This window comes from Procambarus clarkii, chromosome 50, assembly GCF_040958095.1.
Source record: "Procambarus clarkii isolate CNS0578487 chromosome 50, FALCON_Pclarkii_2.0, whole genome shotgun sequence".
Taxonomy (NCBI): Eukaryota; Metazoa; Arthropoda; class Malacostraca; order Decapoda; family Cambaridae; genus Procambarus; species Procambarus clarkii.
Genome location: NC_091199.1, coordinates 3,126,491 through 3,195,588, shown reverse-complemented (window position 1 = coordinate 3,195,588; position 69,098 = coordinate 3,126,491). Strand labels below are relative to the sequence as shown.

The following is a 69,098-nucleotide window of genomic DNA, read 5'->3' as shown; positions in this document are numbered from 1 at the left end:
TTCATTACATCTCTAACCATATAAAATATTGGCGTCTACCCCTTTTAACCCTCTGTAACACAATGTAACGCAACGTAGCATAACGCAAATCAACTTTTTGCAGTCCAAATGTCATTTTGAAACGGAAAGTGAGGGTTAGCCCTCCATTACATCTCTACCATATAATTAATTGGTGACTACCCCTTTTAGCCCTCTGTAACACAATGTAACTCACCGTAACGTATCGCAAATCAACTTTTTGCAGTCCAAAATGTCATTTTTAAATGAAAGTATGACTTAGCACATCTCTTACCATATAATATTGTCCTCTACCAGTTTTAGCCCTCTAACACAATGTAACGTAACGCAAATCAACTTTTACAGCCCAAAATGACATTTTTAAATAAAGTAGGACTTACTCCATCTCCATTACATCTCCTTCCATAAGAATATTACAGTCTACAAGTTTTAGCCCTCTGTAACACAATGTAACGTAACGGGGAAAATCATCTTTGTCGGATGAGCAAATAACATTATTGAAAATGACATCCGTGTTTAGCCATTACATCCAAACACAAGAAAAATATTACCGTTTTTCTTGAGAAACTTATATGTGGAGATCATATCTCCAGAGTCCACACAATAAGCCACACATCACACATCTTCTGTTTTCAAATCGCAGCTCGCATCTAATTTAATGCTATTTTTTTTTTGCAGAAACTATGTTTTTGAGATTATGCTCAATGTCGGCAATTACTATTCGTATCATCAAACTCCTTTCAGTCAACAAAATTCACATTTCATATCGCGTGTGTAGATTAGAGAGAGAAGGCAAACATAGCGTGCAGCTAGTCAAAACTTATCATAACAGATATGATTTCACAGAGTTTTTCAACCTTTGCCAGTTTTTTTTTCATTGTTATCTCTTCACTCGTGCTAAGTGAGTCAGACAAAAATGTGACATTTCATTTCATTAACCATGCAATATGCTATTAGCTAGGTAGTCAAAACATATAACAAGCGTTATTTCACAGGAATTTTTTCTAGCAAATATGCTTCCTTTAAGCAGTTCAACACATCAAACACCAGCAGTCTGCGAAATTCCCTTTAGTCAATAATCATCCTTTACAGTATTTCTTGACTAGAATAGCACTCCAAAACATAAGTGGTCATTTTTATTCTCACTGTCGCACTATAGTCAATAATTTGTTTCGCAGAGTGACAAGTTATGCATAGTGACGAGATTTCATGGTGTGCATAGTTTAAGAGAGTTCACACTGTATTAATTACGGTCATGGATATCTTATGTTATGTTTATGAAGACCATCTCTTCATATTTTTTATCATTTTCACGCCCACAGCTTTACAGTCTTCTCATATTCTTTTTCAAATAAAGTTTGTTTACTGTTTTCCAGTAGATCGGCCTCACATTACATATATTAATCAATTTTCAAATTCAGTTCAGTTTCTTTTCAATATCGCAGCTTTGTTGCCCCCACAGCCCGTATCTAGTTCAAGACCTCTTATTATCAATGTCATTAATACGGTTATCATCAACCACGTATTGGATGTCTCTGTCATTCAGTCATCAACGTAGTATGTGTTTAATGAACGTGAGAATCACTTCATGTGCACTCATTTTAGTTTAGTTTAAAGTTTTACATCTTGAATTAATACCGCTATTGGATAGCTCAGACATTCAGTTAACATCTCAGTAAGTGAAAATCTTTTCATGTGAGCTCATTTTTAGTTTAGGATAAGGTTTTTCCATCGTGAAATGCTATTATCAGTAACCAGGTATTGGATGACACTACCATTCAGTTTACATCTCAGTAACTGTTTACTGAACATTGTTATCCATCCATGCAACCTCATTTTTAGTTTTAAGTTTCTACATCGTAAAAATAAAATATTACTATCACCAGCCGTGTATCGGATAGCTCAACCATTCAGTTAACATCTCAGTAAGTGAAAATCTTTTCATGTGAGCTCATTTTTAGTTTAGGATAAGGTTTTCCATCGTGAAATGCTATTATCACTAGCCAGGTATTGGGTGGGTGGACCATCCAGTTTACATCTCAGTAACAGTTTACTGAACATAGATATCCCTCCATGGGACCTCATTTTTAGTTTAAGTTTCTCCATCGTAAATAAAAATAAAATATTACTATCACAATCCTTGTATTGGCCTGCTCCGGCATTCAGTTTACATCTCAGTAAGTGTTTACTGAATGCAAAATCGCTACATGTGTGGTCATAAGGTTTTCTCATCGTGAAATGCTATTATCAGTAACCAGGTATTGGATGACACTACCATTCAGTTTACATCTCAGTAACTGTTTACTGATCATTGTTATCCATCCATGCAACCTTATTTTTTTAGTTTTAAGCTTCTACATCGTAAAAAATAAAATATTACTATCACCAGCCATGTATCGGTAGCTCAACCATTCAGTTTACAGCTCAGTAACTGTTTACTGAACATAGACATCCCTCCTTGCGAGCTCATTTTTTAGTTTAAAGTTTCTCCATCGTAAAAAATAAAATATTACTATCACAAACCATGTATTGGGTGGCTCAACCATCCAGTTTACATCTCAGTAATAGTTTACTGAACATAGATATCCCTCCATGTGACCTCATTTTTAGTTTAAAGTTTCTCCATCCTAAATAAAAAATAAAATATTACTATCACAAACTTTGTATTGACCAGCTCCGGCATTCAGTTTACAACTCAGTAAGTGTTTACTGAATGCAAAAAGTTGATCTTTACGTTACTTAATGATGATATAATGCGATGCAATCGTGTGCTAATATTTTATTTGTGTTAGAATGTAAGGGCTATAGGAGTTTGTCTAGACTTGCATACATTTTCACACGCTATTTATGTAGGCAGTAGAAAGACTGGTTTCCCATTACGCTACATTGACTGTGATACAAGAACTGAAAAACAGACTTAACCCAGACCTATTTCACTATCGACTCACCGGTCTTATTCTCATCGATTGGTGTTTACATTGGATGACGTAGGTCTTAAGAGAGACAGCCTTGATGGAGAAAGATACGTGAACAGCGGCAGCAGGAGAAAGGAAATGATGTTACTTTCCCAACTACTAAATGATCTGGAGAGAGAGAGAGAGAGAGAGAGAGAGAGAGAGAGAGAGAGAGAGAGAGAGAGAGAGAGAGAGAGAGAGAGAGAGAGAGAGAGAGAGAGAGAGAGAGACAGAGAGAGAGACAGAGAGACAGAGAGAGAGACAGAGAGGCAGAGCGAGAGAGAGACAGAGAGAGACAGAGAGATAGAGAGAGAGCGAGAGAGACTGAGAGACAGAGAGATAGAGAGGAGAGAGAGAGAGAGAGAGAAGAGAGAGAGAGAGAGAGAGAGAGAGAGAGAGAGACAGAGAGACAGAGAGACAGAGAGACAGAGAGACAGAGAGAGAGAGAGAGACAGAGAGACAGAGAGAGAGACAGAGAGACAGAGAGAGAGACAGAGAGGCAGAGCGAGAGAGAGAGAGAGAGAGACAGAGAGATAGAGAGAGAGCGAGAGAGACTGAGAGACAGAGAGATAGAGAGAGAGAGAGAGAGAGAGAGAGACAGAGAGACAGAGAGAGAGAGACAGAGAGGCAGAGCGAGAGAGAGAGAGAGAGAGAACAGCAAATTATGATTTGTTATAATAATAAGATTGAAGACCAGCTTATGACTTGATAAACATGCATACATTTCAATGGTATTTATTTGGGCCGGCCGATGTTGTGATCACAGTTAACAAGAACAATTTGTAGGTATAGACCGCGTCTCCGTGACGATGTGAAATGTTTCTCTCTTTTAGTAAACGCCAACCTACTGACTTTGACTGAATTTACTAAGTGAAGTGCTGTGTGGTGGACTTTAGAGAGGGTGAGAGAGAGAGAGAGAGAGAGAGAGAGAGAGAGAGAGAGAGAGAGAGAGAGAGAGAGAGAGAGAGAGAGAGAGAGAGAGAGAGAGAGAGAGAGAGAGAGAGAGAGAGAGAGAGAGAGAGCGAGAGACAGACAGACAGAGAGAGACAGAGGAGAGAGAGAGAGAGAGAGAGCGAGAGACAGACAGACAGAGAGAGACAGAGAGAGAGAGAGAGAGAGAGAGATAGAGACAGAGCCAGAGACAGACCGACAGAGAGACAGAGATGGACAGAGAGAGAGAGAGAGAGACAGAGACAGAGACAGAGCGACGCGTGGCACCCGCCATCGCGGACCCTGGCGAAACGCAATGGTAATGGGCGCCCCACCACTTCCGGTGTCGGGGGAGAAATACCCGGACTAGTTGGAAAGTTGATCAGTCGGGCTCCAACCTGCGACCAGTACGCTTACCCCGTCGCGGAATAAATTTATATAATGTGTTTACTTTTCCCTCGTTATTGCTCTCACCATGTTGATCACGTTGCGATATAGCTTACACATACTAAAAGAGAATGCACGGAACAATGGTTGATGGTATGGGGGGGCGGGTGGGGATGAGGGGTGGGGAGTGATTGATTGATGGCTGACAGGTGTAGGTCTGTCGTAAGTATCTCGCGCCTCCTTACCGGAAATCCGCAGTGTATGGGAGTCGCCGTGGGACGAACATCAACACTCTGAAGACAAATGACCCAAGGGAATGGCCAACTTCTGCAGGAGAGTGCTCTCTCACCCCTCAACACTTGCGACTTCCTGTAGGGGGGGCTAATGGTTTGTCTAACCACGTAATGGCTCAGAGCACTCTCTCCAGACGAAGGGGAAGCTCCATCCAACCCACACCCAAAACAACATAACAGACTGTGTTGCCTTCTCCTCTCATCTACACACTAACTCACGATCAACTCTTTTACTCCTTCCTCCATCTTCCTTCTATTTTCTTACTCTATCACTTGCTAAACACACACATATTCATTTCACTCCTTCCTCTTACTCCACCACTTACTCTCACACAACAAGATCTCCAATCGTTCCTGACCACTTACCTTAACCCCCGAGGACTAGACCCGCGCGCGGGGTGGGGGGCCGCACCTGCTCACCCGCCACTCAAGTCCGCCACGCGCCAAACTTCCGGGAAATTCCCTTACACCCTGTGACTAGACACCCGCGCACGACCTGGCACTCATCAACATGACCTCCCCTCTTTCATGACCACATACCCAAACACAACACGCTCACACGCGTCCGAAACACGCCAAAACTTCCGGGAAATTCCCCCAAAAACCTGTGCGACTAGACACCTGCGCTCCACCTGTCGGCTGGCACTCCATGGAGTGCCAGCTGGCAGCTGGTGCGCGCGGTTCTAGTCGTACTTTACACTACTCATTTTAAGTTATAATATTGCACAAAAGTTGAAGAAAAACTGATAGGGAGGGTTACAAAGTCTCATTACAATAATATATTCATATATTGTGTGTTCATGAGGTTTTTTTTAATCTTTCATCCTTATTCTCTGACCGCTTAATCTTTTATGACTATTCTAAGCTAAGCTATGCCTGTTTCTGGTTAATTCTTTCCCTAGAGATGGGTTGGTTAGGTTCCAGGTGTTGGCCAGTACCTTCCCTCTCTTTCCTCTAGTCAGTCTGGTGTTGACAACGGCTTTAATCAGGCCGAAACGTCCATCTTCCTTTCACGTTTCTCTGTGGATTTTCCGCATAAAAATGATCAGTGATTTTTGATTGTCAATATAATATATATATATATATATATATATATATATATATATATAATCTTTGGACAACACCCACCAGTGGGACTCGAACCCAGAAAGCACATCTACCTTCCAGTAGCTGCCATAACTAGTATGTTTTAACCCACTACACCATCAGACCCTACAAAAGAAGTAGAGACTTCGAGATATATATACATCTCAAATATCTCCACTTCCCGAGGGCACCAGATGAGTGTGAGGTTAGTCTGCATTTTCGTCAAGCCACTGTCAATGTGAGAGAACTCGTGTCCAGCTTACAAGCCTATACTTGCATAAACCACAAGTGAAGATTAATAATCTTTGGACAACACCCACCAGTGGGACTCGAACCCAGAAAGCACAACTACCTTCCAGTAGCTGCCATAACTAGTATGCTTTAACCCACTACACCATCAGACCCTACAAAAGAAGTAGAGACTTCGAGATATATATACATCTCAAATATCTCCACTTCCCGAGGGCACCAGATGAGTGTGAGGTTAGTCTGCATTTTTCGTCAAGCCACTGTCAATGTGAGAGAACTCGTGTCCAGCTTATAAGCCTATACTTGCATAAACCACAAGTGAAGATTAATAATCTTTGGACAACACCCACCAGTGGGACTCGAACCCAGAAAGCACAACTACCTTCCAGTAGCTGCCATAACTAGTATGCTTTAACCCACTACACCATCAGACCCTACTAAAGAAGTAGAGACTTCGAGATATATATACATCTCAAATATCTCCACTTCCCGAGGGCACCAGATGAGTGTGAGGTTAGTCTGCATTTTTCGTCAAGCCACTGTCAATGTGAGAGAACTCGTGTCCAGCTTATAAGCCTATACTTGCATAAACCACAAGTGAAGATTAATAACTTCTAATCTTTCACACAATCATGTCTCAGCTAACTAAACTCATGTGCTGGGAACACAGTAGCTCTCAAACATACCAACACTTCTGCACTCAGAGGTCTAGGAATCAAACAGATTACCAATACTTCTTTAACACACTCCAAATGAGAAGAAACTGACAAGTATAGTAATTCTGAGAATTAACTCGCTCATATAAACAGATAATTAATTATGTCCGTATGACAGGTGAATACTTAAAAACATGTATATATTTTGTAACAGGTGGTAGCACTGCCCAGTCAAACTAATTATTTCAGTTAATTTCAAACTCTGTTTAAAATACTTTTCAGTAAAACTAAGGGATGAATATACAATTACAAGTGATGGGTACATGAATTAGCGATTACACAAAGTAAGCTCATGACGGAATTCTCACATTACACATGATATTTTTGTAAGTGACACATAAGGTAACTGGCAACTGCAAAACATGTGGTGGCCATGAGATCTGAGTACCCCACGTTTACAACCCAACACTGGCCAGCACGGAGTGAGGACGTGTCGCTTGTCCGCTCTGGCAGTTTGTGGTCGTTGCCGTTTTCGCCGGCAGGGGTGTGGGGGTGTTTACCCTCCCTGGTGTTCCTGGTGGTGGAGACGTGGCGTGTTTTGCGATGGGCAGCCCTATTCCCGCTGTCGTGCGGTTAAACTCCATCGGATTGGAGTTTACTGGCCGTGCTAGTTACCCGCTGGTGGACGTGGTGTTGAGTGACATGCTTCATGTCCCGGTTGGGGACGTATATGGCATTAAGCTGGTAACTGCTCACCGTGTTGTTATCAAGTTTGTGGGTGAGGCGGTGTACCGTGCTTTCTTACGGAGGTACGAGGGACGTACTTTGCAGTTACAGGACGGCACCGGGTCTGTGACCATTTCAGACCGTAGTGGTGCTGTGACGTATGTCAGTGTTCATGGCGCCCCCATGGAGTTTCCTGAGATTCTCCTCCGGCGATTCTTCCAGAGGTACGGCTCCGTCGTCAATGTACGGATGAATTCCCTGTCGTCTGGCACGTATTCGGGTGTGAAGACCAACATGCGGACCCTCGTTATGCGCCTGAGGTCGGACATACCGTGCTCTGTCCGGCTGTTGGGGTACTACGTGCGTGTGTTTTATGCCCGGCAACCCCGTACTTGCTTCAGGTGTGGCTTGTTGAGGCATCAGGCTGCCGGGTGTACTGCTGATCCGGTCGCTCCTGTGAACTTGTTCCGTGAGGAGGATTTCCCGCCGCTCCCTCTGGAGGAGGACTCCGGGGGTGAGGAGGTGAGCGTCCCGTTCGCTGCTCCAGCTTCCCGGCGGCGCCTGCCGTTCCTCCGGTTGTTGCCGTCCATCCTCCGGTTCTTGAGGTACCGTCGGTTGGTCTGCTGATCCTGTCGCTGTCCAGCTGCTCCCGTGGGCCTTCCTGGAGCTCCCTGTGTAACGTCGCTGTCTTCTCCCTAGTCTTCTGATGCTGCGCCTGGCCCTGTGTCCGTGACTCGGGTCCCGGATGTGCTTGGTGCTGGGGTGGCTGCGGAGCCTCCTGCTGTGTGTGGTCCGGTTCCCCTGTGGTTGAGGCTGCTGCCGTCCTGGCGTCGGTTCCTTCGGCTCGTGGTACCCGTGTTTCTGGGTCTCTTACCGGCTCTGACGATATCCGGCCGGTGCCCAAACGTTCCCGGCGTTCGTCTTTTCCTGGGCCGACGCTGGTGACTTCAGTGACTGTGGGGCTTCGGATGTTGACAGTGTGAATACGGATGCGTCGATGTCTCCGCGGTTCGTGGTGGCGGAGGTCCATGTGCCTGCCGGTGCTGGTGCCTGTGTCTCGGACGTGCCTACGGTTCTTTCTCCGCCGGGGGACTCTCCACAGTGGGGGGTGGTGGCTTCCGCTGCCAGGGATGGTGTGGACTCTGGTGCTGGGCGTGGCCTGGTGGTGACGTTACGGAAGGATGCGCGCCGTCCCGGGTTCCCTGCTGTCCGTCTGGTGGTGTGCCCGGGGCCGCGAGTACCCCTGTGGTGCGGGTGCGCCGTTGGGGCCCTGGGGGACGTGTTTGCCGGTGTCTGTGATGCCACCTGGGTCACTGGTCGAAGATTGCCGAGTTACTGCTGTCTGACGGACCGGAGTGCTTTCGTGGGGGGCAAGTTCCCTTCCTGTGGGGGCGAGTGGCGACTTCTCTGCCTCATGAGTTCTACATCTGGGTCCCCAGTTTGCGGGCGTTTGTTGCCCCGGTTTCCGGATGTTATGGCGTCCCCGGTGGGATGGACGAGACCCTTGGCAATGGGTGCTCTGGGAGGTGTTCAATGTAAGATTCCCACGGGCCAAGTTCCCGGGCAAGTGTGTGCTCTGATTCTTGTGTATTTGCTCTGACATGCTGTGTGCCCTTCTGGCTGTTTGTTTGCCCTGTTCTATTATGTGCTTCTGCCTTTCCCTTGTGCGTAGCTTTTGCCGTGTGGTATATTAGTTTCTAGTGATTGGCGTCACTCGTTTCGCGTTTTGGCTTAGCATTTCGCCTTTCCTGGCTTTGCGATTCACCCTTCACGGGTACGCCGGGCGCATCCGATCCCACGATCGTCGTCGCCCTAACTCTACAACAACAACAACCAACACTGTAAACACATATATGCCTAATCAGTTTACATGGTCGTAAACTACATACAATAATAATACACATTTGACCCACTTGATATATGATATTCCAAGGTCTCAAAACTCCTCTAGGATAATGAACAATAAGACAGATCTCTGATGGACCCATACATACACGCTTGGGTTGGCACTACCGACAACCACATCCACTCACTGCCTCCCAGACGATAGGCTCATTACCACAACAACGTACTTGACACCCATGTACACATGCACTCACCCTCACTCATATATTCATGCTATATAAGAATATATTGCAATTACATACTACTTTTTGGTATTAATTCATCACACTTACTATGATCCATTAAAACAAATCAAGACATAATCAAATGGATGACCTTAACTATCTTCATTATATTTCATTCTTGTAATTAGAGTGATAACTCAGATCTTATTATTCTCTACTCTTAAATTAAATTATAATGCAGTTATTTATTCATTTAATATAACTGTCATATCAAGTAAATATACAGAAAAAGTACTTAGAATGCAACCCATTTTGTTGCCATTGTCAGTTACCTGACCCGTCTCAATTTAATGTACAAGTCTTCTCGAATCTGTGTGTCACATCTATGAAAAAAATCGATTTTTTCTTTTGCCTGTCCTGCACGTAATATCTTTTTTCGTAAATATCTTTATAAATTCCCCAACTAAAGTGACAAAATGTTGTTTTGATTGATTCCTGAGATAAACAAATGCATTGACAGATTTGTGACTATATTAATCAAATAATTACAGTACAGTTACATCCTGCAATAATACCAAGCTATATAATAAACAATACATATTAACAATTTAAGCACTTTCTATGCACTATAACAATAAGCAAACGGCATATGAACTAAAGCTAGAGCAAACAGAAAATAAACGAGCACATTACACCGACCTGTATACATGTGCGTCACAGCTTATCTGCCGGTCATCAAACCATAACAGTCAAGCGAGCATCCATCCAGTACAACAATAAATATATCCAGGTACGATAGATACAACACTTTTACTACATTCGTCCTGTTTAGCATTTAAGTAATATAGTCCCGACGGTACGTTGAGTATTGCGTGTCTCAAGATCGTCGAAGGGGCTTCTGCAATGTTGAAGATCTAGTATTCCAGTTAATTCCGTCCTACCACTTTCTTGAGGAAGTGTTACTTCAGAGATAGGTTCCCAATTAGTGTTTCTAGGTCAGTGGATCGAGACGAAGTTGTTCAGGATGAGGTGGCTCAGGACCAGGCAGGTTGGGGTTTACCCCAACTTTTGCAGTCGCTGAATGTTGCTGTTGAATGGCGAGATTGGTGTCCAAACTCTCGCAGCCCTCTGTGGCCATGAGTGCGAGGTTGTCTTAAGGATACAGTGGTAATGTTACCATCTGGGAACTTGACCTGGGCATATTCCGGACTCACGTCTACGATTTCAAACTCATTAACTAGGGGTTCATTTTTTATTTTCCGCACCTGACGTTTTAGGAGAACAGGGCCTTTGCAAGCAAGCCACATAGGTATTGTTCGCCTTGAAGTAGACCTTCTTGAATGCTGTAAGAATCGTTCAAGTGGTGTACAATTTGTACAGGTGCACACCAATGATCGAAAAGTTTGGAGAGCATCAGGAAGAACAACTTCTCATTGGGATACATCTAAGCTTCTCATCCTACGAGCTTGCAGCACTGTCTTCCAAATAATCCCATTGTACTTCTTAGCCTGGCCAGTTCCTGTAGGGTTGTAAAGAGTCGTACAGCCAGTACGACTTTCTTTTAGTAGAAAACCCTTCAACTCCTCAGACATAAAGGAGGTTCCCCTATCAGAGTGTATATTCGCAGGCATACCAAAGATTGTGAACAACTGCACCATGCACTGAATTACTGTACCAATAGTCATATCCGAGCAAGGGAACCTAGAAAAATTATCTATAACAGTAGATATATATTTGTCATAACTGTGATGGATGTAGTCTTTTAAAATCTATGTTGAGTCTTTCAAAGGGCTGAATAGCTTTAATGAAAATGCCCAGAGTCAACATGAAATACTGAGGTTTAAGTTCATAGCATGCAGAGCTAGAATAGTTATCCTCTTCACTTCTTCCACTGAATAAGACAGATTTCGACATCGGACAAAATGAGCCATACGAGACACTCCAGGCTGACACAGATTTCATGCAATTCCTTAAGTTCATTCACACTGGTGGCACCACATACGTGTGAGAATGCATCAGCGGGTAGGTTCTTTTTATTTTACCTGGGCAATATACAATGTCATAGTGGTAACAGGAGAGTTCGACTCGCCATCTAGCTATTTTATCATTTTTAATCATACCAGATGATTTAGAGTTAAATATAAAAGCAACACTATGCTTGTCAGTCACAAGCCGAAAATGGCGTCCAATGAGAGTGTCGCCACTTCCTTTGAGTTTCAACAATGGTATAATCTTTCTGCTCCACTGACGAGTGCCTCTGTTCACTATTTGAAAGTGTTTGGGAGAAGAAAGCTACCGGTTGTTCATTCTGGGTTAGGGTAGCGACAATGGCATGATGTGATTCATCAGTTTCAACAGAGAAACGAGCTGTAGGGTCGATTGATCGAACAACAGCCTCAGCAATGTCTCGTTTCAATCCTTCAAATGCTTTTTGCAAGGGTAACAGATAAGGGAAATAATTGGCATGAATGAGAGACGTATCTTCTCAGAGAACCCCCAGCACCCAACGGAAGTAATGTGCAAGCATTCCCAATCGTTCTGCGTATAGAACCTGTGTCGCTTGGTAGTGGAAGTTTCAACAGTGGCTCGAGGCTTTCCGGGTCAGGTTTAAATTCTTCTTCTTGTATAAAGTACCACAATAGCTTTATAAACCGGAGTCGAAAATTACCCTTTTTAAGATTCAGGGATCCTGACCAGGTTCGCCAGTTTTGTTACGAGGGTGGGCTGGGATATACTAGCAAGGAGGCTGCTAGGGGTTCGGGAGAAAGAATAGTCAGTCTCATCTGACTCTCGTAACTCACCAGAGTCCTTTTGGTCCCAAGGATGCGGACCACGTAATACCCACCACCTGGGTGCCACTGATCCACCCTGGGAGCCCTTCAGTCAACCACGGGGAAACTGCTACCAGCAATTCTGGCCTTGTCCCACGGAGGAGTGAAGGAAGTCTCCAGGCTTATGTTCAACAGCACTTTCTCTGAGTCTTGCCGGCCATAACAAAAGGGTCACAGGGTGTCTCTTCCACACCACACCTGCGTTTTCTCTATTATCTAACAAGGTCGTCATCTCTGCACCCCGGCAAATGCAGTTCAGTGAGTATGCACTATTGTGGCTGATTGTAAAGTGTTTGCTGCACTTACAGCATTGAAACAGGACTACCAGCCTAGGGTATGCTTCTATAAATGTCCGTGTTGCTCTAGCACCACCAGCCACTAGGAAATGTCCATATAAACTCTTACTGTTTTACTAGGTGCAGTTATAATATCACTCGTGTATGCTTCGTAGAGATAATATGGAGGCACACTTAAACACGTCAGTAAAAATGAATGACATTTACTAACGAAAAGCTACATGAACACACACACACACACACACACACACACACACACACACACACACACACACACACACACACACACACACACACACACACACACACATATATATATATATATATATATATATATATATATATATATATATATATATATTATATATGTCGTACCTAGTAGCCAGAACTCACTTCTCAGCCTACTATGCGAGGCCCGATTTGCCTAATAAGCCAAGTTTTACTGAATTAATATATTTTCTCTAATTTTTTTCTTATGAAATGATAAAGCTACCCATTTCATTATGTATGAGGTCAATTTTTTTTTATTGGAGTTAAAATTAACGTAGATATATGACCGAACCTAACCAACCCTACCTAACCTAACCTAACCTATCTTTATAGGTTAGGTTAGGTTAGGTAGCCGAAAACGTTAGGTTAGGTTAGGTTAGGTAGGTTAGGTTGTCGAAAAAACATTAATTCATGAAAACTAGGCTTATTAGGCAAATCGGGCCTTGCATAGTAGGCTGAAAAGTGAGTTCTGGCTACTAGGTACGACATATATATATATATATATATATATATGTCGTACCTAGTAGCCAGAACGCACTTCTCAGCCTACTATGCAAGGCCCGATTTGCCTAATAAGCCAAGTTTTCCTGAATTAATATATCTTCTCTAATTTTTTTCTTATGAAATGATAAAGCTACCCATTTCATTATGTATGAGGTCAAATTTTTTTTATTGGAGTTAAAATTAACGTAGATATATGACCGAACCTATCCAACCCTACCTAACCTAACCTAACCTATCTTTATAGGTTAGGTTAGGTTAGGTAGCAGAAAAAGTTAGGTTAGGTTAGGTTAGGTAGGTTAGGTAGTCGAAAAACAATTAATTCATAAAAACTTGGCTTATTAGGCAAATCGGGCCTTGCATAGTAGGCCGAGAAGTGAGTTCTGGCTACTAGGTACGACATATATATATATATATATATATATATATATATATATATATATATATATATGTCTTACCTAGTAGCCAGAACGCACTTCTCAGCCTACTATGCAAGGCCCCGATTTGCCTAATAAGCCAAGTTTTCATGAATTAATTGTTTTTCGACTACCTAACCTACCTAACCTAACCTAACCAAACTTTTTCGACTACCTAACCAAACCTAACCTATAAAGATAGGTTAGGTTAGGTTAGGTAGGGTTGGTTAGGTTCGGTCATATATCTACCTTAATTTTAACTCCAATAAAAAAAAATTGACCTCATACATAATGAAATAGGTAGCTTTATCATTTCATAAGAAAAAAATTAGAGAAAATATATTAATTCAGGAAAACTTGGCTTATTAGGCAAATCGGGCCTTGCATAGTAGGCCAAAAAGTGCGTTCTGGCTACTAGGTACGACATATATATATATATATATATATATATATATATATATATATATATATATATATATATATATATATATATATATATATATATATATATAGTAATGGTACATGAATGGATACATATAGAATAAATAGTCTGGAGATCATCGGCAACTCTCCTCTCAGGACCTCCGGCAACTCAGTCAGCTGGGCAGATTTTAAATGGGGTCTCACACCCTCTCAAGTGGGGGGGGGCCACTTCTTCAACGTCGACCTCCTCCTAACCACTTGCCACGTTGTCCATACACTGTCTTCCTTAACAGGCGTAAATACTAGCTGCCCTGCAGCCTTTCCTAATACTAATGTACTAATAAATATACTGATATCATATATATATATTTGATGGCCTAACTAGCCTAATCAACAAGAGGTAATGGGAGGGAAAAATTATCTACCTTCAACATTCCTGCTCACGACGCCTGTCCCTCAATGATGTGAGGTTCCCACGGTTCCTGGGCCGCTCCTTGATGATCCAGTAGCGTTTTGTAGGGCCTCATTTATCATGGAGCCATCGCATCCTCTCCGAGCCACTCCCTAAGGTCAGGTATTCCAATCCTGGTCCAACAGGGGTCACTGAGCCAGTCACTGTATATACATGTTCCTTCCATGAGGCATTTCCTTCTTGACCTAGAAATGGTGTCTTCCCTCCAGCGCCCCCTCCCCGCTCAGCTCGTTGTCGCCGTCTGGGGGCTTAGTGGACGGCTGCCGGAGTGTGATGCTCCTTGGGACAGTCCTCTGTCCTTTTCTAGCCTTGTGCTCCTGCTGCCGTCCTCTCCAATTCTGCATGGGCATCTTTTCCTTTTCCTTCTGTTTCGTTTTTCTCCCCCTCTTCTCCTATCTGCTTGCCGTTTCCTGCCGACCTTTTGCTCGTTCTGGTTCTTCCCTTGGACTTCTTCTATTCTGACGCCCGGGTGCTTGAGGAGGCATACTCAAGCACCCGTAGAACTGTAGTACCCGACGTCGAGAGCGAGGGGAACCTTTTATTGTCAATCCCCCTTTCGTCGCTGAACCCGATCTCGACGGACTGTCGGTTTCTTAAGGTGGCGTTTGTGGGGCGTATACTCACGACGAACCCCTAGGAGGCCCCGACAAGATCGGCGATAGCTTCTTGTTGGGTGTCCTGCCTCTAATTGTGGCTCCATGGTGGGTGTGGGGGCACATTCGTGAATGAATTCTTCTTTTCGTCAAGATGATAACCCCTGTTTCGACTTCTTCTGGTTTACCTTCTCAGGCTCGTGGGGTGGGCGACCAAGCCCCCGAGTCGGTCCGTATTGGAAGACCGGGCTCTGTAGCCCCCGCTGCATTGGGCCCCGACCTTGCTCCTCCTTTGGCCTCTCTGACTCCTTCCCCTGGCTCCCCTCCCTCCTCTGTGGTTGGGTCGAGCCCCAAGCCCCCCAGTGGTGACTACCTCGTCCCCTGGCGCGGCTCCTTCTCTAGTTGTAACTACTGCGCCTTTTAACCCCTCCCTCTCTCTGGGGGTTCTCACCGCCGTCCTCGTCTCGGCCGCCCTCGCTCGATTCCTTCCAGTTCTGCTACCTATCAAGCCTTGTTTGGTCCCGCTTCGTGGGCCAAATATTTTGATCTCCTCCCTCTTGATTCTGCGCCTCCTGACGATTTCTCCCTCCATCGACATCTCGTTGATTCCGTGGATGCCTCCATTACTTTTAACCCCACTCGTCTCGGTACACGTGTCGTTGCTGCTCCTTCTCAGGATGCTGCTTCCCGCTTGGCTGCCTTATCCTGCCTTGGCGAGACCCCTGTTCGGGTCTCGAAGAACGCTCAGTTGAATGCCAGTGTTGGCACTATTCTGCTCCCGCCCCATGTTGCGACCGGTGTTCGGGACCTGCGCGACTGCCACGACGATATTCGACATATCCTTGCTGCCCAGGGCCATTCTATTCTCCAGGTGGACACGTTTACTCGTCCCCCTCGTGGTAGTCGCCGTCAACCCCTCCGGGTTGTGAAGATTACCTTTGATGGTAGGACCCTTCCACCCTCTGTCATTCTTGCTGGTGCCAGGTGCTCTGTCCAGGAGTACATTCCTTCTCCTCGGCTCTGCAACAATTGCTGGAGGTTTGGGCATGGTGCCCTCCGCTGCTCCGGGACTGTCTCTCTCTGTCCTTTGTGTGGTGGCGAAGGTCACTCTAAGTCGGAGTGCACTTCTCCCCAGGCTCGTTGCCTCAACTGCGGTGAGGCCCATCCTACCTTCTCCCGTGCGTGTGTCCATTACAAGCTTGAGGCAGCCGTCCTCAACTTGAAGCACCGGGAGCGTTTATCTTTTCCTGAGGCGAGGCGCCAGGTTCGCCGGCTCCCGCCTTATGCTAATATCTCTTATGCTCGCGTGTTGCGCTCTTCCTCTCCTCGTCCTTCCCGCCTTCCTCAGACTCACAACCGTTTCCGGGCCTTGGACCCTGATGCGCCCACTGCCCCCTCCTCTGTTCCTTTGGGTTCTCTTCCGAAGGATCCTCCTCCTGGTCCTCTGTCTGGGGTTCCCCTTCCTTCTACCCGGTCTGTCGTGTCTTCTGTGTCTTCTTCCTCGTCTCCCTCCGATCCTCCTTCCCATCCTCTTCCTCCATCTATCGGCTCTCCCCACCGCCTGTCGGTGCGGGCGGATGTCCATCGCTCTCCTAACGGCCGTCGTGAGTGCTCTCGTTCGGCTTCTCCTGTTGAGACGCTGGAATCCGTTGCCCAGTATGTAGTTGCTGGGACACCGGTCTCTTTAAGTCAGAAGCGTAAGCCTGGCTCCTCTCCTTCCTCTTCCCCGGCGGGTAAGAAGGCTTCGCTTTCTTCCTCCGCTCCTCCTTCTGGCTCTGTTGCTCCTTCCCCTCCCGTTTCAGTGCTTGCGCCCCCTGTTCCTGCTATGGAGGTTTCTTTGGCCCCTGCTTCCCTTTCGGTTGCTGCTCTTGCTGGGGTGCGCTCCCCTCTTTGTACTCCCCCTCTTCCTGCTGCTGTCCTTGACTGCTCCTCTCCGTTGTCTCCTCCTCTTCCTCCTCCTCCGGACCCTGCCCGCCCACCTCTGATCTGTTCTCCCGTTTCCTTCCCTCCGTCTTTGCTCAGTTTACCCATGCCCTCTAACCCTGACTTTGCTGACCCTGAGCCCGACCCTGATATTCTTTAACGTGCTCTGTTGCTCTTTCACCTTTGTTTCTTCCTTGTTCTCTGTTTTTGTCCTTTCTCTTCTCGTCGTTGTCCATTCTTCAATGGAACGTTCGAGGTTATTACGCCAATTTCCTCGAACTCCAACTTCTGATTTCGCGGTTTTCGCCCCTTTGTGTCTGTCTCCAGGAGCCGATGCTTGGTGCTCGTCCTGGTCGTTTTCGTGGCTATTCCTTTCTCTCCCCCCCCCCCAGCCATTGCTGGGGCTTCTAATTCTTCTGCTCTCTTGATTCGGGCTGATGTTCCCTTTGTTCCTTTACTTTTTCCTTCGCCTCTCCATTGTTCTGCTGCTCGTATCTTTGTGGGGAAATGGTACACAGTTTGTTCCATTTATCTCCCCCCGAGTGTTCCGCTCTCTCTTCCTGATTTGAAACACCTCCTAGACTCCTTGCCGGAGCCTGTGCTCCTGCTGGGTGACTTCAATTGTCGTCATTCTCTTTGGGGTGACGTTCTGACGAATACCCGGGGTCGCCTCCTTGAGCCGTTTCTCCTCTCTTCTTCCCTGTCTCTTCTGAATTCTGGTGAGCCCACTCATTTGGACTCTCGGACTCGCACCCTTTCTTGTCTTGATCTTTCTCTCTGCTCTTCTTCTCTTTACTTAGATTTCACGTGGCAGGTTCTTGATGACCTCCATGGAAGTGATCATTTCCCCATCCTTGTTTCCTTTTTCTCTTTTCGCCCTTCCCTCTCTTTCCCTAGGTGGCAGTTTGCTAAGGCAGACTGGACCCTATTTACCCTCAGTGCTGCTCTCTCTGACCTCTCCCTTCTGCCTCTCTCTCGCGCTCTCCTCCTTTTTCATGACACTGTCTTCAACGCTGCCCTCCGCTCTATTCCTCGCTCTTCCTCTCGGGGTCCACGGAAGTGCGTTTCCTGGTGGAATGCGGACTGTGCTCGGGCTGTCCGCTGTAAGCGTGCAGCCTGGAAGAGGCACCGCCGTAGGCAGACGACCGATTCTTTTCTTTTCTTTCGGAAAGCGAGTGCGGTGGCCCGTAGGGCCATCCGTACGGCTAAACGTGAATGTTGGGCATCTTATGTCTCAACAATTACGTCCGAAACCCCTCTGGCCCAGATCTGGAAGCGTATCCGCAAGATAGCGGGTAAGTTCGTTCCCGATGTTTCACCGGTCCTTCACCTCCATGATACTCTTGTGGCGGACCCGTTGCAGATCGCTTCCGAACTGGGTTCCCACTTTTCTTCTGTTAGCTCTGGTCTTCATCTTCCCCAATCTTTCCTTCTTCGTAAACCTGTCCTTGAGTCTCGTCCTTTAGATTTCTGCACTCATCTTCAGCTTCCCTATAATGATCCCTTCTCTCTCTCTGAACTTCGTTCTGCTCTGGCCCTCTGCGGTTCTACGGCGGCGGTCTCCGATGGTATTCATTATGAGATGCTTCGCCATCTCCCTCCGAGCACGTCTCAGTATTTACTGAGTCTGTATAATCGGATCTGGGAGTCGTCGTCAGTCCCTGAGGACTGGCTCGATGCCGTTGTCCTCCCTGTTCGCAAACCGGGGTCTCTGAGTACTTCCCCTAAGGACTTTCGCCCTAATGCTCTCACAAGTTGTGTCTGCAAACTGTTTGAACGTATGGTTAACGTTCGTCTGATGTGGTTCCTGGAACACCATCACCTCCTCTCCCCTTCTCAATTTGGTTTCCGCAAGTGCCGCAGCACGACAGATGTCCTGGTGAACTTGGAGGTCTATATTCGTACTGCTTTTGCTGCGAAGACCTCCGTTGTTGCCGTCCTTTTTGACCTAGAAAAGGCTTACGACACCACTTGGCGTTATCATATCCTGTCTCAACTTCATTCTTTTGGCCTTCGTGGTCATCTCCCTCTCTTTCTCCGCAGTTTCCTCTCTCGTCGTTCCTTTCGGGTGCGCCTTGGTACTGCTCTCTCTCCCTCTTTTCAGCAATACGAAGGTGTGCCCCAGGGTAGTGTTCTGAGCACTACTCTTTTTCTGGTTGCCCTCAATGGTCTTCTTTCCTCTCTTCCTTCTGGTGTCTTCTCCGCTCTCTATGTCGATGATCTTACCCTTTGTTGTCAGGGTGATGATTCGCCTCTCCTTCAACGCCGGCTTCAACTTGCAATTGATGCCGTGTCGTCTTGGGCCACAGGTCATGGCTTCAAGTTCTCTACTTCTAAGACTTGTGCCATGACTTTTACGCGGAAACGGGTTGTTCTTCGTCCCTCTTTGTCACTTTATGGTCATCCCCTTGAATACAAAGATTCCGCGAAGCTTTTGGGGTTATTCCTTGACACTCGTTTGTCTTGGTCTCCCCATATCTCTTACCTCCGTGTTGAGTGCTCTAAGGCCCTTACCCTCCTTCGGGTCTTGTCCCATACTTCTTGGGGGGCAGATAGGCGCACTCTCCTTGCTTTACATTCCTCTCTCGTCCTGTCCAAGCTCGATTATGGTTGCCCTGCTTACTCGTCTGCTTCTCCTTCTACTCTTCGCCGTCTTGATGCTTTGCACCATACTGGGTTGCGCCTCAGTTCTGGTGCCTTTCGTTCGACTCCCGTCCTTAGCTTATATGTTGACACTGGCTTCCTGTCTCTCCAGCACCGCCGTGATCGCTACTGTCTTCGCTATCTTGTGCGGTCCTTGCAACATCCTTCCTCTCGCCTCTGTCGTGCTTTAACTTTTACCCCTCCTGCGGTTCCTGTTCCTCTTCACCACCTCCCTCTTTCTGTCCGGTTATCTCGCCTGCAGGATTCTCTTTCCGTTCGTATTTCTGATGTTTCTCCTCGTGTTGTTCCTTCTTTGCCCCCGTGGAGGGTCCCTCTTCCGCGGTTTTGTACTTCCTTGACCCGTATCACTAAAGCTTTTACCCCTCCTACGGTTCTAAAACGCCTTTTCCTCGAGCACTTTTCTTCTCACTCCCGCTCCGTTTCTGTCTTCACCGATGGGTCTAAGTCAGCGGACGGTGTTGGCTACTCTGTTGTTTTTCCTGATCGCACTTATATGTGTCGCTTGCCTCCGGAGACTAGCATCTTTACAGCGGAACTTTATGCTATTCTCTATGCTCTTCGTCTCCTACTTTCTCGTTGTCAGTCTTCCTTTGTAGTTGTTGTTGACTCTCGTAGTGCCCTCATGGCTCTCGGGTCCTTTAATCCAGTTCATCCAGTGGTTGTCGAGATCCAGCATTGGCTGTTTCTCGTTCATAGTAAATTTAAGTCGGTTGAGTTTTGTTGGGTTCCCAGCCATATTGGTGTGTCTTTAAATGAGCGTGCGGATGCTGCCGCCAAGGAAGCTGTCCGCTCTTGTCCCATCTCTCGTAAGGGCATTCCGTATTCCGACTTTTACCCGGTTATCCATTCCTCAGTCCTTACCCGTTGGCAGGCTTCTTGGTTGTCTGTTACTGGTAACAAGCTACGTACTCTTAAATGTTGTGTTTCCTCGTGGCAGTCCTCCTTCCACCGTAACCGGCGGTGGGAAACAGCTCTGGCGAGGTTGCGTATTGGCCATACTCGCTTAACCCATGGTCACTTGATGGAGCGCCGCCCTGCTCCTTATTGTCCTAGTTGCATTGTCCCTCTTACGGTCGTGCATGTCCTTCTTGAATGTCCTGACTTCCAGGACGAGCGTATGTCTTGCTTTCCGACCGCCCCTCGCGGTCACCTGTCCCTCGATAGAATTCTTGGTGACTCGGATACTTTTGATATCGTTCGCCTTATGCGTTTTTGTTCTAGTATTGGCATCCTTGGTGATATTTAGCGCCCTCTGATTATTTTGCGTCTTTGATGGTGCTACATAGCCTTCCCGGTTTGGTGCCTTCTTTTGATAATTACTTACTTACTTACTTCCCTCCAGCGCCTCAGTAGATGTGACCCGGTCACTGCAGACCAGCTTGTCTACCAACTAGACTCTCGGGCATCAGGCTATGCCCTCCCAAGTAGTCGCCGACCGATACTTCAAGTTTTGGCACCTCTTTGCTCACTAAACTTGGCTTCTTCTTCTTGATTCCCAAGAGAACACGGTCTTCCGCATTGATGGTAGACTGCGATGGCCGCCTATAATTCACTGAGCGAGGCTCCTAGAGCCTCTAACCTCGAGGGCTATTTGACGCATGTCCGCTCGCGTCCACAGTCAGTTCAAGCTCTAAGCGACGCCTCCGCCGAGCCAGGGGCTCTCGGTGACGTCACGGTGAACCCTGAAAAGTCGGCCGGTCAACGTGACCCCGGCCAGCTAATCGCCAGCCGGCTGGCATCGCCCACAAAATGGCGGATTTGCAGACATGGGACGCCATTTTGTTTGTACCAGGGGTGCGACTTCTCCCCTTACTTACAAACTTATAAACACAAATTTCTCCCTAATTAGGTGACCAATCTTGTTGCCTTGTATCCCAAAAGACTCCCAGCATCTCAGGGAATCTGCAGGGTCAGCGGATATGAATTTTAATACCGGATTTGGGGAGAAATAGGAGGGGGAGGGGGGGGGCTCCGTAACAGGTTATACCTTTTTGCAACGTCCATAAAATGTTTCAGATTTTTATCATGGTCTGCTTTAGAATCTCCACACACACAGACATCATCTACATAAGCAAAGGTACTCTCCACACTTTCTTTCTCGAGGATGCCATCAATAACTCTTTGAAAACTGGCCACTCCATTAGTGACCCCAAAAGGGTTAAATTCCAAAGGCTTTCCACAAACTTGGAAGGCTATATAGGGTTTTTCTTCCCCTTTTAGACGTACTTGATGGTAAGCACTTCTAAAGTCTAGTATGCTGTATATTTTAAATCTAGCAACATTATTCACAATCTCATCTATATGTGGTAAGGGGATCATCAAACCCACTTTGAGATTCACATGATGGTAAGTTTATCTTTGCAGTTCTAGGTCTACAGAACACTGACCCAGGAATTTTGTAGTAAACGATATAGTAGCCATAGAAAATTCCCCATTGTTAGGATAGACGAGTAACCCGCTCTGCTCGACAATATTCTTATGAATAAAGTTCTCAGAGCTACCAGTTTCAAACAGTGTACTGATTGGAATCCCATTGATATTAGAGCTAAGCTCAGATTTATCAAGGCATGAGGGTGAAATCCCAGCTAAAGTAGCAAGACTAACAGCTGAATGTTGAGTGTTTGAAGCTCTGTTTCAGAGATCGACAGAACTTAGCATAATGACCCTTTTTCTTGCAATTCATACACAGAGCCTCCTTAGCTAAACATCGACTGCGAGAATGCCGAGTGTAACCATAAAAGAAGCACCTTAAACAACTAGTTGTAGTGGTTTATTCTAGCAGAAAATGTTTCGGTTTTCTCTTCTACATTTTTTCGTTCCCCTGAGCCCTCCAGGTCTAATGAGTGTGTCACACAAGCGTTTATAGCCCCTGGCTGATCATAAGAGGCAGAAAGTTTCTGTGCCGTTTCCAGAGTGTGAACCTGTTCATATGCTGACTGTAAGTCTAAAGTTTTATTTTCAAGTAAGGGCTGCCTTATTGTGGCAGAACCTAGCCCATTAATGAAAGCATCTCTCACAAAGTTATCACAAGCTTCTGCAGCAATCACGGCTTTGAACTGACAATCTTTAGATAATAATTTCAATATCTGAAGAAACTGGTCAATCAATCCATCAGGTTCTTGGCGTCGTGTTGCAAGCACATATCTTGTGAATACTTCATTCTTAGGCTTCACATAAAGTATATTACACCGACCAGTATACATGTGAGTCACAGCTGATCTGCTGGTCACCAAACCACAACAGTCAAGCGAGCATCCATCCGGTACAACAATACCTCCACCCAGGTACAATAGATACAACACTTTCACTGCAATTCCCCATTCTTATTCCTTTTGTACATAGCTTCTATTTTACCTATTACATCCCATAGTCCTTTGTTTATCCATTTTGGTTCATTGTTGCTTGACCTAATAAATTTGTAAGGTATACTACGTTATTTGGTTCTAAGAAAAAATTTAAAGAATTAAATCTACATCGGACAAGTTTGTCACGTCTCCCGCCGCCAGGCTCACATCAGGTCAATAAACAGCCCACCTTCCATGTTTAGGCTACCAATCGCAAGGCTCAAGTTAAGCCTGCCTACTCTCATGTTCACGGTTCTTCAGTCTCTTCTACCTCAAACAAATAAAATCTTTTATCCCTCAGATTAGCTCTCCAATAATATGGCACCTTAAGTGACTTTTCTCCTACACATCTATTCCTTGCTGCGATAGATTTGTCATCCTTGTGATCACTGTTCTCCAGCTCACTCCCTATTTCGATGTTATTATTCCGGTTTTCCTATAAGATAACACTAGGTCTGATATATTGAGTTCGTTTTTGTCTTGTTAATATGTTGTTTGACAAAGCAATCAACAAATTTTACAGTATATTCATACTCCGGAACTCCCATTGGGGAAAATCTACCAGTGATTAATTTATGATTATTTAATTTAAAATAAACAGTATTTAATTGTATTTATTACTTACGAGTGGACTGTATTTTTATCATATACTATCACAAATAAACTTCCTTTCACACAATTGCAGGATTTATAAATTCAGTTTATCACACCGTAATGAATCGGATGATACAATTTAATCTACTAAACTGTAACTAAACAGTAGTAATTGTACAAATGGGTTAGTGATGATTATATACAGACTCAGCTTTTTCTGTAGTGTTGGCTGGTCATCCAACATCAGAGACCCTCGGACACGTGTACTTCAGACTGGACAAGTATCAGTGGCATGCGAGTGGTCCTGGGAAGTATCAGCTCAATTGTTGTTTCTTGTGGTCACAATTTACCTGCCGAAATGCTATATCGTAAAACCTGACGACTACATTTAGAGTACAGGTGTTACACATGAAACCTAGATTATTATAGTAAATAATCCTTGCCTTTTGGGGTGGTATTGTCCTGCAGCTCAACCATCTAACCTATTTGTAAGTCATATGGCCATAATAACTAACAAATAAATGGGGTTAGTCGTAAATTTAGCATTTGCCTATATTTCGTGAAGTCTTAGCAGCAAATGTCAACTATTTTGAGTCACACTGCATTCCTGGCCCTGCTGGGAGTAGTTTTCTGCGTTGTGGGAGGCACACTCTGTTGCAGCTCAATTTCATCAAACAATAATAATAACTACTACGACTTCTTCCTTGAGATGGGTCCCAAAAAATAGTTCCCTTTAATTAAGTTTTATTAATAATTGGAAAGAGGAGTTTATTCTAACTCATTTGATAACTAATAATTTAGTAAAGTGTAATTTGTTAATTTCAGTCCTAAGACTGTTGAATTAAGTATTTATTGATTAATTATATGGCTGTTAAATTAATTCCTGCGATGTGGCAAATAATCTTTTTTCTGGAGTGAATTGCCATGTATACAGTTTCCTTGAATGTATGACTAAAATATTTTAATTGATGTTTGTATTGAAAGTTAATAAATGTTGTCGGAAATTTCCGACATTCCCTGTTTAGTTAGTCCGGTTTATTTGACTAAAATTAAGTCACTCATAACACGAACATTGTCTGACCTGAATACTGTAGATATTTCATCCTATAATGCTTTGCTTTCATTCTGTTGATGATTGCTAGTGTGTATTTATATAAGTCCTAATAACCTATTTTTTTTATATTTTCCATTTAATTCTAAACAGAGATTTGTTGTGTGTGGCTCAATTTTGATCACCTTTTTGACGCTATATTTTAAATTTTCTCTGAAACATATTGCTATGCCCCTCCTCATCTGATCTGTCTGTGTGCGATAATTTGAGTCCCATTATTTGATATTCAGTAATAGTTCTCCGTTTTCTACATTCATTCATGTTATGGTTAGTGCAATAACACATAGTGTTTCAGCACACTAAAGAACATCTAAAATGGCCATTTTGTTTCTATTACTCATACTGTTTGTGTAGTACACATTGAGTGCCTTTGTCCACCTGGGATATTTTGAATCAAACTTTCTACATTCTTCTCACTGCTTTTCTTTCCATAATGTTCTAAGTGTCCTTCTTATCGTCCAAACCAGAACCTCAAGAATTTACTAGTTTGACGTCCTAAAGTCTGCTAAGGACGCCGCCCTATCCCTAAGAGAGGTGAACTCGACCCTCATGTACATAGAGTTCTGGCCAATGAACGAGTCCCAGTTGTTGATGATTAGCATTTTACAAATAAAAATGCCTTTAAATTCAGTAGTTTATCCTAACTTCCCTTTACAACCACTCACCACCAACACCGCTTCTCGTCAGAACTTTACAAATGAGATGAACCCGTAACTATTTCCCCCAATCATATTATTTATAATTTTTTAATTTCTACTCATGCTAATATCCTTCAACAATGCAAATTCACCTCCAACAGAGGCAGACAATAAGCTTGTTCCCATGGCGGTCAAAATATTGTCCGTCCTGTCTGCTGTCACATTCCCCGCCCTATGGAAACACACCTTCATCCTGTCACAAACATCACTTGAAATATAAACCCTATTTTACCTGAGAATCTCTATGAAGCAAGATTTTCTTACCTATCCTGCTGAGTCGCATCAATACCGTACCTCCTGTACTCATGCCTGAAATCTTCTCTGTCTCCACTATCGGGGGAGCAGCTACTTTCTCTGAACACTCGTCCAGCAGTGCAGAGAATGTGTTTGGAGGATATTACATGTATCAATGACCACGTCATTGTCTTCCTTAGACACTTATTCCTGGAGACAGCCAATATTATTGTTTTCATATGAACTTCATCCACTATAACTTAGGTCTTTGTGTCGCGACAAACAATTGCGCATATTCTTCATTTCTTTGTTAATGGGTCTAAATCTTTCCTCATGTCCGCGCACGTGTCCAATTCCCGCACTAAGCTCGGCTCCAACTCCAATCAGTAACAATCCAGAAACTAACCATCTTCTTGAGGTTATCTTAAGATAATTTCGAGACTTAGCATCCCCGCGGCCCGGTCCTCGACCAGGTCTCCTTTTTGTTACACACCCCCAGGAAGCAGTCCGTAGCAGCTATCTAACTCTCAGGCACCTATTTACTGCTAGATGAACAGATGCATCAGGGTGAAAGAAACTCTGCCCACTTGTTTCCGCCTCCACCGGGGATTAAACTCGGAACCTCAGGATAACGAATCCCGAGCGCAGTCAACTCAACTGTCAGGCCCTCTACGCAACTAGGGTCAACTAGGGTCTGAACGCAACGCAATGCAACTAGGTAAGTACAATTACTATACACAACACTCTGGGGTCTTCAACAGTTTTCCAACATATCAAGAGCCCATCTAGAGGTGAGCTTCAACTTGTGATCCGTTATGATCCTATCATCTCTATTCCTAACAGGTTGTTAAGCTGCAGGTATGGGAACTTTGGCAAGATGGGTGATGTTGTGTGCGTTGATGTGGGTGTGGGCGGCCTCGGAGACGCTCTACAGGTTAGACAGCTACCCCGGCAATGGCTACCTCAACACACAGAACTTTTCGGTTAACTCCATCATAACCTGTGCCATCTACTGCAGGATCCAACAATGTGTATTCTTCTCTTTCAAGGGTATGTTCTCGCCTTAGTTTGCTTACTTGATAATATTTACCCATGTTAACTGTTTAAGAGAAGCATGGCATAACGCCCTGCAAAATTGTCCAAGGGAAGCTCCAGTCTTGATAAGTTATCAATGTTTGTTTCATTGTCCCGAGTGCCTTTGTCCCAATTCACGCGGGTCGCCCCGGATGAGGACGTCACCATGATAGTCAATATTTGTGGTGAGTGATCTCCTGGTCCCTGGTCCCTTACACCTCCTGGACCTGGTCCCTTACACCTCCTGGACCTGGTCCCAGGTCCCTCAGACCTCCTGGACCTGGTCCCTCAGACCTCCTGGACTTGGTCCCTCAGACCTCCTGGACCTGGTCCCTCAGACCTCCTGGACCTGGTCCCTCAGACCTCCTGGACCTGGTCCCAGGTCCCTCAGACCTCCTGGACCTGGTCCCTCAGACCTCCTGGACCTGGTCCCTCAGACCTCCTGGACCTGGTCCCTCAGACCTCCTGGACCTGGTCCCTCAGACCTCCTGGACCTGGTCCCTCAGACCTCCTGGACCTGGTCCCTCAGACCTCCTGGACCTGGTCCCTCAGACCTCCTGGACCTGGTCCCTCAGACCTCCTGGACCTGGCCCCTGGTCCCTCAGACCTCCTGGACCTGGTCCCTCAGACCTCCTGGACCTGGTCCCTCAGACCTCCTGGACCTGGTCCCTCAGACCTCCTGGACCTGGTCCCTTACACCTCCTGGACCTGGTCCCTCAGACCTCCTGGACTTGGTCCCTCAGACCTCCTGGACCTGGTCCCTCAGACCTCCTGGACCTGGTCCCTCAGACCTCCTGGACCTGGTCTCTCAGATCTCCCCCAGAGAACCCCTCCTCATAGTGACCAGTTGTTAAATAAGAGGGAGTGTCTGTACTATGGGGCCTAGTATTATCTGGATGTAGGGGCAATTGTAAGAATTAAGAGTTATCAAAGTGGGAGATCTCAAAGGCCCGGCCCCCAAATCCAACTATAAGCAGTGTTGAATACCTGGCTACACACAAGGTCAGTCTAGAGGTTGATTTAAGATCTCCTACACAGGTAGAACTGATACTCCCTTACTTCACTTACTTATTTATTAACCCCTTAACAACCCCCCCCCCCTCCCATATACATTCACACCAATAACAAAAATGATAATTACTTTACCACACTACCTTACGTTAAAAACCTTGGTCCACATAAGCAGGATACAAAGTTTTACACTGAACACAAGCTAGGGTAAAGCTCTACTATGGAATTACTTGAAGTTAGAGTCAGCTTAGGGTAGGGTGGCCACGTGGTTCCACTGAGACCCCCTCTTAGAATAACTAGTAATACAAACAATGGGAACACCTAACTCCTACAAAATATAATACTCTACACATAGAACACGAGTATGCCAGTAAATTAATAATGTACACAGTATATACTTAGCTCGAACAAGACACAGAAATAAGGAAGCGAAGAGGAAGGGTAGGAGGATCCTATCCACCCAACGCCAGCTCAGAAAAAGAAAGACTCTCAGTCTCGTTTCCCCCAGCTGGCTCGCTGCCGGCAGACTGCTCAACTAATCGTACCGCAGCCCTATACCAAGTTTACTCAGGTTTACTTTACGAATGATTAGAAAGTATTAGTAAACATAGTTGGTGCCTAATGTTATTATTTAATAATCAACCCCAAGCTCAGTCTTTAAATGCTCTTTGAGAAACAAGAATAGTCTTATGTCTGGCAGGGAAGATACAAACAATTTCAGCTCGTGATGCGTCCAACAATACTATTAGAAAGTTTAATAGCTCAATTTTGACCTCTGGTTTCCACTGAGGAACCCAGGGTCGTAACACCAGTGTTGATCAAGAGCTGGCTCCTAGGCCCAACGGATCTCATTATGTCTCCCTGGAAAAAACTTTGCCAAGTTAATCAGTGGAGTATGTATCCCTGGGACCCACCTCTCCCGGGTCATCCCCACAATGATAATCAATACGAGAACTTAGTTCTTGGACGCCACACACCCGAGGCTGCCCGAATGACTCCTGTCATGATAGCCTTGGTTTGTGAAGAGCAAGATCTGGGGCCATAACTACTTCAGGTCATTTCCGCCACGATAATGAGAGTCTGGTGTGTTTGTTGCGTCAGATGGCGTGTGTGAGGTACACGACCCAGGGCTGGATCAGCAGGTGGGCGAGGAACAGGCTCGGGTCTTCACTCCCTACCAACCAACCGCTCCCGTAGACGTTGCTCGCAGCAAGCCCACACTTCCAAACTTTCAGTGGACCGAGTAAGTATTAGTATGGGGTCTGACTTCCCTAAGTGTCTCATTTTTATTTTACTCGTCTCAAATTATTTTTTTCCCCTCTTTATTACCCATTCTCTTTCTATCTCTCTCTGATAAGAGGCATAGACGAATCAGCATCTTCTGTGTAAAATTATGATTTCCAGGCATTGTAACACTTCTTTTGTCTGATAACAGAATCTGTGTGGAATTAGTGCGTGTACTAGAGAGTACTCCTTTGGCATAAGGTAGGGGGAAAAAGGAGAAGGTACTGAGCCAGAATGCAAATATTTTATTTCGTGTTGTGATCTCTGTGCATGAATCAAAATTCTCACCTGCATTCATTAGTAAGAGCAGAACTAGTGGAAGGGATGCGAGGGATGACCTATTATAGACATCCTGGCCTGGACACTTCAACTTTCTATCATTTCATTCATTATGAGCACTCTCTCAGTGGTGTGCGATTGGAGGAGAATTAAAGAAGCAGAGATTATTTGGACGCTCTGTTCCAGAATTTTGCTGTGAACAGGCAATCTGATGTTGGCTTTTGGAGAGGGAAGAAGTGAACTGGTTAGGAATACCTGAGCTCCTATAGCATTGCAGCAAGTGCCTTTGTCTCATTGATATGTTCATCATTGTTATTTGATCAAGAAAGAAATTCGTTGTAGAATCTATTCCAGATAAAATATTTACGTTAAATAAATTTCACACAGTTGGATTCATTCTCGACACACAATCGGTATTCCCAGATTCGAGTCCAAGAAATGGAAGAATTGGTTGGGCACGTTTCCTATCGCCTAATGCCTGTTCACCTGGCAGTAAATAGGTTCCTGGGTGTAATTCAGCATGTTGTGGGTTTGCATCTTGGGGAAGGTCACTGTTCTTGGGGAGGGTCACTGTTCTTGGGGAGGGTCACTGTTCTTGGGGAGGGTCACTGTTCTTGGGGAGGGTCACTGTTCTTGGGGAGAGTCACTGTTCTTGGGGAGGGTCACTGTTCTTGGGGAGAGTCACTGTTCTTGGGGAGGGTCACTGTTCTTGGGGAGGGTCACTGTTCTTGGGGAGGGTCACTGTTCTTGGGGAGGGTCACTGTTCTTGGGGAGGGTCACTGTTCTTGGGGAGAGTCACTGTTCTTGGGGAGGGTCACTGTTCTTGGGGAGGGTAGTAGTAGTGTAAAGTGCGATGTAGACCATCCCAAACTCGAGAAGAATCTCGGGTATCGAACTCGGTCATAGTCAAAAAGTGTGTGTGGGGTCTGTAGATTGGGACGAGTCCTGTTGTGGGGACGTTGTGGGTCTCAGGGTGTAAAAGGAGGGTGTATGGGTAAGAAGGGGAGCAGGGATAAGTATGTGTCAGGTGTATATCAACAAAGGTGTAGAGAGGGGGAGAGAGGGAGAGGGGGTAAGAGGGTGACACATGGTGTGGGGCAAGCAGCGGTATGTAGGACATTGTAGGTAATGTAGGGTAAAGAGGGGTAACAGATAGAAGGACTAAGTAAGTGTAAGTATAGGAACAGGTGAGGTGAAGAGGTGAGCTATAGTAGTAGTAGTAGTAGTTGAATAAGTATGAATATGTGCCGTAGAGTTAATCGTGTCTAGATACATAGTTAAATAAGAGTATGTAGGAAGGATATGTTGAGGGCATAGAGGGAGACCACCCACCCTCCCATGGATGGCCCAGCCTGGGAAACCGAGCTTTAAAGATGGGTGGTTAGGGAAGAGCATGTGAAGGAGGTTAAGTGAGAGGGGAGTATTGAAGGGAGATAGTTGGTAAGTTTGACTGATAGCGAGGGGTGTTATTTTTTTTAACAAAATGTCTGTTTTATGTAGTGAAGTGTATATATATTTTACCAATTCTCTGCCTGTGGTGTGGGTCTCCGCAGGTGATTAGTTTTCAATGACAGACTTGAGGGGTGTTCGCGGTGGGAGGTCTCAGCAGCAAATGAAGGGTGAGAATGTCCAGTAATAGTTTTTGTAAACAGCGGGAGTGGGGCACCCCCCCCCCTACCTTGCTTCCAGAGTGGCAAGGAGCGGCGCCACATAGACCTGAGGAGTGTCACCACATGCCACATGGCTGTGTGCAAGAGCGAGCGTTTTGAACCGCTCTCCTCTTTGAAGGGCGAGGCATAACTGGTGAGAATGACAGCGATGCGCTGTATCATAGTCACTCCTGACATAGCTCACACCGCCACATAGCAGCAGCAGCAGCACATAGTCATGAGGCTTTTCACCACATGGTAGCGGAGCGCTTAGAACCGGTGTGTGGTCTTTAACGGCTAACTACTGTGTTTAATAAGGAATAAAAAAAAATATATAAAGGGTGCCGCTGAGAGAGAGGGAGACAACTCCTGTTACGAGCTATGTGGGTGGTCCCACTTTCATACCTGCTCGCATCTTGTAAAAACAGACAACGAAATGGTAGCATCATATCTTTTTGTCTACTCCAGCTAATAGATAATGCTACATTAGTCTTATATGTTATGTTTACTTTTAATAACAGCGCAATGCCTGGAATTTGTATGTGGGGAACATGGCTCACCTATGGGAGGGAGAGAGAGAGAACGGGGAGCTTTAAACCAGGCTAAAAAAAAACTTTTAAAGAATGAATGGCGCGTTTGAGGTCTGACCGTGGGTGTTTGGTGACGTGGTCTGCCGTCTCACCAATTTGCTGAGACTTGTTGTTGTTAACCTAGTGGTGTGTTTGTGAGTTGGTTCACTAATCAACATATCATCAGAAATAATACTAAAGGCTTCTGCATAGAACAACCGGTCTGGAAAGGGTGGAGTGATGGTTCATAGTAAGGCCTGGGGCGGGGGGGGGGGGGTGGGAGGGGGTTGGGGTGGTGGTGGATGGGGGTTAGGGTATGGTCATAACCAATACCTCGCCCATCTCAGTATACCTCAAACCACCACCCCAGATGAGTGTAATAGCGAAGCTCCAGGGTTTGATCTAAAATTACATATATTCATTCAGTAGCGGAAAACCCTTACCTGCAAGTCTCCTAGCGCTGCTGCCTCCAGAAGCTGTGTTTCCCACATTCAGTAAAAGATGCCTACAAATAACTCACCTCTTTACCTCACCTGTTCCTATACTTACACTTACTTAGTCCTTCTACCTGTTATCCTTCTTTACCCTACATTACCCACAACGTCCCACATACCGCTGCCTGCCCCACACCATGTATCACCCTCTTCCCCCCTCTCCCTCTCTTCCCCTCTCTTAACCTTTGTTGATATACACCTGACACATACTTATCCCCGCTCCCCCTCTTACCCATACACCCTCCTTTTACCCCCAGAGACCCACAACGTCCCCGCAACAGGACCCGTCCCAATCAATGGACCCACACACACTTTTTGACTATGCCCGAGTTCGATCCCCGAGATTCTCCTCGAGTTTTTAGGACGGTCTACGTCTCACTTTACACTACTGAGGCTCACTGATCTTGGGGAGGGTCACTAGTTCTTGGGGAAGGTCACTATAGTTCTTGGGGAGGGTCACTGTTCTTGGGGAAGGTCACTGTTCTTGGAGAGAGTCACTAGTTCTTGGAGAGAGTCACTAGTTCTTGGAGAGAGTCACTAGTTCTTGGGGAGGGTCACTGTTCTTGGGGAGGGTCACTGTTCTTGGGGAGGGTCACTGTTCTTGGGGAGGGTCACTGTTCTTGGAGAGAGTCACTAGTTCTTGGGGAGGGTCACTGTTCTTGGGGAGGGTCACTGTTCTTAGGGAGGGTCACTGTTCTTGGGGAGGGTCACTGTTCTTGGAGAGAGTCACTAGTTCTTGGGGAGGGTCACTGTTCTTGGGGAGGGTCACTGTTCTTGGGGAGGGTCACTGTTCTTGGGGAGGGTCACTGTTCTTGGGGAGGGTCACTCTTCTTGGGGAGGGTCACTGTTCTTGGGGAGGGTCACTGTTCTTAACATGGGGTCAACATGGGGTCAGTGACCCCATGTTCTTAAACAGGTGGTAAAGCTCAAACCAAACAGATCCCCGGGGCCGGATGAAGTGTTTGCCAGGGTGCTTAAAGAGTGCAAGGAGGAGCTTTGTGACCCACTGTCAACCATATTTAATAAATCAATAGAGTCAGGCAGAGTGCCAGAGTTTTGGAAGGTTGCTGGTGTGATACCAGTTTTTGAGAAAGGAGATAGATCACTTGCGTCTAACTATCGACCAATTGGCCTAGCGTCTATTGTGGGAAAGTTGCTCGAATCTATAATAGCAAATAAAATTCGTCTTCATCTTGAAAAACATAAATTGATGATTGAGTCGCAACATGGTTTTATAAATGGCCGTTCATGTTTAACAAATTTGTTATCTTTTTATTCTAGCATTGTTGAGGCAGTTGATAGTGGTAAGGATTGCGATGTTGTATACCTTGACTTTAGCAAGGCTTTTGATGCAGTGCCACATGAGGGACTGATTAAAAAGATAGAGTCTCATGGTATTGGGGGTGCTATATTGGGCTGGATTAGGGCATGGCTATGCCAAAGGAAGCAGAGAGTTAGTATAAATGGAATCGAGTCAGAGTGGGAAAATGTTGTGGGTGGAGTGCCTCAGGGCTCTGTCCTGGGACCTCTGTTGTTTATAATATATATAAATGATTTAGATTCAGGTTTGAGTAGCAACATTTGCAAATTTGCCGATGATACGAGGATCGGTGGGGAAATTGGTTCGGAGGAGGACTCACTATCACTTCAAGTTGATCTAGATAGGGTTTTGAAATGGTCAAAGGATTGGCAGATGCAGTTTGGTGCTGATAAATGTAAAGTTCTGAGGTTAGGTAATGATGATAGAGTTGCAAGATACGAGCTGGATGGTGTTGTGATTGCGAAGTCGGATTGCGAAAGGGATCTGGGAGTTATGATTAGTAAGAATTTAAAACAAAAGGATCAATGCATAAATGTTCGTGATAAGGCAAATCGGACACTTGGATTTATTAATCGCAGCGTTGGTAACAGGACGCCTGGTGTGGTTCTCAAGCTATATCTTGCTCTAGTTAGGCCCCATTTAGATTATGCAGTTCAGTTTTGGTCGCCATATTATAGAATGGATATAAATTCACTTGAACGTGTCCAGCGTAGGATGACTAAGTTAATTCCCCAAATTAGAAATCTTTCATATGAAGTAAGATTAACAAAGCTTAAGTTGCATTCACTGGAAAGGCGAAGAGTTGGGGGTGACATGATAGAGGTTTGCAGGTGGGTGAATGGACATAACCGGGGGGATGTTAATAGGGTGTTGGAAGTATCAACACGGGACGGAGCACGAAACAGTGGGTATAAATTGGATAAGTTTGGATTTGGGAAAGACTTGGGTGGGTGCTGGTTCAGTAACGGGGTTGTTGATTTGTGGAACCAATTGCCGCGTAACATTGTGGAGGTGGGTCCCTCGATTGTTTCAAGCGCGGGTTGGACAGGTATATGAGTGGGATTGGGTGGTTATAGAATAGGAGCTGCCTCGTATGGGCCAATAGGCCTTCTGCAGTTACCTTTGTTCTTATGTTCTTATGTTCTTGGAGAGAGTCACTAGTTCTTGGGGAGGGTCACTGTTCTTGGGGAGGGTCACTGTTCTTGGGGAGGGTCACTAGTTCTTGGGGAGGGTCACTGTTCTTGGGGAGGGTCACTAGTTCTTGGGGAGGGTCACTGTTCTTGGGGAAGGTCACTGTTCTTGGGGAAGGTCACTGTTCTTGGGGAGGGTCACTGTTCTTGGGGAGGGTCACTGTTCTTGGGGAGGGTCACTGTTCTTGGGGAAGGTCACTGTTCTTGGGGAGGGTCACTGTTCTTGGGGAAGGTCACTGTTCTTGGGGAGGGTCACTGTTCTTGGGGAAGGTCACTGTTCTTGGGGAGGGTCACTGTTCTTGGGGAAGGTCACTGTTCTTGGGGAAGGTCACTGTTCTTGGGGAGGGTCACTGTTCTTGGGGAAGGTCACTGTTCTTGGGGAAGGTCACTAGTTCTTGGGGAGGGTCACTGTTCTTGGGGAGGGTCACTGTTCTTGGGGAAGGTCACTGTTCTTGGGGAGGGTCACTGTTCTTGGGGAAGGTCACTGTTCTTGGGGAGGGTCACTGTTCTTGGGGAAGGTCACTGTTCTTGGGGAGGGTCACTAGTTCTTGGGGAGGGTCACTAGTTCTTGGGGAAGGTCACTGTTCTTGGGGAGGGTCATTGTTCTTGGGGAAGGTCACTAGTTCTTGGGGAGGGTCACTGTTCTTGGGGAGGGTCACTGTTCTTGGGGAGGGTCACTGTTCTTGGGGAGGGTCATTGTTCTTGGGGAGGGTCACTAGTTCTTGGGGAGGGTCACTGTTCTTGGGGAGGGTCACTGTTCTTGGGGAGGGTCACTGTTCTTGGGGAGGGTCATTGTTCTTGGGGAAGGTCACTAGTTCTTGGGGAGGGTCACTGTTCTTGGGGAGGGTCACTAGTTCTTGGGGAGCGTCATTGTTCTTGGGGAGGGTCACTAGTTCTTGGGGAGGGTCACTGTTCTTGGGGAGGGTCACTGTTCTTGGGGAGGGTCACTGTTCTTGGGGAGGGTCACTAGTTCTTGGGGAGGGTCATTGTTCTTGGGGAAGGTCACTAGTTCTTGGGGAGGGTCACTGTTCTTGGGGAGGGTCACTAGTTCTTGGGGAAGGTCACTAGTTCTTGGAGAGAGTCACTAGTTCTTGGGGAAGGTCACTAGTTCTTGGGGAGGGTCATTGTTCTTGGGGAAGGTCACTAGTTCTTGGGGAGGGTCACTGTTCTTGGGGAGGGTCACTGTTCTTGGGGAGGGTCACTAGTTCTTGGGGAGGGTCACTGTTCTTGGGGAGGGTCACTAGTTCTTGGGGAGGGTCATTGTTCTTGGGGAGGGTCACTAGTTCTTGGGGAGGGTCACTGTTCTTGGGGAGGGTCACTAGTTCTTGGGGAGGGTCACTGTTCTTGGGGAGGGTCACTGTTCTTGGGGAGGGTCACTGTTCTTGGGGAGGGTCACTGTTCTTGGGGAGGGTCACTGTTCTTGGGGAGGGTCACTGTTCTTGGGGAGGGTCACTGTTCTAGGGGAGGGTCACTAGTTCTTGGGGAGGGTCACTGTTCTTGGGGAGGGTCACTGTTCTTGGGGAAGGTCACTAGTTCTTGGGGAAGGTCACTAGTTCGATCTTGGGAGATGGGATGGAGGTGTCGTAGATATAAGCCTGACGTGTATATATATATATGAGTATATGTGTATAAATCACAAGGGAATTATTTGAAGTGGCAATATCTGACCATGAAGGAAAATGGGACAGGAAATTCTTTAATTACTTCCACACCAGACAACACATTTCCAGAAGGATTGTATATATATATATATATATATATATATATATATATATATATATATATATATATATATATATATATATATATATATATATATATATATATATATATATAAAATAAGGAAGGGAGTACCACCTCACCTCTAGCTGGAAGAAGGGGGACCCATAGCCTCGGAGGAAACCACGCATAACGCATTAGAGGGAATGTTTAGATCCCCTCCAATACAGTTTCTGTGTGCTTTTCTCCTACCACCCCCTTCCTTGAATATTTTTTGTGCTTTATTATGCATTTGATGGTTACAAGATATACATGGGTTGATACAAAAATAATAATGCAAAAAGGTGCTTAAAGGTTATGGATCTCTTGAAGAACACAACAATGGGAAACATTGATGAATGTCACAGACGGGTTCGATCATTGTTGCAAGTCAAACACTTCTTCGAATTCCTCTGAAGATGGACTAGTGCCCAAGACGCAACAGGCATTTCCCCTCTGAATCGCAACACTGAGGCGCTGGAACAAGAAACTTTTTGCTCTCTGGTCTTTTGTAGCGCTGATCAATTTGTCCCCCAATTCCTTCAGGAACTTCAATGCACATTTTCCCCACGAACCGAGGGTCTCCGAGCCGATCGGAACAAAGCTGTAGCAGTGTGCTAGACCTCTGTATTTAATAATTTTCTGCGATTCCCTGAAAGAAGCAGCACCACCGCTTTCACGTGTGCTGTAGTGGAGGTAGGTACTGGCCAGTGTGGCAGCGCACGTGTAGTCCCATACCACTTGCTTACCATCCTTCCAAGGTAGCAAGGTGACCCCATCAGGGCGCTTCTGAGGGTCGTTAGGTCTGGATAAGTGTGGTTCTCTTTGTGCCGGGCAGCGGGCTGTGGCGAGGCTCCTCTTGATGATGTCGTTGACTTCTTCATGTCTTGCAATTTTACCCTGTGATTTACGACATACCAGACCATGACGACCATATTGGTCTATATATATATATATATATATATATATATATATATATATATATATATATATATATATATATATATATATATATATATATATATATATATATATATATATATGTCGTACCTAGTAGCCAGAACGCACTTCTCAGCCTACTATGCAAGGCCCGATTTGCCTAATAAGCCAAGTTTTCATGAATTAATTGTTTTTCGATTACCTAACCTAACCTAACTTTTTTCGGCTACCTAACCTAACCTAACCTATAAAGATAGGTTAGGTTAGGTTAGGTAGGGTTGGTTAGGTTCGGTCATATATCTACGTTAGTTCTAACTCCAATAAAAAAAAATTGACCTCATACATAATGAAATGGGTAGCTTTATCATTTCATAAGAAAAAAAATTGAGAAATTATATTAATTCAGGAAAACTTGGCTTATTAGGCAAATCGGGCATTGCATAGTAGGCTGAGAAGTGCGTTCTGGCTACTAGGTACGACATATATATATGTCGTACCTAGTAGCCAGAACGCACTTCTCAGCCTACTATGCAAGGCCCGACTTGCCTAATAAGCCAAGTTTTCATGAATTAATGTTTTTTCGAAACCTGAAACCAGTACTTAAAATCGGCCATATACTGCAAGTATGTTGACATTTTTACACAGGTACCTGATGTCAGACATCTGCAGGAGCTGAAGGAGGCATTTGAGCAGAGTTCCGTGCTGCGTTTCACTTATGAGATGGAAAAGGATGGGAAGCTGCCCTTTCTAGATGTAACAGTCATGGAAAAGAGCGGAGGTTTCCACACTGCAGTCTACACTAAGGAAACGAACATAGGAATGTGCCTAAATGTCAACAGCGACTGCCCAGACAGGTACAAGAGGAGTGTTGTTAACGCATATGTCGACCGTGCTCTCAGCCACAGCTCAGAATGGAAGCAAGTCGACGAAGAACTCCGTAGGGTAAGGCAGGTCCTAGTCAACAACGGCTTCTCCAATGGTTTCGTCGAAGACATCATAAGAAGGAAAGTGAAACGCCATGCAACCTCTGAAGAGACAACTAACACAACACCTATACCCCCTATTAGACTATTTTACAGGAACTTTTCCACAGCTCATAAAACGGAGGAAAGGGTCCTGAAAGATATTGTTAATAGAAACGTTATCCCTACAGACAAAAATCAGAGGATACAACTGACGATTTACTATAAAACCAGAAAAACGGCCAGCCTACTCATGAGAAACTCTCCAGACACAAAGCAGAACGCTTTAAAAGAGACCAACGTCGTCTATGCCTTCAAATGCCCTCTTGGGGACTGTAAGCTCCAAAAAAAACAGTATATAGGCAAGACAACAACATCTCTTTATAGGCATTTAACGATGCATAAGCAACAGGGCTCCATTAAGGAACATATAATCTCTTCCCACAACCAAACCATCGCCAGAGATATCCTAGTAAACAACACAGAAATCATCGATAGATAGGCGGTAGCGGTAGATAGGCGGTAGCACCGATAGCAGGCGGCTTGACGTTTGCGAGGCACTACACATTAAGAAGTCAACACCAGCAATCAACAGCCAAATAATGCACAACTATATTCTACCCACCTCAAGACTCCGCTCCAATATAGAAGCATCAAGAAATATGGACCAATAGGCTTTCTACAATCACTTCCATTCAATACCCATTGTTTCGTGTTCTGTCTTGTGTTGATGAATTTAATACCCTATTAATACCACCTCACCCCATCCACCTCACTCAAATGTAGATATAAACAAATCGGAGATGTGTAAGTTCTATTCAGTTGTGTATGTGTAAACTAAAATCTTTGAAAATGTAATAAGTTTTACGAAACGCGCTCGTGTCGCGTCAGACTAGAAATAAAAATGAATTTTGGAGAATTGATTTTTGATTTACCTCCAACAGTGAAAAGAAATGTACGAAAGATTGAGAAAATTCGTGTTAGAATTATTAATCTTACTTTTTCGGTCATATTTAATAATATATATATATATATATATATATATATATATATATATATATATATATATATATATATATATATATATATATATATATATATATATATATATATATATATATATATATATATATATATTTATTTTTTTTTTTTTTTTAATTAGAGTACCACCTCTAGCTGGAAGAAGGGGGACCCATAGCCTCGGAGGAAACCACGCATAACGCATTAGAGGGAATGTTTAGATCCCCTCCAATACAGTTTCTGTGTGCTTTTCTCCTACCACCCCCTTCCTTTTTTATTTTTTGTCTTCCTTTTTCTATTTTTTTTATTTTATATATATATATATATATATATATATATATATATATATATATATATATATATATATATATATATATATATATATATATATATATATATATATATATATATATATATATATATATATATATATATATACTCTCGTGCAGCTAGAGCCTACATTGCTAACATTACAGATGAAAAATCCCTCATAAAACTGGATTTCAAAAATGATTTCAATCTGCTAAGAAGAGATGCAATACTCAGTACGATTCATCACTTTTTCCTTCCCTCTACCCGTTTGTAAACTCATGTTACAGTAAGAATCTAACTCTGTTATTCTCGGAACATGAAATTGAATCACAAGAAGGTGTCCAACAGGGTGACTATCTTGTTCCTTTTCTTTTCTGCCTAGTCATCAAGGAAGTCACTAATAACCTGTCCAGTGAAGTCAACATTTTGTTTTTGGACGATGTTACTCTTGCTGGCTCCCCACACTCCCTCCTAGATGACATAAGAATAATTCAGGAGCAAGTAGCAAGTCTAGGCCTCATGCTGAACTCTTCCAAGTGCGAAATAACTTCTACCCACCAGCACATAATAGAGCGAATAAAAGTTATTTTGCCTGATATTCCTATAACCAAGACTGAGGATAGCACACTCCTAGGAGCTCCTCTTGGAGAGAATGCCATCGACGAGGTCCTGGGTACGAAGATCACTGACCTGTAGAGGATGGATTGAAAACATCGATGCTCATGATGCACTTTACCTCATCACTAGATGCTTGTCCCTCCAGGGTTGCCAGATCCAAATTGCTGAAAGTAGCGAGCTGAGGGTTTAAAAGTAGCGAATTTGCAATAAGAGTAGCCCAAATTTTTGTTTAGTGACTGATACAAGTTTCAAAGTAATATATTTTATTATATAGAGTACACTACACGATTTTAATTGTTTTGTTATTATCTCCGCATATATATATTTACAAAATATGATAATAGAATAACCTAGCAATATTTGCTGTATGAAGCATAATGGGTGTACAGTCCTTCCAAGTATTCACAGTTGAAGATTTTCAAGAAGATCTTCGTCTGCAGCCACAGGCTCGTTCTTGTATATTGCAGACTCATATTTCAGCATTGGCGTGAGTGATTCAAATGATGAGTAACAAATTACGTTTTCTTTACGATATGTTTTGATTCTCAAGATTTATGTCAAGAGCTCAAGTCCCATTCGATTTCTCAGTTTAGTTTTCACAGATGTTACTCTAGAAAATACCCGTTCAACAAAGACATTACTGATTGGTAAGCTGTATATTTTCAAATCCGCGTGCGCTTTGTCATGGGTTCGTATCCTGGCCGGGGAGGATTTACTGGGCGCAAATCCTTAACTGTAGCCTCTGTTTAACTCAACAGTAAAATGTGTACTTGGTTGTAACAACGATTCTTCGCGGCGGGGATCGTATTCCAGGGACCTGCCCGAAACGCTAAGCGTACTAGTGGCTGTACAAGAATGTAACAACTCTTGTATATATCTAAAAAAAAAAAAAATCAAAAAAATCAGCGAGGTCAATCAATACGGGATCGCCAGCAGCGTTCTTGACGTTATTGCTTTGGTCTAAAATGACGGTCCACATGTTGGAATTTGTCCCTCACAAATGTTGGACCAGTCAATGGTTAACAGTAGGCACCACTGACTTTCAATTTCACTAAGCTTAGATTAGGTCATCTAATACTAATGGAAGTTCTGAAAATAGTGGCCGTGTGTGACTAAGGCAAATATAACAGGTGACAGATTTTTCACGTTTTTGAAAGTTTCAGCATTACTTGAAATACGAGAAAGAAACTCTTTGCAAGCTTTCACTAAAATATTATGGCATCTTTCTTGAATATTTTGAAAATTTCCTGGGTTATAAAATTGTTTTGTCTGTTAGTTGATAGAAGTGTTGAAAATTCGTAACCAAAATCCACTTTCTCCCGGGGCAGATATATGTAGTTGTAGTTCAAATTAACATGAAGCTTTGCATGATGAGGATGCACGATTCTTTTGAGCATTCCAAGAGTGAAGTTTTCTAAGACTGTGTGAAGGTTACACTGATCTGTTTCATCTTTTTGATAAAGTCAATTCATCCTTTCAAAATGATTTAGGATTGGTCTGAGAAATGTGAAATATAGCTTATTGGGGGAATCAGAGTGCATTGAAAATAGTTGCCTTACAACATATTTATCACAAGAGCAAGAAGCGATATGGTAATGATTTGTTAAAGAATCCCACTGATCAAATAGCCACTTTACACTACTGCTCCTTGCCAACCATCGTCTTCCTGACGAAGGTATTAACTTTAAAGGATGTTGCCAATCATTTATTAATCTGTACATTTCTAGATAACGTTCTCTCCTTAATTAATGAAGATCTGTGGAACCAGCTGTAACTTTCGGGATAAAGTATTAATGACAATTAAGGTTGCAAAATCTATGGCCCCTGGGGAGGATTACGTTGCCTTGCGGTTACTTTTTCTTTCAAAGGTTCCTAGGATCAACGTCCCCAGAGGGCCGGTCTCTGACCTGGCCTCCTGTGGTAAGTGGTCTAGTCAATCAGGCTGTTTGACGCGCCTGTGATTTGAACACATTACATTATAAAAGCATAAATAATCATCATTCAGTTTGTTAACATTACTAGCCCAAACTAGACCAACTTGCTTTTAAAGTAGCCCAAAAAGTCGCAAGTAGCGAAATTAAACATTTGGGAGCGCGGAGCTTTCAAAAGTAGCCCAATTCACTACTTGTAGCCCAATCTGGCAACCCTGTGTCCCTCCCCAGGCTGACCTACTTTCTTAGATGTTCGCCATCTTTCAATAATATTAAATTAGAAGAGAATGACAGCCTGCTGAAATTAATGCTAGAAAAAACCCTCAATCTTTCTCTCAGCGACTCACAGTGGAAACAGGCCTCCCTTCCTGTCATGCAGATTTGGGGGAGGGGGGGGGGCCTCGGCATTCGCACAGCAACACAAATTGCTATACCAGCGTTCATGTCCTCTTCAGCGGCATCTGACAACCTGGCGAAGGAAATCTTACCTGAGTACTGTTACCTATCGTTCGTTACGGCTCGTGACCCTACAGCAGCCAAGCTTTAATTACGTCTAGGGATACGAGAAAACTGCTGTTCTCAAGAGCGGGTCACCAGTATAACCCCTTGACAAGTAATGAGCACATAAATAAAAATCTTCCTTTAGGACTGAAGAATAGATACAAAATATTATATAGATATATATTCAAGACAGTATAATATAAAAACACAGATGGTCAAGTTAACTTATACAACAAACAAGGTATTGTCCTTCTCCTAATATAGTATAATAAAATATGGCACAACAAGAAATAAACAGACTTATCTCCCACATGTTACTCCGTCGAGTCCTGTTCAGCTGCTGAACTCTCGCTCTGTCGCCACCCACATTCTCACCTCCCGTCTGCCTCATCCCAGGATGAGGGATGGAAACAAAGGACTTTTTAATATTTTAAACTAATTGAACAACCACTTGTTCTCAAAACACATAAGACTGCAAATTACATATAATAGTTACTTACAAAATATATAAGTATAATGCCACCTGTTTAATTTCAGAAAATAAACAATTACATAAACTAAATAAAAGTGACATCTGGAACTCTCAACTGAACAGGTCCAGCTTCCGGAATCAAACAGGTAATAGACGTGTGCAAAGCAACCGCGCTCCTGTCTCCACTGACGCTGCCACACCACACGATAATTTACCAAAAACACAATGTGTGTACATATACAGGCAATGATATAATAGAATAAACAAGTTATTTTAAATTTATATACGTATTCTGCTAGGAGTACGTAACAAGTACCTAGTTCAACAGGCAGGGATACATGATCCCAGCTTTACAATCTGCACCACCAAATAGGTCTCTCTCGCAGGACCAACACCCCAATCACCACCTTTTGAAGCCTACAAGCAATCCAGCTGGGATAGCCCCATTGTCAACCAAGAAGCTCTGACAGGCCAAGAAGATGCGACAACACCACATGACACTGATCGACTTAAAACTGTAGCAGCTCCCCATGCAGTTGACTTCCTATTAGCAACCCCAATGTCAGCAACTGGCATGCATCTCACACCACAGGCCCTCCAAATTAAGAACATAAGAACAAAGGCAAATGCAGAAGGCCTATTGGCCCATACGAACATAAGAACAAAGGTAACTGCAGAAGGCCTATTGGCCCATACGAGGCAGCTCCTATTTATAACCCCCCAATCCCCCTCATATACATCTCCAACCCTCGCTTGAAACAATAGAGGGACCCCACCTCCACCACGTTACGCGGTAATTCGTTCCACAAATCAACAACCCTGCTACCGAACCAGTATTTACCCAAGTCTTTCCTAAATCTAAACTTATCCAATTTATACCCATTGTTTCGTGTTCTGTCTTGAGTTGATACTTTTATACCCTATTAATATCCCCTTTGTTACATAAGAACATAAGAACAAAAGTAACCGCAGAAGACCTATTGGCCCATACGAGGCAGCTCCTATCTATAACCACCCAATCCCACTCATATACATGTCCAACCCGCGCTTGAAACAATCGAGGGACCCCACCTCCACCACGTTAGGCGGTAATTGGTTCCACAAATCAACAACCCTGCTACCGAACCAGTATTTACCCAAGTCTTTCCTAAATCTAAACTTATCCAATTTATACCCATTGTTTCGTGTTCTGTCTTGAGTTGATACTTTAAATACCCTATTAATATCCCCTTTGATATGTCCATTCATCCACTTGTAAACTTCTATCATGTCACCCCTAACTCTTCGTCTTTCCAGTGAATGCAATTTAAGCTTTAATAATCTTTCTTTATATGAAAGACTTCTAATTTGGGGAATTAACTTTGTCATCCTACGCTGGACACGTTCAAGTGAATTTACATCCATTCTACAGTACGGCGACCAAAACTGAACTGCATAATCTAAATGGGGCTTAACCAGAGCAAGATATAGCTGAAGAACCACACCAGGTGTCTTGTTACTAACGCTTTGATTAATAAATCCGAGTGTCCTATTTGCCTTATTACAAACATTCATGCATTGAATGCACAGGAACGTAGTATACCATACAAATTGAATAGATCGAATACTAATGACCCAAAGTGGATAACAAATATTTTAAAGAACCTTATAGGTAAAAAGAGAGCTTGGTACAAAAGGGTTAAGAATGGGGAAGTCAGTTTAGAACAGGAATTCATACAACTGGTTAGAAATGTTAAAAAAAAGATTAGGAAAGCAAAAAAAAAACTATGAACATAAGAACAAAGGTAACTGCAGAAGGCCTATTGGCCCATACGAGGCAGCTCCTATGTATAACCACCCAATCCCACTCATATACTTGTCCAACCCACGCTTGAAACAATCGAGGGACCTCATCTCCACCACGTTACATAAGAACATAAGAACCCCCATTTAGATTATGCAGTTCAGTTTTGGTCGCCGTATTATAGAATGGATATAAATTCACTTGAACGTATCCAACGTAGGATGACTAAGTTAATTTCCCAAATTTGAAATCTTTCATATGAAGAAAGATTAACAAAGCTTAAGTTGCATTCACTGGAAAGGCGAAGAGTTAGGGGTGACATGATAGAGGTTTACAAGTGGGTGAATGGACATAACAGGGGGGATATTAATAGGGGATTAAAAATATCAACACAAGACAGAACACGAAACAATGGGAATAAATTGGATAAGTTAAGATTTAGGAAAGACTTGGGTAAATACTGGTTCAGTAACAGGGTTGTTAATTTGTGGAACCAATTGCCGCGTAACGTGGTGGAGGTGCGGTCCCTCGATTGTTTCAAGCGCGGGTTGGACAAGTATATGAGTGGGATTGGGTGGTTATAGATAGGAGCTGCCTCGTATGGGCCAATAGGCCTTCTGCAGTTACCTTTGTTCTTATGTTCTACCTTCCATGACTCTGGCACTCTGCCTAACTCTATTAAAGCTGATTTTAATAGCCTAAGAAATTTTTTGGGTCAAATAGATTGGAAAGTCTTGGGTATGGGGTGTGGGCCGGTCTTAGAGCGAGACATGAACCCAGCGATAGTTGACGTAAAAGGGGATTTCGATGTAAATTTAATATATAACTTATTTAAGAATATTCTAAACAAAGCACAGGAACGTAGTATACCATACAAATTGAATAGATCGAATACTAATGACCCAAAGTGGATAACAAATAATTTAAAGAACCTTATAGGTAAAAAGAGAGCTTGTTACAAAAAAATTAGGAATGGGGAAGTCAGTTTAGAACAGGAATTCATACAACTGGTTAGAAATATTAAAAAAAGAGATTAGGAAAGCAAAAAGAAACTATGAAGTTCGCATAGCAGAGCAAGCAAAGTCAAATCCAGTCAGTCAGGTGAAGTCACAGTGAGAGGTTGTGTTAACCGGAGCTCCTGAGTGTTGTTATATTATCATAGCAATATGGAAGTTGTAGTTAAGGACCTGGTGACGCTAGTGGGAGCCCTGAGGACAGAGTTGGACTCTCTGCGGGAGGAGGTGCGTCAGCTTAAAGAACAACGAGAAGTAACGAAGGAGGAGACCAGTAGTAAAGGGACCTCGTCTTGGAGAGTTGTGAAAGACAGGGGCCTTAAGAAGACTTTGATAAAGCCGCCTTCAAACGCCATAGCAACTTCTAATTCATTTGACGTTTTGGAGGACGAGTGCTGTGGTGAGACTGCGGATCGCGCAAAAGGGAAAGCAACGAAGAGAAAGGAAGCGCAGGCCCCTCAGAAAGTAAAGGTACCTAAGCAAACATTAGTTGTGGGAGATTCCCAGATAAGGTATTTGGATAGAGCGTTTTGTGCTAGAGATAGGGGGAACAGGTTAAGGGTTTGCTATCCCGGAGCTGGCATTGGTGATATTATAAACAACATGAATGATATTATGGCTGGTAATGGGAACAATCCCATTATTTGCATTAGCGTGGGAGGAAATGATGTTGGTCGAGTTAGGAGTGAGGAACTGATTCAGAGGTATAAAACAGCCATAGAATTAGTTAGGAGCAAGGGAGGAATCCCGATCATATGTGGCATTCTTCCAAGAAAGGGAGTGGGAAATGAATGGATATCGAGGGCACTTGGTGTCAATTGCCGGCTGGAAAGATATTGCAAATCATAAGAACATAAGAACAAAGGTAACTGCAGAAGGCCTATTGGCCCATACGAGGCAGCTCCTATTCTATAACCACCCAATCCCACTCATATACTTGTCCAACCCGTGCTTGAAACAATCGAGGGACCCCACCTCCACCACGTTACGCGGCAATTGGTTCCACAAATCAACAACCCTGTTACTGAACCAGTATTTACCCAAGTCTGTCCTAAATCTAAACTTATCCAATTTATACCCATTGTATCGTGTTCTGTCTTGTGTTGATATTTTCAATACCCTATTAATATCCCCCCTGCTATGTCTATTCATCCACTTGTAAACCTCTATCATGTCACCCCTAACTCTTCGCCTTTCCAGTGAATGCAACTTAAGCTTTGTTAATCTTTCTTCATATGAAAGATTTCTAATTTGGGGAATTAACTTAGTCATCCTACGCTGGACACGTTCAAGTGAATTTATATCCATTCTATAATATGGCGACCAAAACTGAACTGCATAATCTAAATGGGGCCTAACTAGAGCAAGATATAGCTTGAGAACCACACCAGGTGTCTTGTTACTAACGCTGCGATTAATAAATCCAAGTGTCCGATTTGCCTTATTACGAACATTTATGCATTGATCCTTTTGTTTTAAATTCTTACTAAGAATTTGATTATCTAGATCAACTTGAAGTGATAGTGAGTCCTCCTCCGAATTAATTTCCCTACCGATTTTCGTATCATCGGCAAATTTGCAAATGTTGCTACTCAAACCTGAATCTAAATCATTTATATATATTATAAACAACAGAGGTCCCAGGACAGAGCCTTGAGGCACTCCACTTACAACAATTTCCCACTCTGACTTGATTCCATTTATACTAACTCTCTGTTTCCTTTGGTATAGCCATGCCCTAATCCAGCTTAATATAGCACCCCCAATACCATGAGACTCTATTTTTTTAATCAGTCTTTCATGTGGCACTGTATCAAAAGCTTTGCTAAAGTCAAGGTATACAACATCGCAATCCTTACCACTATCAACTGCCTCAACAATGCTAGAATAAAAAGATAACAAATTTGTTAAACATGAACGGCCATTTATAAAACCATGTTGCGACTCAATTATTAATTTATGTTTTTCAAGATGAAGACGAATTTTATTTGCTATTATAGATTCGAGTAACTTTCCCACAATAGACGTTAGGCTAATTGGTCGATAGTTAGACGCAAGTGATCTATCTCCTTTCTTAAAAACTGGTATCACATTAGCAACTTTCCAAAACTCTGGCACTCTGCCTGACTCTATTGATTTATTAAATATGGTTGACAGTGGGTCACAAAGCTCCTCTTTGCATTCTTTATGCACCCTAGCAAACACTTCATCCGGCCCTGGGGATTTGTTTGGTTTGAGTTTTACTATTTGTTTAAGAACATCCTCCCTGGTAACTGCTAAACTCGTCAACCTGTCCTCGTCCCCACCCACATAGACTTGTTCGGCTGAAGGCATATTGTTAAGTTCCTCTTTAGTAAATACAGATACAAAATATTTATTAAAAATACTACTCATCTCTTCATCACTATCTGTTATTTGACCTGTCTCAGTTTTTAATGGACTTATCCTTTCCCTAGTCTTAGTACGATATAACTGAAAAAACCCTTTAGGATTTGTCTTTGCTTGCCCTGCTATGCGAACTTCATAGTTCCTTTTTGCTTTCCTTATCTCTTTTTTAACATTTCTAACCAGTTGTACGAATTCCTGTTCTAAAGGGACCTCCCCATTTTTAATCCTTTTGTACCAAGCTCTCTTTTTACCTATAAGGTTCTTCAAATTCTTTGTTATCCACTTTGGGTCATTAGTATACGATCTATTCAATTTGTATGGTATACTACGTTCCTGTGCTTTGTTTAGAATATTCTTAAATAAGTTATATATTGAATCCACATCGAAATCCCCATTTAAGTCACCTATCGCTGGGTTCATGTCTCGCTCCAAGACCGGCCCACACCCCATACCCAAGCCTTTCCAATCAATTTGACCCAAAAAATTTCTTAGGCTATTAAGAACATAAGAACATAAGAACAAAGGTAACTGCAGAAGGCCTATTGGCCCATACGAGGCAGCTCCTATTCTATAACCACCCAATCCCACTCATATACTTGTCCAACCCGTGCTTGAAACAATCGAGGGACCCCACCTCCACAATGTTACGCGGCAATTGGTTCCACAAATCAACAACCCTGTTACTGAACCAGTATTTACCCAAGTCTTTCCTAAATCTAAACTTATCCAATTTATATCCATTGTTTCGTGTTCTGTCCTGTGTTGATACTTTTAATACCCTATTAATATCCCCCCGGTTATGTCCATTCATCCACTTGTAAACCTCTATCATGTCACCCCTAACTCTTCGCCTTTCCAGTGAATGCAACTTAAGCTTTGTTAATCTTTCTTCATATGAAAGATTTCTAATTTGGGGAATTAACTTAGTCATCCTACGCTGGACACGTTCAAGTGAATTTATATCCATTCTATAATATGGCGACCAAAACTGAACTGCATAATCTAAATGGGGCCTAACTAGAGCAAGATATAGCTTGAGAACCACACCAGGTGTCTTGTTACTAATGCTGCGATTAATAAATCCAAGTGTCCGATTTGCCTTATTACGAACATTTATGCATTGATCCTTTTGTTTTAAATTCTCACTAATCATAACTCCCAGATCCCTTTCGCAATCCGACTTCGCAATCACAACACCATCTAGCTCGTATCTTGTAACTCTATCATCATTACCTAACCTCAGAACTTTACATTTATCAGCATTAAACTGCATCTGCCAATCCTTTGACCATTTCAAAACCCTATCTAGATCAACTTGAAGTGATAGTGAGTCCTCCTCCGAATTAATTTCCCTACCGATTTTCGTATCATCGGCAAATTTGCAAATGTTGCTACTCAAACCTGAATCTAAATCATTTATATATATTATAAACAACAGAGGTCCCAGGACAGAGCCTTGAGGCACTCCACTTACAACATTTTCCCACTCTGACTTGATTCCATTTATACTAACTCTCTGTTTCCTTTGGTGTAGCCATGCCCTAATCCAGCTTAATATAGCACCTCCAATACCATGAGACTCTATTTTTTTAATCAGTCTTTCATGTGGCACTGTATCAAAAGCTTTGCTAAAGTCAAGGTATACAACATCGCAATCCTTACCACTATCAACTGCCTCAACAATGCTAGAATAAAAAGATAACAAATTTGTTAAACATGAACGGCCATTTATAAAACCATGTTGCGACTCAATTATTAATTTATGTTTTTCAAGATGAAGACGAATTTTATTTGCTATTATAGATTCGAGTAACTTTCCCACAATAGACGTTAGGCTAATTGGTCGATAGTTAGACGCAAGTGATCTATCTCCTTTCTTAAAAACTGGTATCACATTAGCAACTTTCCAAAACTCTGGCACTCTGCCTGACTCTATTGATTTATTAAATATGGTTGACAGTGGGTCACAAAGCTCCTCTTTGCATTCTTTAAGCACCCTAGCAAACACTTCATCCGGCCCTGGGGATTTGTTTGGTTTGAGTTTTACTATTTGTTTAAGAACATCCTCCCTGGTAACTGCTAAACTCGTCAACCTGTCCTCGTCCCCACCCACATAGACTTGTTCGGCTGAAGGCATATTGTTAAGTTCCTCTTTAGTAAATACAGATACAAAATATTTATTAAAAATACTACTCATCTCTTCATCACTATCTGTTATTTGACCTGTCTCAGTTTTTAATGGACCTATCCTTTCCCTAGTTTTAGTACGATATAACTGAAAAAACCCTTTAGGATTTGTCTTTGCTTGCCCTGCTATGCGAACTTCATAGTTTCTTTTTGCTTTCCTTATCTCTTTTTTAACATTTCTAACCAGTTGTACGAATTCCTGTTCTAAAGTGACCTCCCCATTTTTAATCCTTTTGTACCAAGCTCTCTTTTTACCTATAAGGTTCTTCAAATTCTTTGTTATCCACTTTGGGTCATTAGTATACGATCTATTCAATTTGTATGGTATACTACGTTCCTGTGCTTTGTTTAGAATATTCTTAAATAAGTTATATATTGAATCCACATCGAAATCCCCATTTAAGTCACCTATCGCTGGGTTCATGTCTCGCTCCAAGACCGGCCCACACCCCATACCCAAGCCTTTCCAATCAATTTGACCCAAAAAATTTCTTAGGCTATTAAAATCAGCTTTTCGAAAATCTGGCACTTTAACAGAATTTTCTCCTACTGGTCTATTCCATTCTATGCTAAATCTGATTTCTTTGTGATCACTGCTCCCTAGCTCACTCCCTATTTCGATGTCATTAATTTGCGTTTCCCTGTTAGTTAACACTAAATCTAAAATATTATTTTCCCGTGTTGGTTCCTTAATGTGTTGCGTAAGAAAGCAATCGTCAATTAATTCTAGAAAATCTTCTGCTTCACTATTCCCTGTTTTGTTCAACCAGTTTATTCCGCTAAAATTAAAGTCACCCATGACATAAATACTGTTAGATCTAGATGCTCTAGATATTTCATCCCATAGATGCTTTGCTTCCATTCTGTCTAAATTTGGTGGCCTATATATTACTCCTATTATAATATTATTAGCTTTTTCGTTTAATTCAATCCAAATAGTTTCTGTGTGTGGCTCTGTTTTGATTCCCTCTTTGAGACTACATTTCAAATTGTCCCTAACATATATGGCTACTCCACCTCCTCGTCTAATATATCTATCTGTGTGAAATAGTTTAAATCCATATACTTGATATTCAGCTAATAGTTCTCTATTTTCTACATTCATCCACGTTTCGGTAAGTGCAATAATATCTATTTTTTCTGTGCAGACAAGAGCATTTAATTCGTTAATTTTATTTCTTAGACTTCTACTGTTAGTGTAATATACCCTAAGTGAATTGTTATTTTGCGGACCTTCTCTTTCCCTGATCGTTTTGCCAATTCCTTTCTCCCACAAACACATACTTTTATTACCTCCTTCCTCCAAATCAATTCCCATACCTCTATCTACTAACAGTTTAAACCCAAACAAACACCTCTAACCACTTCTTCTAGCGAGTTCGCAACAGCAACAACCCCAGCTCTCGATAGATGCACCCCATCACGAGCATACATTTCATTTCTTCCATAGAAGTGTTCCCAGTTGTCTATGAAAGATATTGCATTTGATTTGCAATATCTTTCCAGCCGGCAATTGACACCAAGTGCCCTCGATATCCATTCATTTCCCACTCCCTTTCTTGGAAGAATGCCACATATGATCGGGATTCCTCCCTTGCTCCTAACTAACTCTATGGCTGTTTTATACCTCTGAATCAGTTCCTCACTCCTGACTCGACCAACATCATTTCCTCCCACGCTAATGCAAATAATGGGATTGTTCCCATTACCAGCCATAATATCATTCATGTTGTTTATAATATCACCAATGCCAGCTCCGGGATAGCAAACCCTTAACCTGTTCCCCCTATCTCTAGCACAAAACGTTCTATCCAAATACCTTATCTGGGAATCTCCCACAACTAATGTTTGCTTAGGTACTTCCTTTACTTTCTGAGGGGCCTGCGCTTCCTTTCTCTTCGTTGCTTTCCCTTTTGCGCGATCCACAGTCTCTCCACAGCACTCGTCCTCCAAAACGTCAAATGAATTTGAAGTTGCTATGGCGTTTGAAGGCGGCTTTATCAAAGTCTTCTTAAGGCCCCTGTCTTTCGCAACTCTCCAAGACGAGGTCCCTTTACTGCTGGTCTCCTCCTTCGTTACTTCTCGTTGTTTTTTAAGCTGACGCACCTCCTCCCGCAGAGAGTCCAACTCTGTCCTCAGGGCTCCCACTAGAGTCACCAGGTCCTTCACTACAACTTCCATATTGCTATGATAATATAACATTCCATATTGCTATGATAATATAACATTCCATATTGCTATGATAATATAACATTATCTAAACGAGAAATAAAATTAACGAATTAAATGCTCTTGTCTGCACAGAAAAAATAGATATTATTGCACTTACCGAAACGTGGATGAATGTAGAAAATAGAGAACTATTAGCTGAATATCAAATATACGAATCAAATGCAATATCTTTCATAGACAACTGGGAACACTTCTATGGAAGAAATGAAATGTATGCTCGTGATGGGGTGCATCTATCGAGAGCTGGGGTTGTTGCTGTTGCGAACTCGTTGGAAGAAGTGGTTAGAGGTGTTTGTTTGGGTTTAAACTGTTAGTAGATAGAGGTATGGGAATTGATTTGGAGGAAGGAGGTAATAAAAGTATGTGTTTGTGGGAGAAAGGAATTGGCAAAACGATCAGGGAAAGAGAAGGTCCGCAAAATAACAATTCACTTAGGGTATATTACACTAACAGTAGAAGTCTAAGAAATAAAATTAACGAATTAAATGCTCTTGTCTGCACAGAAAAAATAGATATTATTGCACTTACCGAAACGTGGATGAATGTAGAAAATAGAGAACTATTAGCTGAATATCAAATATACGGATTTAAACTATTTCACACAGATAGATATATTAGACGAGGAGGTGGAGTAGCCATATATGTTAGGGACAATTTGAAATGTAGTCTCAAAGAGGGAATCAAAACAGAGCCACACACAGAAACTATTTGGATAGAATTAAACGAAAAAGCTAATAATATTATAATAGGAGTAATATATAGGCCACCAAATTTAGACAGAATGGAAGCAAAGCACCTATGGGATGAAATATCTAGAGCATCTAGATCTTACAGTATTTATGTCATGGGTGACTTTAATTTTAGCGGAATAAACTGGTTGAACAAAACAGGGAATAGTGAAGCAGAAGATTTTCTTGAATTAATTGACGATTGCTTTCTTACGCAACACATTAAGGAACCAACACGGGAAAATAATATTTTAGATTTAGTGTTAACTAACAGGGAAACGCAAATTAATGACATCGAAATAGGGAGTGAGCTAGGGAACAGTGATCACAAAGAAATCAGATTTAGCATAGAATGGAATAGACCAGTAGGAGAAAATTCTGTTAAAGTGCCAGATTTTCGAAAAGCTGATTTTAATAGCCTAAGAAATTTTTTGGGTCAAATTGATTGGAAAGTCTTGGGTATGGGGTGTGGGCCGGTCTTGGAGCGAGACATGAACCCAGCGATAGGTGACTTAAATGGGGATTTCGATGTGGATTCAATATATAACTTATTTAAGAATATTCTAAACAAAGCACAGGAACGTAGTATACCATACAAATTGAATAGATCGAATACTAATGACCCAAAGTGGATAACAAAGAATTTGAAGAACCTTATAGGTAAAAAGAGAGCTTGGTACAAAAGGATTAAAAATGGGGAGGTCACTTTAGAACAGGAATTCGTACAACTGGTTAGAAATGTTAAAAAAGAGATAAGGAAAGCAAAAAGAAACTATGAAGTTCGCATAGCAGGGCAAGCAAAGACAAATCCTAAAGGGTTTTTTCAGTTATATCGTACTAAGACTAGGGAAAGGATAGGTCCATTAAAAACTGATACAGGTCAAATAACAGATAGTGATGAAGAGATGAGTAGTATTTTTAATAAATATTTTGTATCTGTATTTACTAAAGAGGAACTTAACAATATGCCTTCAGCTGAACAAGTCTATGTGGGTGGGGACGAGGACAGGTTGACGAGTTTAGCAGTTACCAGGGAGGATGTTCTTAAACAAATAGTAAAACTCAAACCAAACAAATCCCCAGGGCCGGATGAAGTGTTTGCCAGGGTGCTTAAAGAATGCAAAGAGGAGCTTTGTGACCCACTGTCAACCATATTTAATAAATCAATAGAGTCAGGCAGAGTGCCAGAGTTTTGGAAAGTTGCTAATGTGATACCAGTTTTTAAGAAAGGAGATAGATCACTTGCGTCTAACTATCGACCAATTAGCCTAACGTCTATTGTGGGAAAGTTACTCGAATCTATAATAGCAAATAAAATTCGTCTTCATCTTGAAAAACATAAATTAATAATTGAGTCTCAACATGGTTTTATAAATGGCCGTTCATGTTTAACAAATTTGTTATCTTTTTATTCTAGCATTGTTGAGGCAGTTGATAGTGGTAAGGATTGCGATGTTGTATACCTTGACTTTAGCAAAGCTTTTGATACAGTGCCACATGAAAGACTGATTAAAGAGATAGAGTCTCATGGTATTGGGGGTGCTATATTAAGCTGGATTAGGGCATGGCTATACCAAAGGAAACAGAGAGTTAGTATAAATGGAATCAAGTCAGAGTGGGAAAATGTTGTAAGCGGAGTGCCTCAAGGCTCTGTCCTGGGACCTCTGTTGTTTATAATATATATAAATGATTTAGATTCAGGTTTGAGTAGCAACATTTGCAAATTTGCCGATGATACGAAAATCGGTAGGGAAATTAATTCGGAGGAGGACTCACTATCACTTCAAGTTGATCTAGATAGGGTTTTGAAATGGTCAAAGGATTGGCAGATGCAGTTTAATGCTGATAAATGTAAAGTTCTGAGGTTAGGTAATGATGATAGAGTTACAAGATACGAGCTAGATGGTGTTGAGATTGCGAAGTCGGATTGCGAAAGGGATCTGGGAGTTATGATTAGTAAGAATTTAAAACAAAAGGATCAATGCATAAATGTTCGTAATAAGGCAAATCGGACACTTGGATTTATTAATCGCAGCGTTAGTAACAAGACACCTGGTGTGGTTCTCAAGCTATATCTTGCTCTAGTTAGGCCCCATTTAGATTATGCAGTTCAGTTTTGGTCGCCATATTATAGAATGGATATAAATTCACTTGAACGTGTCCAGCGTAGGATGACTAAGTTAATTCCCCAAATTAGAAATCTTTCATATGAAGAAAGATTAACAAAGCTTAAGTTGCATTCACTGGAAAGGCGAAGAGTTAGGGGCGACATGATAGAGGTTTACAAGTGGGTGAATGGACATAACAAGGGGGATATTAATAGGGTATTAAAAGTATCAACACAGGACAGAACACGAAATAATGGGTATAAATTGGATAAGTTTAGATTTAGGAAAGACTTGGGTAAATACTGGTTCAGTAACAGGGTTGTTGATTTGTGGAACCAATTGCCGCGTAACGTGGTGGAGGTGGGGTCCCTCGATTGTTTCAAGCGCGGGTTGGACAAGTATATGAGTGGGATTGGGTGGTTATAGAATAGGAGCTGCCTCGAATGGGCCAATAGGCCTTCTGCAGTTACCTTTGTTCTAATGTTCTTAAATCCTAAAGGGTTTTTTTCAGTTATATCGAACTAAGACTAGGGAAAGGATAGGTCCATTAAAATCTGAGACAGGTCAAATAACGGATAATGACAAGGAGATGAGTAGTATTTTTAACAAATATTTTATAAGAACATAAGAACAAAGGTAACTGCAGAAGGCCTATTGGCCCATACGAGGCAGCTCCTATTCTATAACCACCCAATCCCACTCATATACTTGTCCAACCCGTGCTTGAAACAATCGAGGGACCCCACCTCCACAATGTTACGCGGCAATTGGTTCCACAAATCAACAACCCTGTTACTGAACCAGTATTTACCCAAGTCTTTCCTAAATCTAAACTTATCCAATTTATATCCATTGTTTCGTGTTCTGTCCTGTGTTGATACTTTTAATACCCTATTAATATCCCCCCGGTTATGTCCATTCATCCACTTGTAAACCTCTATCATGTCACCCCTAACTCTTCGCCTTTCCAGTGAATGCAACTTAAGCTTTGTTAATCTTTCTTCATATGAAAGATTTCTAATTTGGGGAATTAACTTAGTCATCCTACGCTGGACACGTTCAAGTGAATTTATATCCATTCTATAATATGGCGACCAAAACTGAACTGCATAATCTAAATGGGGCCTAACTAGAGCAAGATATAGCTTGAGAACCACACCAGGTGTCTTGTTACTAACGCTGCGATTAATAAATCCAAGTGTCCGATTTGCCTTATTACGAACATTTATGCATTGATCCTTTTGTTTTAAATTCTTACTAATCATAACTCCCAGATCCCTTTCGCAATCCGACTTCGCAATCACAACACCATCTAGCTCGTATCTTGTAACTCTATCATCATTACCTAACCTCAGAACTTTACATTTATCAGCATTAAACTGCATCTGCCAATCCTTTGACCATTTCAAAACCCTATCTAGATCAACTTGAAGTGATAGTGAGTCCTCCTCCGAATTAATTTCCCTTCCGATTTTCGTATCATCGGCAAATTTTCAAATGTTGCTACTCAAACCTGAATCTAAATCATTTATATATATTATAAACAACAGAGGTCCCAGGACAGAGCCTTGAGGCACTCCACTTACAACATTTTCCCACTCTGACTTGATTCCATTTATACTAACTCTCTGTTTCCTTTGGTATAGCCATGCCCTAATCCAGCTTAATATAGCACCCCCAATACCATGAGACTCTATTTTTTTAATCAGTCTTTCATGTGGCATTGTATCAAAAGCTTTGCTAAAGTCAAGGTATACAACATCGCAATCCTTACCACTATCAACTGCCTCAACAATGCTAGAATAAAAAGATAACAAATTTGTTAAACATGAACGGCCATTTATAAAACCATGTTGCGACTCAATTATTAATTTATGTTTTTCAAGATGAAGACGAATTTTATTTGCTATTATAGATTCGAGTAACTTTCCCACAATAGACGTTAGGCTAATTGGTCGATAGTTAGACGCAAGTGATCTATCTCCTTTCTTAAAAACTGGTATCACATTAGCAACTTTCCAAAACTCTGGCACTCTGCCTGACTCTATTGATTTATTAAATATGGTTGACAGTGGGTCACAAAGCTCCTCTTTGCATTCTTTAAGCACCCTAGCAAACACTTCATCCGGCCCTGGGGATTTGTTTGGTTTGAGTTTTACTATTTGTTTAAGAACATCCTCCCTGGTAACTGCTAAACTCGTCAACCTGTCCTCGTCCCCACCCACATAGACTTGTTCGGCTGAAGGCATATTGTTAAATTCCTCTTTAGTAAATACAGATACAAAATATTTATTAAAAATACTACTCATCTCTTCATCACTATCTGTTATTTGACCTGTCTCAGTTTTTAATGGACCTATCCTTTCCCTAGTCTTAGTACGATATAACTGAAAAAACCCTTTAGGATTTGTCTTTGCTTGCCCTGCTATGCGAACTTCATAGTTTCTTTTTGCTTTCCTTATCTCTTTTTTAACATTTCTAACCAGTTGTACGAATTCCTGTTCTAAAGTGACCTCCCCATTTTTAATCCTTTTGTACCAAGCTCTCTTTTTACCTATAAGGTTCTTCAAATTCTTTGTTATCCACTTTGGGTCATTAGTATACGATCTATTCAATTTGTATGGTATACTACGTTCCTGTGCTTTGTTTAGAATATTCTTAAATAAGTTATATCTGTATTTAAGACAGATATAACTTATACTGTATAAGTATAAGTTATATCTGTATTTACTAAAGAAGAACTTAACAATATGCCTTCAGCCGAACAAGTCTATGTGGGTGGGGATGAGGACAGGTTGACTAGTTTAGCAGTTACCAGGGAGGATGTAATTAAACAATTAGAAAAACTAAAACCAAACAAATCCCCAGGGCCGGATGAAGTGTTTGCCAGGGTGCTTAAAGAATGCAAAGAGGAGCTTTCCGAGCCACTGTCTACCATATTTAATAAATCAATAGAGTCAGGCAGAGTGCCAGAGTCATGGAAGGTAGCTAATGTGGTACCAATTTTTAAGAAAGGAGATAGATCACTTGCGTCAAACTATCGGCCAATTAGCCTAACGTCTATTGCGGGAAAGTTACTTGAATCAATAATTGTAAATACAATTCGTCTCCATCTTGAAAAACATAAATTAATAAATGAGTCGCAACATGGTTTTACAAATGGCCGTTCATGTTTAACAAATTTGCTAACTTTTTATTCCAACATAGTTGAGGCAGTTGATAGTGGTAAGGATTGTGATGTTGTGTACCTTGACTTTAGCAAAGCTTTTGATACAGTGCCACATGAAAGACTAATTAAAAAAATAGAAGCTCATGGTATTGGGGGTGCTATATTAAGTTGGATTAGGGCATGCCTATTCCAAAGGAAACAGAGAGTTAGTATAAATGGGGTTAAGTCAGAGTGGGATAATGTTGTTAGTGGAGTACCTCAGGGCTCTGTCCTGGGACCTCTGTTGTTTATAATATATATAAATGATTTAGATTCAGGTTTGAGTAGCAACATTTGCAAATTTGCCGATGATACAAAAATCGGTAGGGAAATTAATTCGGAGGAGGACTCGCTATCACCTCAAGTTGATCTAGATAGGGTTTTGAAATGGTCAAAAGATTGGCAAATGCAGTTTAATGCTGATAAATGTAAAGTTCTGAGGCTACGTCATGATGATAGAGTTACAAGATACGAGCTAGATGGTGTTGAGATTGCGAAGTCGGATTGCGAAAGGGATCTGGGAGTTATGATTAGTAAGAATTTAAAACAAAAGGATTAATGCATGAATGTTCGTTATAAGGCGAATAGGACACTGGGATTTATTAATCGCAGCGTTAGTAACAAGATTCCTGGTGTGGTTCTTAAGCTATATCTTGCTCTGGTTAGGCCCCATTTAGATTTTGCAGTTCAGTTTTGGTCGCCATATTATAGAATGGATATAAATTCACTTGAACGTGTCCAGCGTAGGATGACTAAGTTAATTCCCCAAATTAGAAATCTTTCATATGAAGAAAGATTAACAAAGCTTAAGTTGCATTCACTGGAAAGGCGAAGAGTTAGGGGTGACATGATAGAGGTTTACAAGTGGGTGAATGGACATAACAAAGGGGATATTAATAGGGTATTAAAAGTATCAACACAAGACAGAACACGAAACAATGGGTATAAATTGGATAAGTTTAGATTTAGGAAAGACTTGGGTAAATACTGGTTCAGTAACAGGGTTGTTGATTTGTGGAACCAATTGCCGCGTAACATTGTGGAGGTGGGGTCCCTCGATTGTTTCAAGCGCGGGTTGGACATCTATATGAGTGGGATTGGGTGGTTATAAATAGGAGCTGCCTCGTATGGGCCAATAGGCCTTCTGCAGTTGCCTTTGTTCTTATGTTTACTTTGGAATAGCCATGCCCTATTCCAAGTTAATATAGCACCCCCAATACCATGAGCTTCTATTTTTTTAATTAGTCTTTCATGTGGCACTGTATCAAAAGCTTTGCTAAAGTCAAGGTACACAACATCACAATCCTTACCACTATCAACTGCCTCAACTATGTTGGAATAAAAAGTTAGCAAATTTGTTAAACATGAACGGCCATTTGTAAAACCATGTTGCGACTCATTTATTAATTTATGTTTTTCAAGATGGAGACGAATTGTATTTACAATTATTGATTCAAGTAACTTTCCCGCAATAGACGTTAGGCTAATTGGCCGATAGTTTGACGCAAGTGATCTATCTCCTTTCTTAAAAATTGGTACCACATTAGCTACCTTCCATGACTCTGGCACTCTGCCTGACTCTATTGATTTATTAAATATGGTAGACAGTGGCACGGAAAGCTCCTCTTTGCATTCTTTAAGCACCCTGGCAAACACTTCATCCGGCCCTGGGGATTTGTTTGGTTTTAGTTTTTCTAATTGTTTAATTACATCCTACCTGGTAACTGCTAAACTAGTCAACCTGTCCTCATCCCCACCCACATAGACTTGTTCGGCTGAAGGCATATTGTTAAGTTCTTCTTTAGTAAATACAGATATAAAATATTTGTTAAAAATACTACTCATCTCCTTGTCATTATCCGTTATTTGACCTGTCTCAGATTTTAATGGACCTATCCTTTCCCTAGTCTTAGTTCGATATAACTGAAAAAAACCCTTTAGGATTTGACTTTGCTTGCTCTGCTATGCGAATTTCATAGTTTCTTTTTGCTTTCCTAATCTCTTTTTTAACATTTCTAACCAGTTGTATGAATTCCTGTTCTAACCTGACTTCCCCATTCTTAATCCTTTTGTACCAAGCTCTCTTTTTACCTATAAGGTTCTTTAAATTATTTGTTATCCACTTTGGGTCATTAGTATTCCGCCTATTCAATTTGTATGGTATACTTCGTTCCTGTGCTTTGTTTAGAATATTCTTAAATAAGTTATATATTAAATCCACATCGAAATCCCCTTTTACGTCACCTATCGCTAGGTTCATGTCTCGCTCTAAGACCGGCCAACACCCCATACCCAAGAGTTTCCAATCTATTTGACCCAAAAAATTTCTTAGGCTATTAAAATCAGCTTTCCGAAAATCTGGCACTTTAACAGAATTTTCTCCTACAGGTCTATTCCATTCTATGTTAAATCTGATTACTTTGTGATCACTGTTCCCTAGCTCACTCCCTATTTCGATGTCATTAATTTGTGTTTCCCTGTTAGTTAACACTAAATCTAAAATATTATTTTCCCGCGTTGGTTCCTTAATGTGTTGCGTAAGAAAGCAATCGTCAATTAATTCTAGAAAATCTTCTGCTTCACTATTCCCTGTTTTGTTCACCCAGTTTATTCCACTAAAATTAAAGTCATCCATGACATAAATACTGTTAGATCTAGATGCTCTAGATATTTCATTCCATAGAGGCTTTGCTTCCATTCTGTCTAAATTTGGTGGCCTATATATAACTCCTATTATAATATTATTTGCTTTTTCGTTTAATTCTATCCAAATAGTTTCTGAGTGTGGCTCAGTTTTGATTCCCTCTTTGAGACTACATTTCAAATTGTCCCTCACATATATGGCTACTCCCCCTCCTCGTCTAATATATCTGTGTGAAATAGTTTAAATCTATTTATCTGATATTCAGCTAACAGTTCTCTATTTTCTATATTCATCCACGTTTCGGTAAGTGCAATAATATCTATTTTTTCTGTGCAGACAAGAGCATTTAATTCATTAATTTTATTTCTTAGACTTCTACTGTTAGTGTAATATACCCTAAGTGAATTGTTATTTTGAGGCTCTTTTCTTTCCCTGATCATTTTGCCAATTCTTTTTTCCCACGAACACATACTTTTATTACCTCCTTCCTCCAAATCAATTCCCATACCACTATCTACTAACAGTTTAAACCCAAACAAACACCTCTAACCACTGGTTCCAACGAGTTCGCAACAGTAACAACCCCAGCCCTCGATAGATGCACCCCATCACGAGCATACATTTCATTTCTTCCATAGAAGTGCTCCCAGTTGTTTATGAATGATATTGCATTTGATTTGCAATATCTTTCCAACCGGCAATTGACACCAAGTGCCCTCGACATCCATTCATTTCTCACTCTCTTTCTTGGAAGAATGCCACATATGATCGGGATTCCTCCCTTGCTCCTAACTAATTCAATGGCTGTCCTGAATCTCTGTATTAGTTCCTCACTCCTAACTCGCCCAACATCATTACCCCCTGCACTAATACAAATAATGGGCTTGTTCCCATTTCCCGTCATAATATCATTCAAGTTTCCAACAATATCACCAATTCCAGCTCCCGGATAGCAAACCCTTAATCTGTTCCCCCTATCTCTGGCACAAAACGTTCTGTCTAAATACCTCACCTGGGAATCTCCCACAACCAAAATTCGGTTCGGTACCTCCTTAACTTTCTGAGCAGCCTGAAGGGCCTGCGCTCCGCCGCTCCTCGCTGCAGGCGCACCACAGCACTCGTCCTCCAACACGGCAAATGAATTTGCTGTCCTTTGGGCGTCTGTAGGTGGCCTTGTCAAGGTCTTCTTAAGACCCCTGTCCTTCACGACTCTCCACGATGAGGTCTCGTCAACACTGGTCTCCTCCTTCGTTTCCTTCCGAAGTCTCAGCCGTCGTAACTCCTCCCGCAGGGAATCCATCTCTGCTCTCAGAGCTCCAACCAGACTCACCAAATCCTTCACTAATCCTTCCATTATTGCAATAATAATGTTACTCCAGCGCTCCAGCTAACACAACCTCTCACTGTGACAGCACCTGACTGACTCCCTAACTGAGTTATGCTCATAACTGGTCTTCTATATTTTTATTTTATGTTTTTGTTCATCTTTTCCAATTAAAGAACGTACTTGGAATTCTTCCTTTATACAAAATACAATACAATTATATTGCAGGCGATGAGTCACAATAACGTGGCTGAAGTATGTTGACCAGACCACACACTAGAAGTTGAAGGGACGACGACGTTTCGGTCGGTACTGGACCATTCTCAAGTCGATTGAGAATGGTCCAGTATTCCACTTGAACGTGTCCAACGAAGGATGACTAAGTTAATTCCCCAAATTAGAAATCATTCATATGAAGAAAGATTAACAAAGCTAAAGTTGCATTCACTTGAAAGGCGAAGAGTTAGGGGTGACATGATAGAGGTTTACAAGTGGATGAATAAGAACATAAGAACATAAGAACAAAGGTAACTGCAGAAGGCCTATTGGCCCATACGAGGCAGCTCCTATTCTATAACCACCCAATCCCACTCATATACTTGTCCAACCCGTGCTTGAAACAATCGAGGGACCCCACCTCCACAATGTTACGCGGCAATTGGTTCCACAAATCAACAACCCTGTTACTGAACCAGTATTTACCCAAGTCTTTCCTAAATCTAAACTTATCCAATTTATATCCATTGTTTCGTGTTCTGTCCTGTGTTGATACTTTTAATACCCTATTAATATCCCCCCGGTTATGTCCATTCATCCACTTGTAAACCTCTATCATGTCACCCCTAACTCTTCGCCTTTCCAGTGAATGCAACTTAAGCTTTGTTAATCTTTCTTCATATGAAAGATTTCTAATTTGGGGAATTAACTTAGTCATCCTACGCTGGACACGTTCAAGTGAATTTATATCCATTCTATAATATGGCGACCAAAACTGAACTGCATAATCTAAATGGGGCCTAACTAGAGCAAGATATAGCTTGAGAACCACACCAGGTGTCTTGTTACTAACGCTGCGATTAATAAATCCAAGTGTCCGATTTGCCTTATTACGAACATTTATGCATTGATCCTTTTGTTTTAAATTCTTACTAATCATAACTCCCAGATCCCTTTCGCAATCCGACTTCGCAATCACAACACCATCTAGCTCGTATCTTGTAACTCTATCATCATTACCTAACCTCAGAACTTTACATTTATCAGCATTAAACTGCATCTGCCAATCCTTTGACCATTTCAAAACCCTATCTAGATCAACTTGAAGTGATAGTGAGTCCTCCTCCGAATTAATTTCCCTACCGATTTTCGTATCATCGGCAAATTTGCAAATGTTGCTACTCAAACCTGAATCTAAATCATTTATATATATTATAAACAACAGAGGTCCCAGGACAGAGCCTTGAGGCACTCCACTTACAACATTTTCCCACTCTGACTTGATTCCATTTATACTAACTCTCTGTTTCCTTTGGTATAGCCATGCCCTAATCCAGCTTAATATAGCACCCCCAATACCATGAGACTCTATTTTTTTAATCAGTCTTTCATGTGGCACTGTATCAAAAGCTTTGCTAAAGTCAAGGTATACAACATCGCAATCCTTACCACTATCAACTGCCTCAACAATGCTAGAATAAAAAGATAACAAATTTGTTAAACATGAACGGCCATTTATAAAACCATGTTGCGACTCAATTATTAATTTATGTTTTTCAAGATGAAGACGAATTTTATTTGCTATTATAGATTCGAGTAACTTTCCCACAATAGACGTTAGGCTAATTGGTCGATAGTTAGACGCAAGTGATCTATCTCCTTTCTTAAAAACTGGTATCACATTAGCAACTTTCCAAAACTCTGGCACTCTGCCTGACTCTATTGATTTATTAAATATGGTTGACAGTGGGTCACAAAGCTCCTCTTTGCATTCTTTAAGCACTCTGGCAAACACTTCATCCGGCCCTGGGGATTTGTTTGGTTTGAGTTTTACTATTTGTTTAAGAACATCCTCCCTGGTAACTGCTAAACTCGTCAACCTGTCCTCGTCCCCACCCACATAGACTTGTTCGGCTGAAGGCATATTGTTAAGTTCCTCTTTAGTAAATACAGATACAAAATATTTATTAAAAATACTACTCATCTCTTCATCACTATCTGTTATTTGACCTGTCTCAGTTTTTAATGGACCTATCCTTTCCCTAGTCTTAGTACGATATAACTGAAAAAACCCTTTAGGATTTGTCTTTGCTTGCCCTGCTATGCGAACTTCATAGTTTCTTTTTGCTTTCCTTATCTCTTTTTTAACATTTCTAACCAGTTGTACGAATTCCTGTTCTAAAGTGACCTCCCCATTTTTAATCCTTTTGTACCAAGCTCTCTTTTTACCTATAAGGTTCTTCAAATTCTTTGTTATCCACTTTGGGTCATTAGTATACGATCTATTCAATTTGTATGGTATACTACGTTCCTGTGCTTTGTTTAGAATATTCTTAAATAAGTTATATATTGAATCCACATCGAAATCCCCATTTAAGTCACCTATCGCTGGGTTCATGTCTCGCTCCAAGACCGGCCCACACCCCATACCCAAGACTTTCCAATCAATTTGACCCAAAAAATTTCTTAGGCTATTAAAATCAGCTTTTCGAAAATCTGGCACTTTAACAGAATTTTCTCCTACTGGTCTATTCCATTCTATGCTAAATCTGATTTCTTTGTGATCACTGCTCCCTAGCTCACTCCCTATTTCGATGTCATTAATTTGCGTTTCCCTGTTAGTTAACACTAAATCTAAAATATTATTTTCCCGTGTTGGATCCTTAATGTGTTGCGTAAGAAAGCAATCGTCAATTAATTCTAGAAAATCTTCTGCTTCACTATTCCCTGTTTTGTTCAACCAGTTTATTCCGCTAAAATTAAAGTCACCCATGACATAAATACTGTTAAAGAACATAAGAACATAAGAACAAAGGTAACTGCAGAAGGCCTATTGGCCCATACGAGGCAGCTCCTATTCTATAACCACCCAATCCCACTCATATACTTGTCCAACCCGCGCTTGAAACAATCGAGGGACCCCACCTCCACCACGTTACGCGGCAATTGGTTCCACAAATCAACAACCCTGTTACTGAACCAGTATTTACCCAAGTCTTTCCTAAATCTAAACTTATCCAATTTATACCCATTGTTTCGTGTTCTGTCTTGTGTTGATATTTTTAATACCCTATTAATATCCCCCCTGTTATGTCCATTCATCCACTTGTAAACCTCTATCATGTCACCCCTAACTCTTCGCCTTTCCAGTGAATGCAGCTTAAGCTTTGTTAATCTTTCTTCATATGAAAGATTTCTAATTTGGGGAATTAACTTAGTCATCCTACGTTGGACACGTTCAAGTGAATTTATATCCATTCTATAATACGGCGACCAAAACTGAACTGCATAATGTAAATGGGGCCTAACCAGAGCAAGATATAGCTTAAGAACCACACCAGGTGTCTTGTTACTAACGCTTCGATTAATAAATAAGAACATAAGAACATAAGAACAAAGGTAACTGCAGAAGGCCTATTGGCCCATACGAGGCAGCTCCTATTCTATAACCACCCAATCCCACTCATATACTTGTCCAACCCGTGCTTGAAACAATCGAGGGACCCCACCTCCACAATGTTACGCGGCAATTGGTTCCACAAATCAACAACCCTGTTACTGAACCAGTATTTACCCAAGTCTTTCCTAAATCTAAACTTATCCAATTTATATCCATTGTTTCGTGTTCTGTCCTGTGTTGATACTTTTAATACCCTATTAATATCCCCCCGGTTATGTCCATTCATCCACTTGTAAACCTCTATCATGTCACCCCTAACTCTTCGCCTTTCCAGTGAATGCAACTTAAGCTTTGTTAATCTTTCTTCATATGAAAGATTTCTAATTTGGGGAATTAACTTAGTCATCCTACGCTGGACACGTTCAAGTGAATTTATATCCATTCTATAATATGGCGACCAAAACTGAACTGCATAATCTAAATGGGGCCTAACTAGAGCAAGATATAGCTTGAGAACCACACCAGGTGTCTTGTTACTAACGCTGCGATTAATAAATCCAAGTGTCCGATTTGCCTTATTACGAACATTTATGCATTGACCCTTTTGTTTTAAATTCTTACTAATCATAACTCCCAGATCCCTTTCGCAATCCGACTTCGCAATCACAACACCATCTAGCTCGTATCTTGTAACTCTATCATCATTACCTAACCTCAGAACTTTACATTTATCAGCATTAAACTGCATCTGCCAATCCTTTGACCATTTCAAAACCCTATCTAGATCAACTTGAAGTGATAGTGAGTCCTCCTCCGAATTAATTTCCCTACCGATTTTCGTATCATCGGCAAATTTGCAAATGTTGCTACTCAAACCTGAATCTAAATCATTTATATATATTATAAACAACAGAGGTCCCAGGACAGAGCCTTGAGGCACTCCACTTACAACATTTTCCCACTCTGACTTGATTCCATTTATACTAACTCTCTGTTTCCTTTGGTATAGCCATGCCCTAATCCAGCTTAATATAGCACCCCCAATACCATGAGACTCTATTTTTTTAATCAGTCTTTCATGTGGCACTGTATCAAAAGCTTTGCTAAAGTCAAGGTATACAACATCGCAATCCTTACCACTATCAACTGCCTCAACAATGCTAGAATAAAAAGATAACAAATTTGTTAAACATGAACGGCCATTTATAAAACCATGTTGCGACTCAATTATTAATTTATGTTTTTCAAGATGAAGACGAATTTTATTTGCTATTATAGATTCGAGTAACTTTCCCACAATAGACGTTAGGCTAATTGGTCGATAGTTAGACGCAAGTGATCTATCTCCTTTCTTAAAAACTGGTATCACATTAGCAACTTTCCAAAACTCTGGCACTCTGCCTGACTCTATTGATTTATTAAATATGGTTGACAGTGGGTCACAAAGCTCCTCTTTGCATTCTTTAAGCACCCTAGCAAACACTTCATCCGGCCCTGGGGATTTGTTTGGTTTGAGTTTTACTATTTGTTTAAGAACATCCTCCCTGGTAACTGCTAAACTCGTCAACCTGTCCTCGTCCCCACCCACATAGACTTGTTCGGCTGAAGGCATATTGTTAAGTTCCTCTTTAGTAAATACAGATACAAAATATTTATTAAAAATACTACTCATCTCTTCATCACTATCTGTTATTTGACCTGTCTCAGTTTTTAATGGACCTATCCTTTCCCTAGTCTTAGTACGATATAACTGAAAAAACCCTTTAGGATTTGTCTTTGCTTGCCCTGCTATGCGAACTTCATAGTTTCTTTTTGCTTTCCTTATCTCTTTTTTAACATTTCTAACCAGTTGTACGAATTCCTGTTCTAAAGTGACGGCCCCCACCCCATACCCAAGACTTTCCAATCAATTTGACCCAAAGAATTTCTTAGGCTATTAAAATCAGCTTTTCGAAAATCTGGCACTTTAACAGAATTTTCTCCTACAGGTCTATTCCATTCTATGCTAAATCTGATTTCTTTGTGATCACTGTTCCCTAGCTCACTCCCTATTTCGATGTCATTAATTTGTGTTTCCCTGTTAGTTAACACTAAATCTAAAATATTATTTTCCCGTGTTGGTTCCTAAATGTGTTGCGTAAGAAAGCAATCGTCAATTAATTCTAGAAAATCTTCTGCTTCACTATTCCCTGTTTTGTTCAACCAGTTTATTCCTCTAAAATTAAAGTCACCCATGACGTAAATACTGTTAGATCTAGATGCCCTAGATATTTCATCCCATAGATGCTTTGCTTCCATTCTGTCTAAATTTGGTGGCCTATATATAACTCCTATTATAATATTATTTGCTTTTTCGTGTAATTCTATCCAAATAGTTTCTGAGTGTGGCTCAGTTTTGATTCCCTCTTTGAGACTACATTTCAAATTGTCCCTCACATATATGGCTACTCCCCCTCCTCGTCTAATATATCTATCTGTGTGAAATAGTTTAAATCCATTTATTTGATATTCAGCTAATAGTTCTCTATTTTCTACATTCATCCACGTTTCGGTAAGTGCAATAATATCTATTTTTTCTGTGCAGACAAGAGCATTTAATTCGTTAATTTTATTTCTTAGACTTTTACTGTTTGTGTAATATACCCTAAGTGAATTGTAATTTTGAGGCCCTTCTCTTTCCCTGATCATTTTGCCAATTCCTTTCTCCCACAAACACATACTTTTATTATCTCCTTCCTCCAAATC

At 42.1% G+C, this 69,098-nt stretch overlaps 1 protein-coding gene across 1 annotated transcript; it reads left to right on the top strand.

Moving 5' to 3' along the window:
- Positions 1-28,947: 28,947 nt before the first annotated feature.
- LOC138351509 (uncharacterized) lies at positions 28,948-39,187 on the top strand. Its single transcript, XM_069303318.1, has 2 exons — positions 28,948-29,066; positions 37,952-39,187. The coding sequence occupies exon 2, from the start codon at positions 38,027-38,029 to the stop codon at positions 38,768-38,770; it is 744 nt and encodes a 247-aa protein (XP_069159419.1). The 5' UTR covers positions 28,948-29,066; positions 37,952-38,026; the 3' UTR covers positions 38,771-39,187.
- The last annotated feature ends 29,911 nt before the right edge of the window (positions 39,188-69,098 follow it).

Coding starts and splice junctions, on each gene's coding strand:
- LOC138351509 (XM_069303318.1), top strand. CDS start 38,027: ATGGAAAAGGATGGGAAGCTGCCCTTTCTAGATGTAACAGTCATGGAA.